The sequence below is a fragment of the Cupressus sempervirens genome, chromosome 3 (assembly GCF_028749045.1).
Source record: "Cupressus sempervirens isolate cs-2001-9-10 chromosome 3, ASM2874904v1, whole genome shotgun sequence".
In the NCBI taxonomy this organism is placed as follows: domain Eukaryota; kingdom Viridiplantae; phylum Streptophyta; class Pinopsida; order Cupressales; family Cupressaceae; genus Cupressus; species Cupressus sempervirens.
This window is the reverse complement of record NC_143120.1, coordinates 186,126,777-186,198,865: the sequence shown is the minus strand read 5'-3', so window position 1 is coordinate 186,198,865 and position 72,089 is coordinate 186,126,777.

Below are 72,089 nucleotides of genomic sequence, written 5' to 3'. Positions count from 1 at the left end.
ATAGAAATGCCACCTTGTTAGAAAATTTAAAAATAGCTATTAATCCAACTCTGTTAAGAGATTTAGATCATTGCTACAATGGTTAGAGAGTAATAATGAGATAACATAATTCTTGATGCAACTAAATTTCTAACTATAGATCTCAATTCTGGCTTGTATACTTGATCATTCTTGATCGAATGTATCTTTTCATCTCAACAAGGATATTCTACTTATCCTTCCAATTTTCTTCCTCTTTACAATATCAAATCTTCAATTATGTTCCACTTTACTTCTCTTTCTAATCCTCAACTTGACCTTATATTTATATATTTCATATTATCAAGTCAGCTTGAATATAGCCTAGGATAATTTAATATTCATCTTCTTAGTCAACTAGAATCAACAGATAAATCAATTGAACTTATATTCTAAAACAATAAAATCCTTCATTAGCTAACCTTGCTCATTATACACTAACTCAGAAATGATTTTCCTATGTTAACCAAGTGAACTCAGTCAATATTGCATATTCACAAAGTTCCTTTGATAGCTGAGTGAGCTTGGTTAATACTGGTTCCATCCAACATTTCCTTCATTAATTGAGTGAGCTTAGTTAACACTTAACTTTTGCAAACTTTCCTTTGATGCCCAAGTGAACTTGGTAGACATTTTCTTCTGAACTAGTCAAAATTTATAATTCTTGATAGACATAGAAAATTGTCTTTAATGCCTAAGTGAGCTCGACATACACTGACTAGTGATGATATGACATTTTGTGTAACATCAAGGACAATACACAATTAATCAATTTTATTTAACACTATTGTCAAAGCTCTTGTGCTTGTCCATCTAGACTACACTAAATAATTCATCATATATTGTTATGCCTAAGAACATACTATGTCAGCTATATTGATGCAAGAAATCAAAGAAATAATACAAGTTCTAATTGCTTTCGTGAGTATACCATTAAAGAATCAAGAATTGAGATACTCAAAAATGGAGAAACATGCATATGCAGTGTTGAGAGCCTTTAATTTTTTTTGGTTTTATGTGTTGCATTCTCATTCAATGATATATGTGCCAGATCCTATAGTAAAAATTATTTTGACACAACAAGAGGTTGGTTGTAATAATAGAGGAGTTTGGATAGAAAAAGTACAAGAATATGATATAGAAATTAAGCCAACCAAATTTGTAAGAGGTAATGCACTCTGTAAAACCTTGGCAAAAGATCAACAATTCAAAGAGGAAGATACTTCAAAAGTTCTTATCACAAGTCTTTAGGATCCTTGGTTCTCAAACATTGCTTATTTTTTGACATATTGTGAATGTCCTAGTGGATTGACTACTAGGAAAATGAGGGATATAAAAACAAAGGCCTTGAAGTATTTGATTCATGATGATTTCTTGTACAAGAAATTAATTGATGGAACATTTCTAAGATGTGTGGATAAGGAACAACAAGTAACGTTGCTAACATCTTTTCATAATGAGGCATGTGGAGGACACTTCTCTTCTACTATCACTGCATTTAAAATTTTGATGCAATTCTATTATTGGCCTAGCATGTTTAAAGATGACTATAGATGGGTTGCTAATTATAAGAAATGCAATATGTTTATTGGTAAACCTCAGCTTTATTCCCTACCTCTTAGGCCAGTGGTAATTGAAGATCCTTTTTATCAATGGGGTTTAGATTTTATAGGCCCAATAAATCCTCCTTCCGGTCAAGGACATTCCTACAAACTAACTACCACATACTATTTCAGCAAGTGGGTAGAATCCAAGCCAATGAAGAAGACTTCATTAGAAGAGGTATGTGAGTTTCTCGAAGAACATATTGTAGCTAGGTTTGGAGTTCTTGTGAAAGTGATAATGGATAGTGCATCTTATTTTTCTTCTATATAAATTGTTTAATTTTGTTATGATAATGATATTCAAGTTGGGCATTCCTCTGATTATTTCCCTCAAGGAAATGGGCAAGCCAAGTCTAGTAATAAGAATCTAATTAATATTTTGAAGAAATTGGTCTTAGATAATAAAACAAGTTGGCATAAGAAGATACATGATACTTTCTAAGTTGATAGAACCACACCTAAAAGAGCAATTGGTATCTCACCTTTTGAATTATTCTATGGAGTGGAAGCAAATTTTATATTTCCCTTAGAGCTTGTTTCTTGTAAACTAAAGACTTTGATTGAAGAGGATGTTTTCAAATATGGATTAGAGAAGAGGACCTTGTATCTTACCAAAATGCAAGAAGAAAGGGAAGATATGGTTGATAAAATCATTGAACATCAAGGAAGGGTAAAGAAGTTGTTTGATTGAAGAGCAAGACCTAGAAAATTCATGGAAGGTGATTTGGTGTTGCTATGGGATAAGAGACATGAGCCAAGAGGTATGCATTCTAAGTTTCAATCTTTATGGAAAGGGCCATTTTAGATCATACAAGTGAATCAAAATAATTCTTTCAAATTGGCATATCCCACTAGAGAAACCCTACCATGTTCTTATAATGGGCAAGATTTGAAGTTGTATCAAATGGAAAATTGAAATCAGGTAACCCCTACATAGTAGCTAGATAGGTAAAATTTTCTTTCATGTAGTTTGTGTTAGCTTAGTTGCTTGCCTTCCTAAGTAGTTTTTTGTTGTTTTCCTAGTCTAGTCTATTCTTTTTGTTTCCAAGTTGTCGCCTTCTTGTGTGGAACCAAAGATTATTAGGATTATTTCAAGCGTTATCATGTTTAAATCAATAGAGAGAACTAGTTGTTGCCCAAGTTTCAGTTCTTATCTTTTTTGCTTTAAGTTAGAGTCATGTTAGAGTGTCAATGTCTTGATTCTAAGTCTAGATGGCCCATAGGATGTCCTTTCTTCTCATCATTCCTTTAAGCTGACCTAATGTAGGAAATCATATGAGCAATGCACTATTTCAAGGCTAGGTAATTAGGTTTTGAAGGGTTTTTTATGCATTTCCCTAATGAGAAGAAGGTCTAGATATTTTATCGCTTCATCTTTATTTATTCTTAATCATGTTGGAGATGAGGATTCATGCTATATTGCAATTTTCATGGAACACATTGTAGATGATCAAGATCGAATGTAGGAGAAGATAAATCATTAGAAATAGTGAAAGAACCTAGTCAAAGGTGGTGTGACTTTCTTGTTACAACAAAATTGACATCTTATATTTAATTTGCACATCTACATTGCAAAGTTGACAAGTCAAATGGCTCAGGGATTAAATCTAGATCATCAAATTAAGACCAAATCAATGGATGGTGTTTTATGATGGAAATATAAGTATTCATCAGATGTATCTTCCTAACCATTAGATCAAAAGTAGATTGATGATTATCATATTCTCTCATATTTAAGTTGTAAGGTTTTTAACCAAAGTGAGAGTACAATGTTACAACATGTGTCCCTATGGGCCATTTCCTTTTGTGGTTGGTATAGTGTTAGATGAGGTGACAAGTGACTTCATTTGATTGGTTCTATACAAAATAGAGTTAGGTTCTTAAGAAATTCTTTCCACCATTCATATCTAGATTAATTGATGGTTATCTTATTCTCACTTTTCAAAGATGCACAAAGGATAACCAAAGTGACATTATGACAACACAAAACATGGAATGGGTGGGCCCATACTATAGAGAAAAATAAAGAATCAAGAGTTTCCTAAATCTCAATTGTCTGATCCTTGAGATCAACAATAGCCATACATGGTTGAAGGTAGTTAAATATAATGTTGTGAAGTTGCAAGGAATAGTAATAGTTAACCTAGAGAGTCATCACATCATCGGTAGTAATCACATGGTTAAGAGTATTTAAGTTGTGAAGTGGCAAAGGAAATGAAGATCACATGGTTGCTAGTGGTTAGAGGTAACCTATGGTTAAGGCAGTGACAGGGCAAAAAGGATAAAGAGGTATAGTCACATAGGGTTAAGAATACCCATGGGTCAAGACAAAAAAATAGTGAAAATCAATCATCACATCATCACATTTAAAGAAGTGGAATTTTGTTCCTTTGATAAAGAGTTAACCATAGTAGTTAAAGATTTGGCTGTTGCATGATCATAGAAGGTTAAGTGAAACCTTTAGTCAATACCACAACAAAGCATCAGTAAACCATGGTCACAAAATTACATCAAATGAAGACATCAAAGGAATGATATTTGTGAAGATGCAATAGGAAAGAGAGTTTAGGGATTTCAATCTCAACCATCAAATTTGAAGAGATCAATGATGGTCATATTCTCACTTTTCAAAGATGCATAAAGTTTAGATAATATGAAAATATGAGTGCATAATGCATGTATATAGAGGAACCCATAGAAGAAATTGCAAAGGGAAAAACAAAGAAGGTTTATCATGATTTGATCTTGATCATTGATTTGAGATCAACGATGGAAATTCAAAGTGGTAGTGACTATTATAATATGAATTATATGGACTTGGCACCAAATAGTAGAATATGAAGAAATGAAGATATTACAGGATTTCATGAAGTTTTCTGAAGATAAAAAGTCATCATATGTTTTCAGAAGTACCATAGATTCAGAGTCATCGATAGAAATATGACATGTGTTTGTATCATTGGATAATTTCATTTTCTTTTCTATTTTGTGATTGTTGCTCTACTGAATTGAGGAATGACAAAAAACTATAAATGTAATTTCTTCTGATAATACAAAGGTCAAAAAAATTGATGGTGAATTGGCTCAGTAATTCCATTTACATAAATTTCTTTTAATGTTTTGTTGCCCATAGATTAGATTATTTTTGCATTAAAAGTCGAAGAACAATAATATGTGATCCTATGATATTCAGGTGAATTCTATTTCACTTTGATATTTGCAATATAGATAATTTTATTTACTTTCTTCATATATGGTTATGCTTCCTCTCTTGCTGGTTTCATAATATGCTAGATATTTTCATTGGGAATTGAAGGATAAATGTAAATGAATCTATTGGTAACTTGTTGAATTCTATTTCATTAAGTCTAGTAGTTAAAAAAATTCCATTTTCCCTCATGTGCATTTCTTCTTCCCTTCCTCTTTTGCATTTAGATGGTTAATCTATATTTAGAATATAAGAGTAGAAAATCTCAAGATAATCTACTACAGTCATTCCATTGGGTGTGATAGGTTGTCCAAATATTTTTTGCCTAAATTTGCTATGCCTACAAACAATTTGGTTGTCTTTTTATGCTCTCAAGTTAAGAGCTTATTTTGTTAAAAAATTTTGATATAATAAAGACATATTCATTGCATATCATTGCAAGTCATAAGGGAGTTGTACCTTGTAAGTCAGAGGGCAGTGATAGAACACATACATTGACCCATTTGTTGGTAAAATCCTTTTGTATCTCCAAAACACTGGGTATTAAAGAGTCAAGTTTTAAAATATAATAGGAGACCAAACTATTAACCAACAAAGCCATATAAACTTTTCTTCAATCGAGACACTAATTTCTCCTTATCTTTGACCTCAAATCCTTGTGGTTGTTCAATATGTATTTGTTCATCCAAATCACCACGAAGAATTTTTTTATAGTATCAAGTTGTTCCAAATAAAAATATTTAAAAGTCATTTTAACAACTAGAGAAAAGATAAAATTTTAGCCACTGAAAAATGCTAAAAATTAAGGGTCTAGTTCCCACCACAAAACTATATGAAAACAAATTATTTCCCTTTAATTTTAGACTATGTTATAGATTACATATATAGCTAGAAAATCAAAAATAAAAATTGTCTTTAGACCTATATTTTCTCTTTTATAATGATTCAAATTTTAACTCACTTGAAATCAATAGTTTTCATCTCCCACCACATTTTTCAAAACAAGTCTTTTCTAACAAGAGAAATTATACAATCTGGAAGAGGGTTCTCTCCTCTAGAATGTTGTATAATTTTTATTTATTTTTATATGATTTAATATTTTTTTCTTTCTCAAAATCGTCATCTTTTTTATTGTTAAAATATGTGCTTGTAGAAATTATTAATTAAAATATACTATATCTAATTAAAACACTATAAACTCTATATGAGAATATTCTTGACTTTGAGCTCTCTAAATGGTGTTTATATGTTATTAAAATAATATCATAAAAAGTAGTAAGATTTATTGAAACGTTATTTTTCTGAAATAATTTGATTTCTTTAGGAATTGGATACAAACTAGTATAAAACATGCATTTAATTGGCATTTCCAATTGGAAAAGAGTGAAACCATATATAACTTAGCTACAATGAATTTATCTAAATCATATGTTTGAACAAAATTGATTTTTAGATAGAAATACTCAAATTTAGTCATTCTAATAAGCCAACCTAAAAGGTGGCACAACTTTGTACTTTTACCCTTTTACAACTACCTAGCTTTAAATCATTTCTTACCTCTATCATCTTCTTTCATCCTATGAACTCATTTATTTTGTAAATCTATTTTAACTATAGGCAACTTACATAAACCTCAAGTTTTATTTTTTAACATGGAGTCTATTTCTTCTAACATACAAAATCCCACTACAGCTTTGCACCCATTTGCACAGCTTCATCATAGCATTCCAGTTCATGTGCATCTATTTATAGAATATAATACAAAGAGGGAGAAAATATTTTTAGAGGTCTACTTATCCTTTTTTACTTTATAGCATTCATTAGGTTTGTGGTATTTGTTATTGTTGTGGTTACAGAGCATGAGGAACTACTAGAACATCATACTTTTGAGCATCATCTAGCACTACATACTCATTTTTTTTCTTTTTGTGTTGCTACAATAGATCTTTGTACAACACTTTCTAATTGAAAATGACATCCCTTCTTCTTAAAATTTTATGATTTTCAAAATCCCATAGTCTATAGCCAAATTAATCAATGTCATATCCAAAAAATAAATATTTCTTGGATTTAGCTTCCAGCTTGGTTCTATTTTTAGAATCTATATGTGATAATGCTTCACAATTGAAGGTTTTGAGATAATAATGACTTACCTTCTTACATTTCCATGCTTCCTCTAGAATACCACAAACAAAAGGAGTCTATGCTGATAAAATATGTTAGTGTAGTTTTTTATTTTTTCCTATTTTGCTAGGTTTTTCCTACACTTTTAATAATCTCGCTTAGGTTAATAAAGCATGTCTTATTAGGTGAATGGTTGTGAGGTGTCACCTTCCTACATGTGAGCATCCATTAGCTATCTTGGGAAGATACTTTGCTATCTTTAGTCTGATAGATGGTTGCTCCTCATTGGTTGGTGTTGCCACCTCCTCTCTCTTCCTAGCCTATATAAACATGCTACCTGGCTTGTATTTGTATCTCTTATTTTTGCATCCTCTTAATGCTATTTTGCTTCCAGCATTTGCATTACTCTCTTGGAGACTAACTCTATGATGCTATTTTGATTTTGTATCATTTGCATTCATAGTTTAGATATTTACTCTTTGCACTAGTTTTCTGGGTTATTAATCTTTTCAGATTCTAACATGGTATCAGAGCTTTTCTATGTGCAAGAGTAGATTTTAGTTTCCTTATTTGAGAGATTCGGGGGGGGGCAAATAAACTTTATTCTAATTTTTTGAAAAATGAAGTATGCTCTTCTCTTGCATCTTTGGATGATCTTGAGAATCAGAAAAGTTTTGAAAAAAACAATTTTTCTCTGGGGTTTCAATCTCAAATCTGACAACCAACTTGCATATTTGGAGTTTTCAATCAGTTTTGCAAGTTCCAGCATGCCATTGATGGACTTGAGAAGCTGATCCAGGATTTGCATGTCAAATTTTGGTTGCTGGGGTCGTTTTTTGATTTTTAAAGTCATTTTTTTCTGTTAAAGGCGTTTGATTTACACTACAACAATATCTTCTGTTCATCAGTAAGAAAAATGCTTTCTGGGTTTTGTTTGCAGCCCCGAAAAACCATCTGGGTATTTTTTAGATTTTGCATGCAAGTTGTATATTTTTCATAATCGAGCATGCAAAGCTACAGCCATACCCCTCTCCGTTGGCAGCTGCAGATTTGAATGCAGTTTTCAAATGTCTCGTTCTTGCTCATACGGACTCCGATTTTGATGATTCTTGTTATGAACTTGGCTATTTTTTTGTACTTTATCCATTATTGGAGTTATTTTTTGATTTTCATGCATGAATTCTTCAGAAATTGCAGATTCTCAGCCGTGACTGTGCACAGTTCTTGTTTTGGAAACTTCGGAGGATCATAACTTTCTCATACGACCTCATATCGAGGCGATTCTTTTTTTGAAAGTGCATGATTTTTTGAGTAGATCGCAGTGGTGCTATTCGTTTCCTTGATTATTGTGCCCAAGTTTCACTTTCAACATATGCTCTTCATGAGGGTTTGTAATGCATTGAAATCAAGACCTACTTGTGGTTTTTTGGCCATAACTTTTGCATATGGAGATATTTTTTCGATCCAAAAGAAGCGTCGAAAAGCTGGTTCTGAGACAGAGATACTGGTATAGGTTTTTTTTGAGTTTTGATATAGTTTGGTTGCCTATTATGGCAATCAAAGTCAGATGTTCTATTTTGCACTCCGGGAGGCGTATCTTGAGCTTCTGATCTCCGTTTTTGGACTTCTTTATATCGCTGGAAAGCTCTTTTTGTGCTCTTTCTAGTGATGTTGGTTGTTGTTCCAGATTCTATTCCAGACACATCCTATTCAGTCTTTTGCATTTTAGCATTCTGGTGGATATTCTGTTTGTTTCAGGTCCGGAGATCGATTTTGTTGCTTCAGTTGCTTCATTTTGGGCTTTACCTTCTATTGTTTCAGCCTTATGTTTTTTCTAATCATTGTTGATATTCACTGTAAGCATCTTTATGCAACGCACTGAGATAAAGTGCCACTCTTGCGTTTTGGGATCCTTTTCATCATTGTGATTCATTGTACTTGCACTATTATATAAAGTTTCATGGGGGGGATAGTTGTTTGCCGCTTATAGGCTCTCTTTCTCTAATTCCTCATGTAGTGTCAATGACACATGCCTTTATTTGTGTTTGTACCTCACTCTCGATGAGTTTGGCTCTTGTGTTGTAGGAGATTTTTGGCCCATCTTTTCAGCTGCCTGTCACCTCACCTACCTTAAGGGGAGGTTATATTGTTGTTCTATGCTTCTTTGGTTGATGGTTCGTGCCTTCTATTTCCATGGAGGTTCCTTTGGTTGATGGTTCGTACCTTCTATTTCCACCGAGGTTCCTTTGGTTGATGGTTCGTGCCTTCTATTTCCATGGAGGTTCCTTTGGTTGATGGTTCATGCCTTCTATTTCCATGGGGGTTCTATAGATCAGCATTTTGACAGAGCTTTGCGGTTTTTCATGCTTCAGTGATGCTGCTTCTTCATGATCACTCCTTGTTCCTATTTTAGGGGACAATTTCCCTAGCGGGAGACTTCTTCAGTTCTTCACTAGGTTCTTACCTTTTTTTGGGGGAGGGTTTTTCCCTTGTGGTTTTCTCTCTTTCCCCGCTTTCAGAGGTTGCATCTTCTTGCATTGTACTTGGGTACCTAACATGGCCTCGTTGCCGGGACCCATTTCTACATCCACCTAAGCTTCGCTTATGGGGGGGTGTTAGTGTAGTTTTTTATTTTTTCCTATTTTGCTAGGTTTTTCCTACACTTTTAATAATCTCGCTTAGGTTAATAAATAATGTCTTATTAGGTGAATGGTTGTGAGGTGTCACCTTCCTACATGTGAGCATCCATTAGCTATCTTGGGAAGATACTTTGCTATCTTTAGTCCGATAGATGGTTGCTCCTCATTGGTTGGTGTTGCCACCTCCTCTCTCTTCCTAGCCTATATAAGCATGCTACCTGGCTTGTATTTGTATCTCTTATTTTTGCATCCTCTTAATGCTATTTTGATTCCAGCATTTGCATTACTTTCTTGGAGACTAACTCTATGATGCTATTTTGATTTTGTATCATTTGCATTCATAGTTTAGATATTTACTCTTTGCACTAGTTTTCTGGGTTATTAATCTTTTCAGATTCTAACAAAATATACAATAGTATTGACAACCTCTTCCCATGTGTTTAAGGGTAGCCTAGCATGCAACCTCATACTCCTTCCATGCTCCATTATTGTCATGTTCATGCATTCAACCATTCCATTTTTGTGAATTCCTCAAAGAATTTTATTCTATATGAATAATACACACAAAAATTATCAAATCTGAAAATAATTATTCTTTTACTAGTCTCATTCTCAAACAAGTATTTCTATTTCTTAAAAGTTAAAAATGTTAGAATAGTTTAGAATAACTAAGAGGGGGGGTGAATCAATTATACAAGGTCCAAAACTCCCAATATAACTTTTTAGTGCTTAAAAAAACTCATACATAGATCTCCTTGTCACATACCTTGGATGCATCCATTAGATCATTCAAAACTTAAACTTGTAGGTTATTGTCCTAGGTCAAATCACTTTGCAGAAATATAAACATGAAACATAATAGAATCATTCACAGATATGACACAACGATTTTACGTGAAAACCTAATTTGGGAAAAACCACTTATAACATGCTACTAATTCTCACTCATATGAAGTGATTGTTAGAATCTGATAAGATTAATAACCCAAAAAACTAGTGCAAAGAATAAATATCTAAACTATGAATACAAATGATGCAAAATCAAAATATCATAGAGTTAGTCTCCAAGAGAGTAATGCAAATGTTGGAAGAAAAATAGCATTAACAGGATGCAAAAAAAAGAGATGCAAATACAAGCTAGGTAGCATGCTTATATAGGCTAGGAAGAGGGAGGAGGTGGCAACACCAACCAATGAGGAGCAACCATCTATTGGACTAAAGATAGCAAAGTATCTTCCCAAGATAGCTAATGGATGCTCACATGTAGGAAGGTGACACCTCACAACCATTCACCTAATAAGATATGCTTTATTAACCTAAGAAATATTATTAAAAGTGTAGGAAAAACTTAGCAAAATAGGAAAAATTAAAAACTACACTAATACCCCCCCATAAGCAAAGCTTGGGTGGATGTAGAAATGGGTCTCGGCAAGTCAAGCCTGATGAGGTACCCATGTACATAAAATTCCCCCAAAAGAGAGAGAAAAGAGACTCCCCAAGGAAAATTAGGACTCCAAGTGAGAGGAAGAGCCCCCCCCAAAAGATGAAGCATCCCGCACCCCCAACAAAGATTGCAAATTTTGTCCGGTAGATCCACTTACATCGAACAAGTTTTCTTCCCTTGTGAAAAGGGACAAGATCCCAAGTGTGGTTCCTCATAAAGGAACTATACTCTTCCTACATAGTTGTATCCCACTCAGAAATACTAGAAGCCTCAAGAAAGGACTGTGGATTTGAGGTAGTAGCAATGAAGATATGTAGAGCATCCTGGAATTGTGAACGAGTCTGTCTGGTGTCTAATGGATTCCCAACCCAATCACCTGCAAACTTCAAGGTCTATCTAGCCCAAAGTGGACCAGAAGATGGAGAATCTAGAGGAGACTCATCAACCTATGAATGATGACTAGGAGAGGAAGGAGGTGAGTCCTCTAAATCACTCTTTGCATCAAAAGTGAAGGTAGAAGACTGCTCAAGTGAATCTGACCCATTAGAAGATCTATCATGTATTCCAAGTGACTCCAATGTCAAAGTAGAAGGAAACCCTATGACCATGCTCTGCTAGTTAAGCTGATGCAAGTAGTGGAAGTTAAGATGGCCAAACTGCTCATGCCATAATCTTCTCACATCATTAGAGTAAGTGAGCAAAACAGTCAAAGGAGGATCAGGAACAAGGTGAGAAAACATATAGAGTTGTGACTGATGATCTGCTCTCCCAACTGCAACTATAGAATCATTGTGCAGCCCACATATCTCCACTGAACTAGGAGTGAAATCAACCTGCTTGCCTAAACTTGTGTGAGTGATCTGGTATACTAATAGGAGATTAGTTGATAATGAGGGTACACAAGGAACATCATGGAATGTACCATCCCCCACATTAACAGACCCTCTCCCACACACCTCAACAAGAGTTTTATCACCCATCAACATAGAAGGCATAGTACACAGCTCCAAGGATACAAGTTTTTCCTTAGATGAAGCCATATGGTGTGAAGCACCCAAATCAAGAATCCAAGTGGATGGTAAGGAAGTAACTACAAAAAGAGCCTTGCCCTTTCCTTTCCCCTTGCTATTTTCTTTTTCCTTGTTAGACCCTTCATTAGAACTTTGTTTGATGGACTCAAGAACATTGATATTATTCTTCTCAAGAATGTATGTCAGGTGATCAAGTTGTTTTTGCAAACATTTATGTTCATCATGACCAGGTCTTCTACAATAGGCACATTTGACCTTTTCTTTCTTAGGCTTATCACCCTTGGAAGATGGTGTATCAATAGTTGCTTTTGAAGAAACCGATATCTAATCCTTCTTCTCCTCGCTATTCTTTTATTTCTTGTCCTTACTATTGTTGTTACTACTTTGTCCTTGTTGTTCTTTTGTGCCTTGGTTGGCAGCCAAGGCATGTGAGTTAGAGGACTTAAGAATGCCCATCTAGATTAGCTTGTCCTATTCTCGAGTGAGATTGATAGCAAAATCATCTAAAGATGGCATGGTGAATTGAGTACCAAGTGCACCCTTAGTAGCATAGAAGGTAGAGACAAACAAAAAATATTTTGAACTTAGCTTAGAGAGAATACTAAGAATTAGTTGTTCATCTTTCTTTTCAATTTCACATTTTTTTAACTGCAGCCTTAGTGATTTCAATTTGGTGAAAAAATCTTGGATTGTGTTGAAATTGCCTAGACTCAAACTAATTAATTCATTTTCCAACATATGACCCCTCATTGAATCTTGTGTGCCAAATAGTGTTTCTAGCTTTGTCCATACTTCATTTGGTGTATCCAAAGACTCAATGTGAAATAGCAAGTAAGGAGAAATAGACAAACATAATGTCCCATATCCCTCATCACATTTGTTAAACCACTTAGGCTTGTCTTCATCTTTAGCAGGTTTAGTTTCAAGTCCCATAGTTATCCTATTTAATCTGGCTTTTCTTAAGTGAATTTTCATGCGTGATTTCCACTCAAAGTAATTATATGGAGTTAGGATGGGCATATTTGTTTGATCCATGATGAAGAAATGTAGAGAAGAAATGCTTAAAAAAAGAGAACCCAACCACGACAATGCCCCCCTCCCTTTTTACTCAATCAAAGAACCCCCCCCAAAGAAATATGATTTGGCACTTTATTTTAGTGCATTTACAACTACCACTAGAAAGAAATACTTGGTGGTCTTTATTGCAATGCATTACAAGCCCTCATGAAGAGCATATGCTAAAAGTGAAACTTGGGCACAATAATCAAGGAAACAAATAGCAACACTACGATCTACTCTAAAAATCATGTACTTTCAAAAAAAGAATTTCCCTGATACGAGGTCGTATGAGAAAGTTATGATCCTCTAAAGTTTCCAAAATGAGAACTATGCACAGTCACGGCTGAGAATCTGCAATTTCTAAAGAATTCATGCATGAAAATCAAAAAAAACTCCACTAGTGGATAGAGCACAAAAAAATAGCCAACTTCATAACAAGAATCATCAAAATCAGAGTCCGTATGAACAAGAACGAGACATTTCAAAACTACGTTCAAATTTGCGACTGCCAATGGAGAGGGGTATGGCTGTAGCTTTGCATGCTCAATTCTACAAAATATACAGCTTGCATGAAAAAACTAAAAGATACCCAAATGGTTTTTTGGTGCTATGAACAAAACTCAAAAAAATATTTTTTTTTGATGATGTACAAAAGATGTTGTTGTAGTGTAAATCAGATGCTTTTAACAGTAAAAAAATGGCTCCAAAAATCAAGAAACGACTCCAGCAACCAAAATATTACATGCAAATGTTGGATCAGCTTCCTAAGTCCATCAATGGCATGCTGGAACTTGCAATACTAATTGAATACTTCAAATATGCAAGTTGGTTGTCAGATTTGAGATTGAAACCCCAGAGAAAAACTATTTTTGTCAAAACTTTTCTAATTCTCAGGATCTTGCACATAGAAAAGCTCTGATACCATGTTAGAATCTGATAAGATTAATAACCCAAAAAACTAGTGCAAAGAATAAATATCTAAACTATGAATGCAAATGATACAAAATCAAAATAGCATCATAGAGTTAGTCTCCAAGAGAGTAATGCAAATGCTAAAAGAAAAATAGCATTAAGAGGATGAAAAAACAAGAGATGCAAATACAAGCCAGGTAACATGCTTATATAGGCCAGGAAGAGGGAGGAGGTGGCAACACTAACCAATGAGGAGCAACCATCTATCGAACTGAAGATAGCAAAGTATCTTCCCAAGATAGCTAATGGATGCTCACATGTAGGAAGGTGGCACCTCACTACGATTCACCTAATAAGATATGCTTTATTAACCTAAGAAAGATTATTAAAAGTGTAGGAAAAACCTAACAAAATAGGAAAAATAAAAAATTACACTAACAGTGATGCCCTATAAAAAGCCAACTTTGTTAAAGGTTACAATACACACTGTTAAATGTGACCTGGTTAAAGGATTTCAATCACCCTATTAAGAGTGGGCCTTTTTAGAGGACTTTAAACCATTCCATTAGAATATCACCCAGTTAAAGGGTTTATAAATGATTGTTAGGTCAACCTTAATCCAAAGAATTTACCCTGGACTAATATAATGATTTCAATGTAACAATAAGGCTTTGATCTGATAACAAATCACAACTCACTTGCAGATTAAAGATCTTTGTTTCAGTCCTCCATTTTTCTTGGCCTCATTCACTTCAATTCTAATAGCTTGTTCACCCTTCAAGAATTCATCCTCTTAAGCCTTCATACTTTTCATGCCAATTGTAGACTCTATAGTTTGGCTAGCACATGAAGAAACACCATATACTTCTTGTCTTCCTTGGGTTTTCACACATACCAACTATTGCTTCAAGCCTTGTATCCCCTTATAAAGAGAATTTAGGTATTTTGTCACTCAACTATAGTCATCCATTCTAAGATTAGGTCAAATTCATTGAATCTTCGCTCTTTTGCATTTTTCTCCCTTTAGAAAATTCCTTCTCAATCCTCCTTGAATTCACCTCAAAATGGTTTACCTTGAATTTTGTGCCTCTAGCTCATCAAGCTTATCTTCCCCACCACAGTTCACATAATCCAAGAAATCAACTATGTCATCTCAGATTCATCAAATTCATAATCTAACTCATAATGTTTTCACTTGTTATTAACTAACCTTTGATGCTTAGAACACATTATTTTTTTTCTCCATCCACTAACAATTCACTTGGCATATACTAAAGTTTACTAATGCTTGACACCAACTAAAATTTACTTGGCATACACTAAGTTCACTCGGTATACACTAGATCTTTTCTTTTCTTGACACTAACTAATTTTTTCCTCAGCTTGTACTAACATTTCTGAGCATCAACTATTCAATCGATCAAGCTTAGTAGACAAATCTTGCTTTGTATGTTATTTTAGAATTAGGTAGTGTATCCATTAACTTCATCTTTAAGTAGATAAACAATACAACATATCATCCATGTATCACTTGGTCTTAGTACTTCTTTTCTATAACAAATAACTCAACCTTTCCTCTAGGTTCTCTTGTTATTATATTTGATCAAATTCTCTCCATCAATTAAATGAATGATAAAATTCAAACCAAACAAGCAATTGTCTCCCAAAATGTAGCAAGTTTGATATCATTGGCAATATAATGATTGTTTCAATCTTGTTTTCAATAAAAAATACATTAGATTTTTGTCTAAAGAAATAAACCTATACTTTTCTAGTTGTGTCATTAATGAATATTGTAACATAATACTAAGAGCCACTAAGAGAAGACACATGACCTAGTCCCCATCTATCTATATGTGGGTGATCCCACAATAATGGGTTCCACTTTTTGACCAATTTTGACACTAAAATCAATATTTTTGCAACAAATGTCAAGTTTAAGTGACTATATCTCCAAAACTATAAATAATTTCAAGATAACATAAACTAGTGATTTTGAGTACTTTGTTCCTACTTTGTAACCATATTTTTAAATCTAAAAAAAAAAAATTATGTTAATTTTTTCATCTCCTTTAAAAGTGGTACATAATAAAATTCAATATTTTTAAAGAGTGACAGTCTGTTTGACACACAACTATTTTTCTAGAAATGATAATGAAGTAATTCTTTTGGTGTTAGATTTGTAACATCAATATCCAGAGGATGCATTTGGTTTGATTCATTTTGGTTGAATATTGTATAGTTTATGAAGTTTTGAACTGACACAAATTGTAATTTAGACATACATTCCGTTTGACACAGATAATTTGAAGCTAATTTATCATAAAACTTTTTTTTTTTTTTGAATAGAAAGGTATCTCAATAAGCTAGTTCCTACATATTTTTCAAAAAAAAATTGACCTAATTTACTAATTTTCCCGAGGTGTCAAAGTCGATTGATGTTCAATCGGTAATGAACCTATAATGAGTTAAACTCATATTTGAAAGTCTTAATGACTCAAATATGTATTACAATTATAGTTGTTGGAAAGCTTGCTCCAAGCAACACATTTTTGACATTTTTTATTTTATAGAAGGAGATCATTCAATGTCAATTTTGGACATCAAAAGAGCCAATTTCATTTTTTTTCAAAAAATAACATTGAAATTTTTTTAATTGACATGTTCGCATGAACACGATGTTCACGTGAACATGTACAATATGTTTGTTTGCACAAACATACGTCAAAATAATTTGGCAGCTAGAAATTTAAGTTAACATGTTTGTGCTAACATGAAAAATAATTTTTGTTCACGCAAACATAAAAAAGAGGCCAAATTTACAATGGTCTCAAATGGAAAAATAGAATTTTAATCAAAAAATAGTTGTTTGAAGATGTTCACGTGAACATTTTAATAAGGTATGTTCGCATGAACATACCTTATTTAAACTCAATATGTTTGTGCAAACAAGTAATTTTTTTATGTTTGCGCGAACATAGTTAGAACATTCATGTGAACATACATAAAATTCAATATTGAAATTTTTCATCATTTCACAATTTCCTTCATCCCCCAAAAGTGGTACCCAGTATTGTGGGTTCACCCATGCACAAGCTCTAGTTTCTCTTTATTTTACTTCCCACTCTTCACAAAACTCTCTTTTATTGTCCATACACACAACTTTCATATAAATCCATATTGATACATTTTAGACCTAGTAAAACTTTCTTTGAATGAATTAATTGCATACTTTTTTCACCCATGTGACCAAGGTTGTGTCATAGTGTTCTTTTAGAATCTACAACAATTGTCTAATGTTCTTCTTGCTCAACTATACCAACTATTCCTGAACATCCATTTTTCTCTGAAATAATTAAAGTATAAGGAACAATATGACAAGTAAAAATAGATAAGGTGTCTACTTTCACACCATTTTCTACTACTATAGAACTTTTTAAATCTTCCAATTTTTATCATTAAAAGTAATTGTGCAACCCTTATAACCTTGTTTCCCTCCTCAAATTAAATTTCTATGCAACCTTAGAAAATGTCTTATCTCTAATAATAGCCAATGATTCTCATTTTTCAACTTTATCTTATTTTTTACCTTTCTAACAATTTAACAGGGTTTATCATCTCCTAAATAAACTAGCCCAAAATCCCATTAGACATAATCAAGAAAATAACCTCTATGTGGAATAGCATGAAATGAAGCCCCTAAATCTAAAACCCATGAATCATCACCATTTTCCAAAGAAAGAAGTGAAGCATCCTCTTCACATTTATTACTTACCATGTTTGTCTCCTTGTGTCTTCTTATTTATTGTCATGTCCCCGAATTTGAATGTAATAATTTAATTTAATTAACTAATTAACTCATCCCATATTTTTAAATGATATAACAAAAGGACCTTTAATTAGTTACTTTTATCAATTAAGATGGAGCCCTAGTTAATAATATGTGTATTTGTGGTTATAATTGATTTAATATATCTCAAACCCATTCTATTTAATTATTTCCATAGGTAAGTTTGGTCCTCAGCTATCTTTGTACACCCTCGAAAAGGTTTACCTGATGGGTATTTAAGCACAGCTTGTAGATAGTAGTTGGCATGTGATTTAGATTTTTTTTTATACTACAAATTCTCGTTGGGATTCTCTATTTTTTTTCATTTTAGAAGTAAAATATTTTCCCTACTTGGCTATTATGGTTTCAGTGGGACTCAACCCTCACCCTATTCCATCACCTATAATACTTCGCTCAAATCTAGCAAATCAAAGCACCATCTTGTGGTAAATATATATTAAAGGTTATACATATTCAATCTTCATTCTTGTTTGGAATTATCTAATGAATTTAGATCTATAAGTCTATGCTTGCATGATTGAGCATCCCCCCCTCCATCCATACACCATCCGTAAACTTCCTCCCTCTTACTATACAGACAACTCTACCTTCATTTTGCACTCCACCTCATGACCACATAGACTCGCTCACCCAACCAAACTATTGGTCTTAGAATGGTTTTGACATTTAAGTGTCAACAAACTTAACCACTTTCTACATTAAAGCTGAGTACACTATGTATGCTAAGCTACAGTATGTGCCGAGCCAAAATTCCAATAGGTGCCAATTAGGTGCCGAGCATTATATAGGTGCCAAGTGATATATAGGTGTTGAGTCATAGTTGATGCCAAACAAGTCAGAACACTTCATATGCCAAGTGAGCTAGATTCATACATGTGTTGAGCAAGACAAAATACAATAGGTGTCAAGTAAAGCAGGATAGTATATGTGTCCAGCACCAGTAGTCCAGTATGTGCTTAGTAACACAAAATCAACATATGATTTTGTGCCTTCACAAACTCAGATTTAAACCATTTTTGGAGCTAAAAAATAAGGATTTCAAAGGATAACAAGGATAAGAATGAATCTTTTATATTTCCTATGCAATTAGTACACAGCCAATCAGAAAAATGGAGAAGGTGCACAACTAATGAGAAAAATGCAAGGGATGAGTGAGAATTAAAGATTCAATATGGATTATAGATCCATACCTAACCTTAAGTCTATGAAGTCTTTATAAGAAGTCTTAAACCCATTGATTTTATGTAGCTGAATAGAAGTTAAGGAAGTTGCTAAGAAGATAGCAAAATTGTAGAATAGGGCAAATAGCAGGGGCCATCACAGACTTAGTGAATTGAGTAGTAATTACACATCTAGTTGATCAGAACAAAGCAAGGGATACGAATAGATATCAGATCAAGAAAGGATCACATCAGAATGAGAAGATCAAGTGCCTAAAATTAGCAATTGAAGATTGCAAGCAATTAAGTCAAAGGTTTATAATACTCTCTAGCCATTATATTAGATAGTGAAAACCCTATGCTGATAGGTTAGCTTAACAACTATTTTGTAGATCCTTTGAAGAGGTGACTATACTTTAATAGGGTGACACTTCATGTAAAGTGTTTGTAAATCCTTTACCTATTTCACTATTAACATAGTGATTTAGCATACATTTCAATTATCTAAGGTATTTATCAAGTGCTGAGCTACATTTTCATGCCACATTTCTACGACACAATACACAACAAATTTTTATTTCTTTTTTGTTTTTGCTTCCATAACTGTTAGGTAGATACTTAGATTGATATTATTATTATTATCTTGTAATTATTTCAATTATTATGTTTGATGGTTGATAATATTACTTGAAATTATTTATGTCTATCACTTTGATATTATACATGTACGTAAATCAATTTCTTACTTACCACTGACTATATCTTACTTTCATGAATTACTATCATATAATCAAATCAATTGAAGGCTTATTTAGGAATCAATATGTTAACAAGATTTGTTAACCTAAATACAATTCAATTCTAGATGCTCCAATTCGGGAGCTAATAGTTTTAATAATTCCACTAACATTCACAATAAATGCAACTTATCTTAACAATTGATTCCAACCCTCTAATGGCTAACATGACCCTAGAAAATGTCATACCTTATCTATATATACTCCTTGCTAAAAATATCTACTACAATATAATAACTATACCAGTATCTATATATATACCTAACCCATTCCACTACCCTATTGAATCCTTCTTTACTTTTCTAAACTATATTCTCATATATCTCATGGTCACTACTGCTTCCCTCTACTAATTTAACCTTTTTCTACCATCCATGAGGAATTCATATTTGATCAACATACCACATTTAATTACTTATATATATATATATATATATATATATATACACACACATTCATTTTATTAATATTGTTACTATTATCCATGTGGCAAATAATTAATATAAACATTTATCTTTACTTACATGAAGACATTTAAATAAAGCATAACTTTGTATATATTAAATACCTCTGTTAATTCCAAAATGTTTTTAATTCAACCACAAACTTTGCTTCTCAATTGCATTTTATCTAATTAAACTAATACTTTTCCCTATTTAATACCCATACTACACTTGTCCAGATTTTAACTTTATGTCTACCCCTACACACCTAATCTACCTTAATATCTACATAGTTCAACCCTGTATGCGTGAATATGCAGCCTCTGCTAACACACACAATTCAACACGGTTCTTAATTGCGGATTCATCTCGAAATGAAAATTGGATTGTTCATCTAAAAATCAACTGGCAAGGCGACCTGTTGCCTTCTATCTAAAGAGATTTTGTTTGTTAGATATCCTTAGATTTGAGGTGTTAAGAAACCATACCCTCTAAGAACGAAGGATTTAAGAAATGAAATTAATCTATATGAGAATGTAGATTAATCTATAATGGAATATGCACGTTTAATCTAAGAACATGTAAAAGAAGATTATGCTAAAATGTATGCATATTATGCTAAAATGAGATTAAACTAGAAAAAGAATATCTTATGAAAGTAATGAGGTCAAATGAATGCACAATCCAGCAACAATTTGATGCAAATTGTCATTCAACCCCCTAAAAATGAAGAGATGAGGGTCTCTTAAATAGACTTTCTTGGAATCCATCCACAGTTGAGATCGATTTCAATCAACGGTCAGGATTAAAGGTGAAATTCAATCATAAAGGAAGATTCCCAAATTAAAGGGAGTCAACTGATTTAATTTGAGTAGAATAAGGAGTTAACTAATTTAATTCCTTTTTGATCAACAATGAACTGGGAATTTCCCTTTCTGAACTAAAGAAGGATTTTGGAGAGATATTTAATTTAATAAAATGAGATATGCTCTCATAAATATATTTTCTATTTAATTAAATAATTTCATTTAATTAATTAGAGACACTTTCTTATTTAATTAAATAATTTTCTTTAATTAATTAGAAATACCTTTCCCATTTAATTAAATAATTACATTTAATTAATCAAGATAGGCGTATTTATTAAATTAAATAAATTTAATCCCATAGTACATTAGCCTTAGGAGATAATTTAATTTAATTAAAGTGTAAATACTTTAAATCAAATTAAATTGTAATCAGTAGGTTTAATGTGACTAATATGAGTCAATACTTTAGGAATTAAATAAAGAGCATGATGAATGCAGATTAGGGTTTTCTGCATCTGACAATTAAGTCAATTAGCGAGTAGCAAAATAAGAATTTTTCTAGTGACATAGGACTTTAGAAATCAATCAGAAATAGACTAGAATTGGTTGAGATGGCAATGAACCAATTTTGGGGTATTACATTTTTTCCCTCTTTGAATGAATGTGCAAAAACCACGTTCAATTCAAAAAGAATCAGAAAGCCTGATGCGAAGATGAGATTGGTTCTAAAGTTGATGATACAAAGACCAATTGATAAGCTTTTAAGGACTATCTCTAGAATAGAGCTTGATCCCAAGGAATCCAAGCAGAATACCTAGATACCTAAGATTGATAGCATTTAGAAGATCATCTCCAAAACAAAGCTTAGCCTTCAAGGATCCAGATAGAAGAACACCTAGATACTTGAAATTGATAGCATTTAGAAGATCATCTCTAGAATGGAGCTTAACCTTCAAGGATCTAGATAGAACACCTAGATACCTGAGATTGATAAAAGATAACAAGGTCTAATCATGAGTCATAGAATCATCCCCAGAACAAGGCTTGATCCTCAGGAGTCAGGGCTTGGACTACCCCAATACCTATCCATCAAACTCTGAGAAGAGCTATTATAAGGTTGATCCATTTGATGAAAAGATAAGATAGATGGCAAAGATGCCAGATAAGAGGGAGCAAGATGCCCCAAGTGATAAGGACATAAGATGGGAACCAGATGCCCCAAGCAATAAGATTGAGATTGAGTTACATTTAGTTCAATGATGGGATTCCTTGGGATTAAGCTCTATTCTAGAGATAGTCCTTAATAGACTTTACATATAGACACTTTACATAGGACTTTAGAAATCAATCAAAAATAGACCAGAATTGGTTGAGATGGCAATGAACTAATTTTGGGGTATTATATTTTTCCCCTCTTTGAATGAATGTGCAAAAAGCATGTTCAATTCAAAGAAAATCAGAAAGCCTGATGCAAAGATGAGATTGGTTCTAAATTTGATGATAGAAAGACCAATTGATAATCTTTTAAGGACTATCTCTAGAATAGAGCTTAATCCTAAGGAATCCAAGCAGAATACCTAGATACCTAAAATTGATAGCATTGAGAAGATTGTCTCCAGAACATAACTTAACCTTCAAGGATCTAAATAGAAAACACCTAGATACCTAAAATTGATAGCATTTAGAAGATCATCTCCAAAATGGAGCTTAACCTTCAAGGATCTAGATAGAACACCTAGATACCTGAGATTGATAAAAGATAACAAGGTCTAATCATGAGTCATAGAATCATCCCCAGAAAAAGGCTTGATCCTCAGGAGTCAGGACTTAGACTTCCCCAATACCTGTCCATCAAACTCTAAGAAGAGCTATTATAAGGTTGATCTATTTGATGAAAAGATAAGATAAATGGCAAAGATGCCAAATAAGCGAGAGCAAGATGCCCCGAGTGATGAGATGCCCCAAGTGATAAGGACATAAGATGGGAACCAGATGCCCCAAGCAATAAGATTGAGATTGAGTTACATTTCGTTCAATGATGTAATCATCTTGCCCCCTCAAGAGAAAAATCAAAAGATGACACACCAAAAATATGATGTGAAGCAGTATATCATGAGATGTAGAAGAAATCTGAGATTCAACGGAATGTAGAAGAGATCAGAACAATTTGAAGAATAAAGAAGAGATCAGAATGATCAAAAGAAATATGAAGAGATTAGAATGATCTAAAGAAATATGAAGAGATCCAAACGATCTGAAAAAAAATTGGAAGTTGATCCGAAGTGATTTCGAGGTCCAAAAGACCAAGTTTTTAGTTGAAAAGATTCCAAGAATTGCAAAGTATCAAAAAGATTTGGATTGCACAAAAAAAAATTAAATTCATTTTTGAGCCACTTAAGTGTGTCATATTTTGAATTTGATCTCAAAAAATGGGTTCAGAGAAACCAAAGTAGCCAAGAGGGTGATTAATCAATCATTTGTGCTGTTCATGAAAGAACATGATTCTTTAAAGAGATCAGTAATCCCTCATCAGAGAAGGTGAAAGTAGATTTGCAATTGAATCGCATGCTTATGCAAGTGAAGTATGTAATGCAAGACTATGTTAAATGCAACCCTAGGTCTTGTTACTGAGCCTTGACAATTAATCATCAGCGGATATAGAACAAAGCTTGTAGGTCATACAATTTCCACTAACATTGCAGTCATGAAAATATGAATATAACATACGTTATTGGTTTGTCAGGATTAAATGTAAGCATTTGAGGCACAAGAAGCCAAAATGACCAGAACATTTATCCCTTTTAATGTAGCAAGTTAACATAAGCATCAAAGCATAGACGCTAGGATGACCTGAATGTTGCTTGCATAACAGACACACCAAACACATGGGAGATCCATCTTATGCTAAGTACTTAGTATTTATTCTATCCACAATGACCCTTGCATTCGTAACCTGAGATAGAAGTGTGCTAGATATATTCGTAGTGACTCGTATGTTCACTTAATATGACGAGTATTAGTATGTACTATAGCATGAAGAGTTCACTCTAACAAACAAGGACAAGAACCAATGTTATTGACGTATTTGTATAAAAAGAGTCGAGGTACACATGGCCATCCAATATGAGATGGAGGCTCTTATAGTGGACACCCCTTTTATAGGAATGTATCAACTTGTTGGAACTAAACCACAAACAGAAAGCCAAGAAAAGATCATGCCCCCAGTCATTACTTCTCTAGTCAAAGATGACATCATCAAGTTGCTCGAGGAGACATGATGAAACAAAAAAAAAGCAAACAAAGAAAATGCTTACTATATCCAAACAAGTATGTCATTTTTGAGTTCAATGTTTTGGGATTGATGTCAAGTATTAGTGTCCAGAATACATTTGAAAGAAATATCTTCAGTAGGGTGACAACATTAGGCAAATGCAGTCAAAATCGCTAGTGACTGAGGTCAAAGAGGAATCTTCATGATGAATAACCTAAGAAGGACTGAACGACAGTAGGCAGACACAGCTAGGACGACTGGTGACTAATGCAAGAGAGATCTTCCATAAAGAAGTCTAGAGACATAACTCGAGCAATAGTAGGCAAACACAGCTGAAACAACTGGTGACCATTGCAAAAGAGATTCTATGATGAGAATCTTGAAAGAGTGACACTGGCAATAGTAGGTAGACGTAGTAAGGACCACTGGTGACTGTCGCGAAGGAGATTCTATGAGGAGAATCTCAAAAAGAGTGACACTAGCGATAGTAGGTTGACTTAATGAGGATCACTAGTGACTATCGCAAAGGAGATTCTATGAGGAGAATCTCAAAAAGAGTGACACTAGTGATAGTAGGCAGACACAGTAAGCACCACCGGTGACTAATGCAAAGGAGATTCTATGAGGAGAATATCAAAAAGAGTGACACTAGCGACAGTAGGTAGACGCAGTGAGGATCACTAGTGACTATCACGAAGGAGATTCTATGAGGAGAATCTCGATAAGAGTGACACTAAGGGGGAATTCCCTCGAGCTATAAAAAGACTCAATCCATGGATACATGAGCAGAAAGAAAGAAAAGCATGAAAGTGACTATACAGAAAGCCAGAAGATGCACTGCAAGATGGAGCATTGGGAACAAGAGGCACCTATTTACCAAGTTTTCACCTTCTTGACATAATTTTTCTTTTTTTTCTACCATGATGCCTGTTTCCAAGTTTTCACCAATGGCACCTTTTTTGTTTTTCAATTTTTATTTTTATATTGTATTTTTCAATTTTTTTGGTGTTACCAAGGTCCCTATTGCTAGGTTTTCACCAGGGTAACAATTTTTTTAGGACTTTTTCTAATTTGTAGATTTTTTCAAGACATTTAGATATGTACAAAGAGATTACTGAGATTAAATAAACTATATAACCACTTCAGGTGGAGAGTGTTGACAAGTTCTTTAAGCACTTCTCCTTCAGTTGTAGAAAGTTGATAAGCACTAGATCCATATACTGCAGTGATGATGTACGAACTGAGCCAGTTTGGTCCAAACTTTCCCTTTTGTACTTGTTGTTGATTCTTGGGGTTCTCTCTCAAGACAAGATCACCCAGCTAGAAGTTACGTGGCTTAACCTTTTGATTGTAGCTTTGGGCCATTCTTTGTTGACATGCGCACAGATGATCACACACCACTTGTCATCATTCATCCAGTAACACAAACTCTTGAAGCTGGGCTATCCTATAGTCATCATTAGTGATAAGGCCCTTCATAGAGATTCTCAAGGTAGGAATCTCGACCTCTATTAGAAGCACAACATCCGCTCCATACACCAAAGCAAAGGGAGTTGTGCCTGTTGGAGTTTTGATACTTATTCTATATGCCCACAAGCTTAGATTGATCTGGAGATGCCAATCTCTCCTTGACTTACAAACTGTATGATAAAGAATTTTGAGGATTGCCTTATTGGATGCCTCAGCCTGACCATTACCTTGGGGGTAATAAATGGAAGACCAATGTTGTATAACCTTGAATTTTTTGCACAGTTCCTTGAGGTCTTTAATCTTGAATTGTCCTCCATTGTCTGTAATGATTAAGGATGGTACACCATATCTAAAGATGATGTAGTTTGTGATGAAAAGTGCTAGAGTTTTTCCATCAGCAACTGTGAGAGTAACTGCCTCTACCCACTTCATGAAATAATCTGTAGCCATGATAATGAACTTATGTCCATTAGAGGAGGTTGGGTGAATCTGCCCCACCAAGTTGAAGGCCCATTGTTGAAATGGCCATGTTGTAGTAGAGGGAATCAGGTCTCTGGCTGGAGCATGGATGAGATTCCCATTTAACTGACACTGTTTGTAGGACCTAGCATACTTGATAGCTTCTTGCTCCATTTTGGGCTAGTAGTAACCAACACGAAGGATTTTGCAAGCTAGTGTCAGGCCATTAGAATGAGATCTGCAAATGCCCTCATGAATGTCAATTAGTGTGCATTTGGACTCTTTGGGTTCTAAACACCTAAGGAGTGTTTTTTCGAGACCTCTCCTATATAGATCGTCAGCAATAATGACATAATGTGAAGCATTACGGATTAGGTAATGTTTCTCATTCTGGGTCAAACCTTTTAGAATGGTTTGATTGCAAAGGTAGGAATAAATGTGATGGTAGTGAGATGATTCTTATCCTATAATAGAATAGATCATCTTAGAATCAGAGGTGTCATAGGCTGGGTAGTGTAACGCTTCCACCAAGAACTCATGTTGAAGATCATTTTTAGGCATTTGTAGTAGAGAGGTCAGAGTGGCCATGGCATCAACCACCTTATTACCTGCTCGTGGAACTTGCTAAAAAGTGATGTGTGCAAAGTACTTCTTTAAGTCATCAACCATGCACTTGTAAGGAATTAGTTTCTCATCCTTTGTTTGGTACACATCATTAACCTAGTTGACAACAAGCTGAGAGTCACCAAAGATATCTAATTGATCCACTCTCCATTTAGCTACAATTTTCATGCCATTGATCAAAGCTTCATATTTAACAATGTTGTTTGTACAAGGAAACAAAATCTTGTATGCTTTGGGTAATGAGTATCTCTATGGTGTAATGAAGATTAATCTAGCACCTAATCCTTGTTGTGTGAAGGACCCATCAAAGAACATAATCCATATGTGGTGTGTGAGTGTCAGAATTGACTCATTTGGGAAATCAATGTTCATTGGCAGAAGACTCTATAGGGGTGCCTTGGCTAGCTGGTCTGTAATTGCATGTCCCTTAATTGCCTTGCATTCAACATATTGGATGTCAAACTCATTGAATATCATAACCCATTTAGCCAATCTTCCTGTGAGAGCTGCCTTACTAAGCAAGTACTTTAGTACGTTTATTTTAGCCACAAGCCATGTAGTGTAGGCAAGCATGTAGTGTCTCAACTTTTGGGAAGCAAAGACAACTATCAAACAAAATTTCTCAATAATGCTATAGTTCTTCTCATAAGAGACCAATGTTCAGCTCAAGTAGTAAATAGCCCTTTCTTTGTTGTCATCATCTTCTTGAGCCAATAGGATGCCCAAAGATGTTTTAGTGGCTGAAATATATAAGAGAAAAGGCTTCCCATGAATAGGAGGCATCAAGATGGGTGGATTAACAAGGTATTGTTTGATCTATGTTAAGCTTTGCTCACAATCCTAGCTCCAATTGAATTTCACACCCTTATGTAAGGTCTTTGTGAAGGGTTTTGATCTATCTGCCAATTGTGAAATAAACCTACGAATAGATTGAAGCCTTCCCTATAACCCTCTCATCTAGCTGATGTTTTGAGGTGGTGGCATGTCCATTATTGCTTGTACATTCTCTAGATCTACTTCTATTCCTTTTGCAAAAATAATGTATCCCAACAACTTCCCTGATGTGACACCAAATGCACATTTCTTAGGATTGAGCCGAAGACTGAATTTTTTCATATGATGTAGGATGGGTCCCAAATCTTGCAAATGAGTATTTCGTTTAACACTTTTGACCAAGGTATCATCGACGTAGTCCTCCATGGTTCTATGCATCATGTCATGGAAAATTGTAGTAACAACCTGCTGATATGTAGCACCGGCATACTTCAAACCAAATGGCATCACATTCCAACAAAGGGTTCCCCATGCACATGTGAAAGTCATTTTCTCTTGGTCTTCTAGTGCAATTTTTATCTGATTGTATCCAGAAAAACCATCCATAAGTGAATACATCTCACAGCTAGCTGTCATGTCCACGATCATATCAATATTAGGGAGCAAAAAGTTGTCTTTAGGACATGCCAAGTTAAGATCATGGAAGTCTATACAAACCCTTATAGATTTATCGTGCTTGGAAACTGGAACAATGTTGGATATCCATTTAGCATAATCAATTGCACAGATGAAACCAAATTTTAGGAGTTTCTCCAATTCTGTTTTGACAAGCAATGCAATGTGAGGGTGCATTTTTTGAAGCTTATGTTTAACTGGTTTGATGCCTAGTGCTATGGAAAAATCATGCATGATAAGATCAGGATCCAATCCTAGCATGTCAGAGTATGTCCACGCAAAATTTATTTATTTTTCCTTGAAAAAGGCAATGAATTGTTCCTTCTCTTCAGGTGACAGTGACTGTACTAGATGTATCATATGAGGATGTTCTTTTTGTGCCTAGGTTAATTGGTTGTGTTGGCTCTACCAATACTGATGATCTCTCCTAAAATTTCCTAGGAAGTACATCAAATATCTCATCCATAGGTCCCTCAAAGAGGTTTTCACCCTTGGATACGTCTTTTATTTTTACTTTTTTGGGTTCCGACACTACCACAAATGTGGTTTTCACCATCCGACCTTTTACATTTTTTCCTTTTAATTGTGTGACTGAGATATTTGATGTCATCCTTAGTCATGTTGATGCTCTACTAATTGGTGGAATATGTTATAGGTTCAATAGCATTTAGGTAGCCAGCGAGAGCATAGTCATTTTGGAACATGGGGAGTTCATTAGATGTATTAGGGTCCCAGTCTATAAGCTCGGGATGTGTGAGTGAGATAGTAGTGGCTAGTTCAATTGCATTCACTATATAGTCATTAAGTGCATGGACCAGCAATTCAAGACCTACGGTAACTTTGTTCACAGGTGTGTTCAAATGCCTTAGAATATGAACGTTAGTAAGTGACAACTCTAGGACACTAGTTGAATCTGACCCATGTGACCTAACCCTTGATGTTTCACCCACATCGATTTGGTTTTCATAGACATGCACTTGGTCAATATCTTTATCAGTAGTGACTTTTGAAAGAGAGTCAAACTCATATTCCTTAGAATCAGTGCTACATGGCGAGCGATTATAGAACTCCCCAATAGTGATGGGGACATAGTCTCCTTGATCCTCTGGATTCTTACACAAATACTCAACACGACATGACTGACTAGATTCTCCCTTTTCTGAATGATATTTGAGTTTATCAGCATTGTCCTCAGAAGAATAACTAGTATCATCCACAGTTCTAACACGTGGCACAAAGTCATCTGGCTCAGCAAAGAATTTAGTGAGATCATAGGGAATAGGATGAGGGTAGGAATCCTCATCATCAGATTCTTCCTCTTGAGTATCTGACTTAGCTTGTGACTTAGTTTCAGATGAACTCTCAGGTTTGGGGATGAATTTATTTGATCCCAAATGGAAAAGGACCTTCTTAAACCCTAGGCCCATTGTATCACTATTGCTTCGAGCTCTTGCTTTGATAGGATCAATTAGGCCATTGTTATTACACCCAATAGGGCTAGTTCCCTTGTAACCAAAAGTCTCCATAAGCTTAAGACCAGGTCCATATTTCTTAGGAGTGATTTCTCAAGCTTTTTCTGTTAGGTCCACTGGAGCCTCTTGTTTGTAAAGCCATGTAGCAATGGCTTTGTTTTCACTTTCATCTTCTAAGGGAATTGTAGCCTTGACAAAAGTGCCATTATACTTGGTCTGAGGTGTCATCACGAATGGCTTCTTTGCTTTTGCGGGTCTCCCATAATGTCAAGAAGACTCTGGGAGAGATGTTAATGATAGCACTAGTTCAATGCGGTACTCTCCCATACTAGTTTCTTTTAGTTTGAATGACTACTCAATCTATTTTAGCTTATTTTCATGATAATCAGTGGACTCACAGTTAGCAGGGACAAAATTTACAGCAGCTTTGAGCATATTGCAAGTGTAGCTAGTAGTGGTAGGAATAGTAACTTCAGAGCCATGAAATGGGAACTTGATGCATTGGTGGTATGTGGATGGTACAACATGCATCTCATGTATCCATGGCCATCCTAATAGAATTTTGTAGGCCAATGGAATGTAAAGCACCTGACAGGTGACATCCCTTTCAACAGGACTGACACGAATTGGTGAAACCACAAGACCTAGAGACTTTCATTCCACTTTGTCATATTCTTTGATAGTGATCTTTTGTCAAGGATCAAAAGAGTACTCAGAATAATTCAATTGTCTAAGTAGAGTAGAAAAGACAATATTTAGGCTAGCACCATTATCAATGATTACTTGACGAACACGTGTCCGATGGATCATAACCTCAATGTGTAGAGGTTGATTGTGTGGGTGACTCTGTGACTTGTCATCCTCTTCAGAAAAAGTCATAAGATATGGCGAGGTCAAGTGACCTACCATGGATTGAAATCGCTCAAGATCAAGATCTTAGGGAACATTTGTCTCAGTGAGGGCTTTATCCAAAATTTACCTATGAGTAGGCGAGATTTTAAGTAGCTCAAAGATGGAAATCTAAGCATTAGTTCATTTCAATTGATTGAGAACACTATAATTGGTTACGGTCAAGTTTGTTGTAGGTTTTTCACCTTTTCTAGATGGACTAGCAAGGGTTTTATCTTTGTGTTGTTCAAGGTCTGAAATAGGAGGCGCAGGGCCTTTGAGCACCAACTTGGTGTGTGAGCGAGTAACAGCGTTAGCACAGTGTTGTGAAGACATATTATCCATTTTATCATAAATAGGGCCCCTCAAGACAAATGGTGTCTTGGGTTTGTTGTTCTCTTTCTTTCCCTTTATCGTAATAACATCATAGTATTCAGAATCTACAGGTTCAACCATGTGAGTGACATTGTCATCATTGGAATATGTTTAGTTGACCTTATTGTAGGGTTATGGTTTCGAAGTCTCTCCTTTTCCATAAGCTAGGAAAGGTTCTTTGAACGCCTTGTGATCCGAATTTTTGTTATGTCCATCTACCACAAGATCACCAGCATCAATCATGTCTTGGAATTTATGGCACAAGTTTATACAATTGCTAGTAGTGTGTCCCCTGTTTTGGTGATACAGAATGAGGTCTCATTCCACCATGGTGGACGTGGTTGTGGATCATAGGGATGAGGGTTATCCATAGGTGAAATAATTTTATGTTGTAGCAATGTTTTGTAAACCACATCGAAAGGTTCTCCCAAAGGTGTATACTCTAGCTTAGGGCATGTTGTCCATGAGTTTCTTGGTTTGTTCCCAGATTTCTTATTGTCAGGGGGAGATTTCTCAACATTTTTGGCCGCTTTGAGGCCATCTGTGAGATTAAATACAACTTTAGCAGGTTTGGGTGTGACATTGTCAACAACTCCATCATGTACAATTTCTTGGTTCTTGTTGACATGTTTGGTTTTATCCCTATTGGAAGTGGAACCTTTTTTTGCATCTATCTAAAGAGTGAGTTCACCTTTTTTTGCCATAAATTCTTCGATAAAAATAGCCTGTGTAATCATGCCTTCCAAGTTACATAGACCTTGTAATTGGACTTTATACCCAAAATTAGGTAAGAGGTTATCAGTGAAAATGTCAAGCTTCTCCATTTCTGGGATTATACAGGAATACTTAGTGTATACTTGTCTCCACCTTTAGAGGAAAGTGAGGAAAGGTTCACAAAATTTCTATTTAAGGTTGCATAGATCTTGAATATTGATAGGATGTTGAATGTTGTGAGAATATTGTTGAACAAAGAGATTGGCAATTTCATCAAATGTCTTGATACTAGGAGGTAAATGTGAGAACCACTCCAAATCCTGACCACCTAGGCTTATAGGGAATAAATGCATGAGGTAGGTTTTATCGTGTATAAATTCCATAGACAAAGCTCCAAATTCCCACAATTGATCTTGGAGATCAGTAGTACCAAAATACTTGTCATATTTGGGTAGTTTTACGCCTCGTGGGAAAAGCAACATGTTTATGCTTTTGTCAAATGGAAATGGACAAAGAGCATCCAATGTGTATGTCTTTGTGGATTTCTCTTTCTCATGCATCATCTGATCCAATTGATCTTGCATAATTTTCAATTATTTTTGGAGTTTAGAAGTCTTAGTTTCTTCTTCAGGCGTGATAATGGTTTCCACGTTGAAATGAGAAGGCAGTTTAGCTCCCTCTTGGGCAAGTTTGAGAAAGTACTTTTCTTTCTCTTCATTGATTAGGATTCCCATGACCTTTTGGAAGTTTTTGTCTCTTTCAAATTTTGCTATGTGTTCAGGGAGTATTTCCACCTCTTCCTATTCCTCGTCAGTGTCATAGTCTTTCTCTTTCTCTTTGTCATTCTTTGGTGGTTCTTGATGTCGACTATGACTACCATTTTTAGGTTCACAGTTAGTCATTATAGGAACGTGTTCAATTTCCATATGTTGTGTTTCAAAATATTCTCCAGAGAATGGATCATACATCATGTTTGGGAATGCAGGACCTTTACCTGTCTTAGTATCCTCTTGGTAAAAAGGATTCCTAATTTGTTGCAAATTTATGAAAAATATTTGCTGAACTTGAGATGACTTGGCAGGTGAGGGAGATCGTGAAGATGCCTCACTAGCCAAACTGGATATAGATTGCATAACAAAAGGTAAGTGACCTTTGCCATGATTACAACCCCTAGCACGACCACATCTAAGGTTATAGGGATAAAACACGTTGCTACTTCTAGTTGTGACAGTCATAGACAAGGACAAGAAGCTAGAACTTGGACAAAGACTACACTAAGATTGAGTCTCAAAAAGGACAAGATAATAGTAAGAATGTTGTTTACTAAAGCACAAATGGTCTGATTTAAAGGCTAGAACAGCTAGAGATTATGACCAATACGACACAAAGTATGACAAGTATTAAGACAAGGACCAAAAAAATACTAATGAGACGAGACTAGTCAAAGTACAAGACACAAGTCTTTGGCTAAGTGAAGTGTTGCTATTTTAAGATTGTTTGTAGATAGAGAGCAATGAACAGACGTAGAAAAAGACAATGTGCAGGTTGCAGTTAGCTAAAACAAACCCAAATTGGTAATGCTGACACAAAGTCTCACGTGAGAAACCTTTACAGGCCGCACAAAGAAGTTTTACAGGCCGCACAAAACATGTGAAGAAGTTCATAGGGTCATGTGAAGACTGATGATAGAGGTTTAATTCTGCATGAGAACAAATTGATTTTGCATGAGGACTAGATAATTTTGCGCGAGGCCCAAATGATTTCGTGCGAGAAGGCAGACCAATTTTACAACAGCAACTAATTTTGACAAGGTTTTTGGACTTTTTAGATAGATTGGGCAGATTTTTCTGACAAATTCAATTTAACAGACAACGAGGTTGACCTCGCAAGACATTTGGATAGTGCTTTTAGTTCACAATTTTTTAGTTTGATGTAAATGACAACTACGTAGTCAAAATCAACTTGTTGTTTTGGCAAATTTGATCATTTTAGTAAGCAAGCAGATAAACAAGCACGTAGAATAGCAAGTAGGTGATATCAAGCATGTCTAAAAATAATGAGCAAGGGCAAAAGCAACCTTGCACATGAACAATCAAGTGACTTAGTACACGTCAATTCCTAAGAGAGCTAATTGTGTATGTTTTCGAAAAGTTTTGCAATCACGCATACATCTCTAAAAAATAAAAGTTTTCCTCTCTAAGGTTTCTAGTAATGTTTTGACTCTGTAACTTTTATGACTCATAGGGGTGACCTCCAATCTCGACGCACCGAGGTTTCGACACAATCTGAGAACTTAATCTTCAAGAGCTACTGGGCAAATCTAACAACCCATAATGAACCACACCCATGGATATTTCTTCCACAAGGACATATATATATAGCGGTTGTCACTACCATGTCAAAAATGACTATTACCGCTCAAATTTCTATCAACGTAGTTTGCCTTGTAGAGGGATTGTCTACTATGGTTAACCCTCTCTAAAGGTGACTGACTCACAATAGTGTACCAAAAGTGGACTTAGCTTCTAGATTCAAGGTTTTGACACCTTTTCACTTTTAGCCCAATCAAAGCAGACAGATTAATCCAACATGCTAAATTAAGAGTATCTCTTAAAGATCTATGATATCAACTCCTAGTGATCTATCAACCTCTCCGGAGAAAGGATGCCTCAATCAACAAGTTGAAGATTCATCTATCTGCAAGATGCTCAAAGTATCCTCTCCACCTACAAGGAATCCATCGTAGAGAGGATTTTCACTAGGAACCCACGCTCTCAAGATCCACAAATAGTGTTCATGGGGCCTAATTACTATGTGTGTACAGATGTTAATTCTCAAAAGTAAATCTATCCAAAAGCAATCAAAGAGCACAAGGTGGTATACTTAACGCTTTAACTAATGTGAGGTGAGTCCAAAGATGTGGAACATTTAACCCCTCACACAAGCCAACATGAGTCCATAACTCAGAAACTAGTGAGTTCTAGAAAGCACAAAAGGGTTGCCTAATGGAGCATTTAACGCTTCTTTCCTATAGACCCCTCCCCTTTAATGTGGTGTTGATCTTGCAACCACAGGGTGAAACAAGGGGCCAATGGATTAGCAAGTCTAATAACCCAAGATAGCTAATTAGATCTATCACTAGTAACTAAGCCTACTAGATGAAAACTAATGGAGCTCACAACTTAGTATCAAATTATGCATGTGTTGTAAAATGAGAACATGAAAGAAATACACACAAGTTTGACATGAGAGATGTTTGTTTTAGGTCCAAATGAAGTGTTATCAATCAAAGAGAATTACCTGGTAATCCTCGTAATGCGCTTAGTAGATGTTTTACCTATTTTAAGCAACTTTATAACACTTTTCCAATTGTCTCGCAAACTGTTGTTATGCTGTTCTAAAAAATCAGGAAACACAAAAAAACCAAAAATAGTGACCAGTTAGCAAAAAAACTAGAAAACACAAAAATAATGCAAAAATAGCCTCTGTCAGCAAAGTCTTGCGTGAAATTCCTGACAGTCTGCGTGAAGAAGTTTTTCGACCTGTGCAAATTTTTAATATGGCCCATGCGAAGAAATTAGCGCCACATGAAGATTCACACGCTCAAGAACTTTCTCGTGCGATACGAAAAGAATCTTCGCGCAAAGATTCTGGATCCTTGCACAAAAATGAATAGTCTCATGCAAAGATTCCAAAATTTGTACGGAACTATACAGACAGAAAGCTCAAAAATTAATTTTAAAAATGCAAAGGAGGCTTGAGAAATTGATTTTCTCAACCCCACGGTGGGCGCTAGAAATGTATGCGTGAATATGTAGCCTCTGCTAACACACACACTTCAACACGGTCCTTATTTGCAGATTCATCCTAGAATGAACATTGGATTGTTCATCCAAAAATCAGCCGGCAAGGTGACCTGTTGCCTTCTATCTAAATGATTTTTCTTATTAGATATCCTCAGATTTGAGGTGTTAAGAAACCAAACCCTCTAAGAACGAAGGATTTAAGAAATGAAATTAATCTATATGAAAATGTAGATTAATCTATAATGGAATATGCATGTTTAATCTAAGAACATGTAAAAGAAGATTATGCTAAAATGTATGCATATTATGCTAAAACGATATTAAACTAGAAAATGAATATCTTATGAAAGTAATGAGGTCAAATGAATGCATAATCCAGCAGCAATTTGATGCAAATTGTCATTCAACCCCCTAAAAATGAAGAGATGAGGGTCTCTTAAATAGACTTTCCTGGAATCCATCAACGGTTGAGATCGATTTCAATCAACGATCAGGATTAAAGGTGAAGTTCAGTCATAAAGGAAGATTCCCAAATTAAAGGGAGTTAACTAATTTAATTTGAGTAGAATAAGGAGTTAACTGATTTAATTTGAGTAGAATAAGGAGTTAACTGATTTAATTCCTTTTTGATCAACAGTGAACTGGGAATTCCCCTTTTTGAACTGAAGAAGGATTTTGGAGAGATATTTAATTTAATAAAATGAGATATGCTCTCGTAAATATATTTTCCATTTAATTAAATAATTTCATTTAATTAATTAGAGACACTTTCTTATTTAATTAAATAATTTTCTTTAATTAATTAGAAATACCTTTCCCATTTAATTAAATAATTACATTTAATTAATCAAGATAAGCGTATTTATTAAATTAAATAAATTTAATCCCATAGTACATTAGCCTTAGGAGATAATTTAATTTAATTAAAGTGTAAATACTTTAAATCAAATTAAATCATAATCAATAGGTTTAATGTGACTAATATGAGTCAATACTTTAGGAATTAAATAAAGAGCATGATGAATGCAGATGAGGGTTTTCTACATCTGACAATTAAGTCAAGTAGCAAGTAGCAAAATAAGAATTTGCCTAGTGACATAGGACTTTAGAAATCAATTAGAAATAGACCAAAATTGGTTGAGATGGCAATGAACCAATTTTGGGGTATTACAGACCCCACATGCTACCTCTCCCAAGAAAGTTTTGCAACCCACAAGGAATGCATTAAGAGGCATTTCTCATTGTCAACACTTAGGGGCACCAAGTAAAAGCAATGGAAGATTAGTTTTGTACACATAAGAATCTGACAAGATGCTATTAATGAGCCTTGACTTTTGCAAGATGTGGATTAGAATTTCTACTTTAAAATCTGCATTTTTCCATACTAGCACCTTGGGTTCTAGAGAATGTTCCTTGCGTGGCCCAAGGTGGAAAGATATGGGGATATGGTGATCCTACTTCCTGTTAGATTTCTTTATTTTTTTGTTTAGAGCGCTAGGTTTGCTAGAAAATATTTTGATAGATGAATATCTATATATCCTTGTTCTCCATGTCATGTGCCACTTATTTCATGGTAGGTGGTGGGACCTAGGATACTAGCCTTGCTTTAAGGTCATAGTTTAGATTATTAATTGTATGTTATTATATTATTTTCTAAGGGTCATGTCTCATGAATAAGGTAAGAGACTTGGACCTTGTTATTTACTAAATTTTATTCTATGTATTATTCTATTAATATTTCAAACGCCAAAATTCTAAGTACATTTCTTGAATTAAATATTGATATGTAATCTAAGAATGATTTATTTCTTCTTCCATACATTTTCCAGAGGACTAATTTTTCACCTACAGGATGTGCTCTTATCTTTGAGACTCTTACGTTTTTTCCTTTTTGGTTTGCTTCTTCCCAATTTCATTTTCTATAGGTATGCTTATTTGAAGACTAATATAATTGACTATTACTTCATAAATCTCATGGATTATTCCATATTGGAATTTATCATTGGAGATAACAACTATTCTATTTACTTTCTAACTTGTAATACAATGCTTTTATTTGTAAGACAATACAACTTTTGCAGGGAAATTTAGAAACCTCAAATGGTCTGATTTATCGTTAATATTTCAATTATGATCACTAAATCATTATCTTTTCAACATAGACTACACTTGATATAATTTCAAGATTAACTCAATTTTTTTTGAATCATTCATAAGAAATTGTGGAAATAAAAATAACGAAGATAACCTCCTATTCTTCATGCAATGTATATTCTGACACACATTTGCTATTCCTTCAATAAATTTAACCACGTGGATTGGCAACACTTAAGCAATAATCCTTTTTTTTATGTTCCTCTCAATCACACACTCAACACAAACACTAACATCAGCTAGGGTGGTGATATCATGTTAACAAGATACACAATGTAAGACCTTTATAGACTTGATGTTTAACAAAATTTCTCATATTGGAATATGCATGAGAGTGAAAATATCACTTCCACAACTCAATGGACTTCACATAACAAGATAAAGTTAACCAACATTTCAATACAAATACAATAGTATTCTCTCTACTATGCAAAGGCATGTCTCCACAACTTCCAACTGTCCAAAAGTCCAAATAAGTACCTACAATAAGAATCAACATGAAGAACCATGGAGGCTCACCACCCATCCTAGGCCTCTAGGAGACCACCCCCACGCTAGGGGAAACAAGGCTCAACCGGGATGCATTCAAACAACGTCAGAGCAACAAGAATTACAAGATCACAACATTACATAACACATATACAACCCCAACCAATGTTTGCAAAATGATCCACAATGGAATCATAACATTGGGTGAAGGTGGGCTTTCAATTAGGAGACTTGCCATTACATACCAAAGCTAAAATTACAATTTCCATGCCTTTTCGGGGCTGCCATTAACAACAAGTTTCCATGCCCTTTCGAGGCTTTCACAAACAACAAGTTTTCATACCCTTTCGGGCCTTTCATAACTATCCTCCAATTAAACTACCATAAACCAAACAATCCTTGAATTTCCATTCTTCTTCAATCTTCTTACCACACCATCACTCTCCTTATTGTCTGTAAAAATAATCAAAGAATATGGCATACAATGGAGGCCTGACTCCAAGTTTCTCAACTATATCTCAAGCCCAACTAACCCCTTCACCCAAAGGCTTGCTCTTCCCTCCCAAGGGTGAGTGAAGCCTTCACACCCATGCACACCCATGCACAAAATACAACATCCAAACAATAGGAAAACCTAATAGATACCCCATGAAGTTTCATGAACAATACATACAGTCACAATACACCACATCATACAGTCACAATACACCACAACATAAGAACCACAAGAACAATACATAATGCCTTATTAGTCACACAACCCTACAAAGACACTCTTACCATTTCCAATATAAAGAAACCATGGCATGAAGCACTAACCTGCTTACAAGCTATGGCAATGGTATGAAGACCTCTTTCTGCTTGGTTTTCAACCTTCCCCTTCCAAGTCCCTGGCTGTCTCTAAAATTAGAGAGTGGGTGAATAATCACCAAGGTTGGCACAAGCTCCCTATAAAGACCTTCACTTTCATCCTCACCTAACCCTCTTAGTTTTCTTATCTTTCCACCAATGAGAGCTTAACCAAGTAGTGTAATGAGGGAAGAAATCATGTGACAATATGATTTTCGAATTGGCTTCAAAATGACTATTTTTGAGGGTCCCCTAGACTCACTTATGATTATATTTAAACCCCTAACCCATACTATTACCATGTGGGTAACTTATTTCCACAAAATTAACACTTGGCAAACACTTTAAGCTCTCAAAAGTTCTCGTCAACTTATAACTTGAATTTTGTCAAGAGGGTGACTCCTCCTAACACTTTCCAAGGTGGTTTAATTAGTTTCACAATGAGGATTAGGCTTAGGTTAAGTGACTTCATGCCAAAGAATCCTATCTGACATGTCATTCACACATAAACAATACGAGTGTCAAATGACACACACACCCACACACATTAAAACACTTTACACATCACGATGACATGTCTCTAATTAATCATGCTCTCTGACTATAACACTCATGCACAATCACATTATGAAAGAAACACAATACAACAAGGTTTAGAATCTTCCAAAGATTCACCTTGGCTTTACTGTGTTCACATAAGATTCAACCTTGTTTCCCCCAATAATCTCCATGGTTCAACTATCCAGCACACTCAACTTAAACATCAGTAACTCCATGAAATAATATAAACATATGTACAGATATATGCAGAATGATCCTCTATCACATAATTTGCATTAACATATACAATTAGTTTTCATCTACTTATTTCTTTGAAATATTCAAAACATTGAAACATCTAGGTATGCATAACATTAATCTTTCTAATCTTAACAAATTACCATCCTAAATTTCATCACAATCCTTGTCCATCTTATCAATGAAACATCAAATCATATCCATTAAATCATTATAACATGTAAAATGAATTCTTGCTATATATTTCTTAAGTGAACATCATTATTTGCAAATTGTTTACTAGCATCCTTACAAATCAACTAACTAAAGTAGTAGTTGTAACAAGGTTCTTTTATCCCATTATGAGTTGTGTGCCCCTAGGGTTAATTTCTCAAACTATTAACATGTTTCACTAATTATGTCATAACAGTTTAAAAATAATTTTCTAAACATATCCATATGTCTTAATGTCATCTTAATCTATGCTCATAGTTGTTCTTAGTAGAATGAATGCTATTCACTTGGTGGGTTGCACCTTGTATCTTGTGACCAGGTTCTTAGCTTGAACATTTTGAGTCTCATTTTCATGTGGTGTTATCTTATTGTCCTCATGTTATTGGATAAGGTATCAATCTTATACTAAACAAAATCTACATTAGCCTCTAATAGGGTCCCATACCTCATTATCCATAACAAAATTTTCCATCATGACCTAATTAACTCCTAATCATATTTCTTTCATCAGGATCTAGAATAGGATGCTAGTGTGGGTCTTACATCCTCCCCCCTAGTTCTCGACTTCCTCCTAGAAGTCTTCTGCAATTAGAGACGGAACTCCCACATGATGGTTTAGCTTGATTTGATATGATTGTTCCACTTGGGCCTTACCTTAAAATTAGTTCATATTTCTAACAATCTAACATGTATATAAAATATAGACTTATGAAATACTGTCCCATAGCTTATAGAGAAATAATTGATTAACTCACCATTTGTTGGTTCAAGTTTCTTTTCAAGTTAGGGTTGCTACCAATTCCCACTATACATATACTTGTGGAGTAGGTAGAGTAGTTATTGTTATATGAAGAATATACAAACCCATTGTAGCATTTATGGCCTCTTGGCAATTAAGAATGGTTTATCACAATAATATATTCAATAGCTAATTCTGTAATTATACTTCTTTGGTTATTAGTTTAGTCATTTCATGGCATAATCTCATTATCTTTATCAACTTGTTTATTCAGTTTCATTACCATTTACAGGTCAGAGTTATTTGTCCTCCTATGTTGTACCTTAGTCAACATACCCTCTTACCCTCTCCTCTCCCACTTAGTTATTCTTCTTTTAGGGTTTGACTATGTTTTGTTTAAGTGATTGTCCATTTACCTTGGTTATTATAGTTTTCATTAGTTCTTACTAATTCAAGTCACTCCTTCAACTCAACATTGACAAGGCTTATGATGATGATTCCAACATCAATTTATCGAGAAGGTTTGATATGTCTCATAAATATCCACAATTAAATGGCTTTAACATCCAAGATCTAGTTACAAGTTCTCACTTGTTGACACTTGATAGTTACAGTATTCTTTTGGTTCCATCTGAATTGATCATTATCCTATCAGTTGGATATACTTATTAAGTATTAGTTTAGAGTAGCATTGTTTATCCCTTCTTTTCCAGTCTTTATGTGTTTATCACATTCCGTAGCTTTACATAAAGTCCTTAGCATAGTGTGAAATTGAGGTGTATTCATTCTAGAGTCAAGGTATTTCCAAGTTTACAGGGTTAAATGTAATCATAACTCATAATGACTTGAAGGGTGATATTCTAATTTTCCCATGATGTTCATCCAAGATATTCCTTGATATGACCGACTTAAAGGTATCACACAACACTCTCATAGAAAAATGCATCAAAAATAAATATAAAAACAAATTAAAATAAAATCACCAATTAAACATAAGCGTGGCCACAATGATCAAAAAACCATAAATAATTTCTGCTAAACAACTCACGCCCCAAGGAAAAAAGAGGAACCATACCAAGAACCATCATAAGTGAGTGTTCCACAGAACTACCATAAATATACAAAAATTCAAAAACCACAACAAAAATTCATAACAATCCAAATCTTCAAGGTATTGCAGTCATACAAGGGTTTTCCTGATGGAAAGCAAAGGAAAGGAAGATTCGTCTTAGGGTTATATGGGGAATCAATGGTATGCCCAAAACTGATTCCCTTGTGTTTCCACTCCTTTCTAAGAATATTTGAAGTGAGTGTTCCACACCCTATTTCTTATGTTTTATTAAGTTTGAGAAATTCATTCTTAAATTGCCAATGTTTCCTTACTTACTTGCCCATTACTATCAAAACTTTTTAGATATAGTCTAGGGCTAGGGTTTCCACCCAAATCATACTAGTGGCCCTTTACATAAATATGGAATTATGATTTTAGTCACTTACCTGGCATATAATAACTTTCTATTAGAAGGATCACTAGGGTATGTTTGTACCCTTGTCAATCTTCCTTCAAGCATCATTCCGGTGCATTTTCGTGGCTATATAGACGTTGCTATGGTGATCTGACTTCATGTTAGATTTGTTTTTTTTTGTTTAGAGCACTAGGTTTGCTAGCAAATATTTTGATAGATGAATATCTATATATCCTTGTTCTCCATGTCATGCACCACTTATTTCATGGTAGATGGTGGGACCTAGGATACTAGCCTTGCTTTAAGGGCATAGTTTAGATTATTAATTGTATGTTATTATATTATTTTCTAAGGGTCATGTCTCATGAATAAGGTAAGAGACTTGGACCTTGTTATTTACTAAATTTTATTCTATGTATTATTCTATTAATATTTCAAACACCAAAATTCTAAGTACATTTCTTGAATTAAATATTGATCTGTAATCTAGGAATGATTTATTTCTTCTTCCATACATTTTCCAAAGGACTAATTTTGCACCTATAGGATGTGTTCTTATGTTTGAGACTCTTAAGTTTTTTTTTTTTTTTTTTGTTTACTTCTTCCCAATTTCATTTTCTATAGGTATGCTTATTTGAGGACTAATATAATTGACTATTACTTCATAAATCTCATGGATTATTCCATATTGGAATTTGTCATTGGAGATAACAAATCTTCTATTTACTTTCTAACTTGCAATACAATGCTTTTATTTGTAAGACAATACAATTTTTGCAGGGAAATTTAGAAACCTCAAATGCTCTGATTTATCGTCAATATTTCAATTATGATCACTAAATCATTATCTTTTCAACATAGACTACACTTGATATAATTTTAAGATTAACTCAAATGTTTTTGAATCATTCATAAGAACTTGTGGAAATAAAAATGACAAAGATAACCTCCTATTCTTCATGCAATGTTTATTCTGAAACACATTTGCTATTCCTTCAATAAATTGAACCACGTGGATTGGTAACACTTAAGAAATAATCCTTTTTTTTATGTTCCTCTCAATCACACACTCAACACAAACACTAACATCAACTAGGGTGGTGATATCATGTTAACAAGATACACAATGTAAGACCTTTATAGACTTGATGTTTAACAAACTTTCTCATATTGGAATATACATGAGAGTGAGAATATCACTTCCACAACTCAATGGACTTCACATAACAAGATAAAGTTAACCAACATTTCAATACAAATACAATAGTATTCTCGCTACTATGCAAAGGCATGTCTCCACAACTTCAAACTGACCAAAACTCCAAATAAGTACCTACAATAAGAGACAACATAGAACTATGGAGGCCCACCACCCAACCTAGGCCTCTAGGAGACCACCCCCACACTAGGGGAAACAAGGCTCAACTAGGATGCATTCAAACAACATTACAACAACAAGAATTACAAGATAACAACATTACATAAAACATTTACAACCCCAACCAACGTTTGCACAATGATCCTCAATGGAATCATAACATTGGGTGAAGCTGGGCTTTCAATTAGGAGACTTTCCATTACATACCAAAGCTATAATTACAATTTCATGCCCTTTCGAGGCTGCCATTAACAACAAGTTTTCATGGCCTTTTGAGGCTTTCACAAACAACAAGTTTTAATGCCCTTTTGAGGCTTTCATAACTATCCTCCAATCATACTACCATCAACCAAAGCATCCCTGAATTTCCATTCTTCTTCAATCTTCTTACCACACCATCACTCTCCTTACTGTCCATAACAATAATCAAAGAATATGGCATACAATGGAGGCTTGACTCCAAGGTTATCAACTATATCTCAAGCCCAACTAACCCCTTCACCAAAAGGCTTTCTCGTCCCTCCCATGGGTGAGTGAAGCCTTCACACCCATGCACACCTATGCACAAAATACAACATCCAAACAAAAAGAAAACCTAATAGATACCCCAAGAAGTTTCATGAATAATACATACACTCACAATAGATCACATCATACACTCACAACACACCACAACATAAGAACCCCAAGAACAATACATAATGCCTTATCACTCACACAACCCTACGAAGACACTCTTACCATTTCCAATATAAAGAAACCACGGCATGAAGCACTAACTTGCTTACAAGCTATGGCAATGGTATGAAGACCTCTTTCTACTTGGTTTTCAACCTTCCCCTTCCAAGTCCCTGGTTGTCTCTAAAATTAGAGAGTGGGTGAATAATCACCAAGGTTGGCACAAGATCCCTATAAATACCTTCACTTTCATCCTCACCTACCCCTCTTAGTTTTTGTATCTTTCCACCAATGATAGTTTGACCAAGTGGTGTAATGAGGGAAGAAATCATGTGACAATATGATTTTCGAATTGGCTTGGAAATGACTATTTTTGAGGGTCCCCTAGACTCACTTATGATTATATTTAACCCATACTATTACCATGTGGATAACTTATTTCCACAAAATTAACATTTGGGAAACACTTTAAGCTCTCGAAAGTTCCCATTAACTTATAACTTGAATTTCGTCAAGAGGGTGACTCCTCCAAACACTTTCCAAGGTGGTTTAATTTATTTTCCAAACAATACAAGTGTCAAATGACAAGCACACCCGCACACGTTAAAACACTTTACACATCATGATGACATGTCTCTAATTAATCATGCTCTCTGACTATAACACTCATGCACAATCACATTATGAAAGAAACACAATACAAGGAGGTTTAGAATCTTCCAAAGATTCACCTTGGCTTTACTGTGTTCACATAAGATTCAACCTTGTTTCCCCCAATAATCTCCATGGTTCAACTATCCTGCACACTCAACTTAAACATCAGTAACTCAATGAAATAATATAAACATATGTACAGATATATGTTGAATGATCATGTATCACATAATTTGAATTAATAGATACAATTAGTTTTCATCTACTTATTTCTTTGAAATATTCAAAACATTGAAACATCCTGGTATACATAACATTAATCTTTCTAATCATAACAAATTACCATCCTAAATTTCATCACAATCCTTGTCCATGTTATCAATGAAACATCAAATCATATCCATTAAATCATTATAACATGTAAAATTAATTCTTGCTATATATGTCTTAAGTGAACATCGTTACTTGAAAATTGTTTACTAGCATCCTTACAAATCAACCGACTAAAGTAGTAGTTCTAACAAGGTTCTTTTATCCCATTATGAGCTATGTGCCCCTAGGGTTAATTTCTCAAACTATTAACATGTTTCACTAATTATGTCATAACAGTTTAAAACTAATTTTTTAAACATATCCATATGTCTTAATGTCATTTTAATCTATGCTCATAGTTTTTCTTAGTAGAATGAATGCTATTCACTTGGTGGGTTGCACCTTGTATCTTGTGACCAGGTTCTTAGCTTGAATTTTTTGAGTCTCATTTTCATGTGGTGTTATCTTATTGTCCTCATGTTATTGGATAAGGTATCAATCTTATATTAGACAAAATCTACATTAGCCTCTAATAGGGTCCCATACCTCATTATGCGTAAAAAAAATTTCCATCATGACCTAATTAACTCCTAGTCATATTTCTTTCATTAGGATCTAAAATAGGATGCTAGTGTGTGCCTTACATACATAGTGTTAAATTTTTTAATACATTAAATCCCTAGTTTGGAATAATGGCTTGTAGTTCAAGAAACCCCAAAGGAAAGGAAGATCATGAGGTCAAGCTAGTTAGTAATGAGGTAAAACAACTTGAGTTTAGGCCAATCCCTAAAGTCGCCTACAGAAATGATCTAGTTGGTGCATTGTCCATTATTCCACCAAAAGTTGTCATGATACAAGATGTGAGGAAGTGTTATAACTACAAGATAGGAGTAGTAGGTGATCTTGAGATATTCCAAACCTATGACAAACTGTATGAGAATAAAATTCTAAAGGATGAATTCCAAGTAGTCGAGAAAAAGGGTTTGACCAATGCCCTAGTTTACCCTACAAATATTAAAAAAAAAAGGCTATGAATTGTCCTCAGCAGAATTCATAATCGATGTTTTTGGTTGGAAATAAGACCAATTAAGATTACCAAAAGAATAGTACATAGGGTTATAGATTTCCCAAACCTAGATCAACTGAAAACCCTGAGAAGTGATTCAAAAGAGATCATTGAAAGGAATATAGGACCCAAATGGAATAAGAGGGGTTTGACTATTGATATTGTAACTAATCCTCTTCTAGATTTTCTAGTGAGAGTGATTTCTCACAAATTCTAGCAATCTAGCAGATTGAACAGTGTGCCATGTATAGCTGTTGATGTAGCCTACAAACTTGTGAAGAAAGATCATACATATGATCTGGCAGAACTAATGTTGCACCAAATAAATGAAAACCTAGGAGCAATAAGGAGATCAAAAGGTGCTCAATGCAAGTTTGGTTCAGTACTTATGTGCATATTCTTTTATGTTATGGAAGAGTTTCCTTATATTGGAAAGGTGAATTGGAACCCAAGCAAAACTACAATCACACAAATCAAAAAGTTCATTGATCAGATGGGTGATAATTTTGAGGCCCAAATGACAAGCTATTTTAAGGATTTTAAGAAATCCATGAAGCAAAGGGTATGAGTACCAGTTACCCTAGTTGAAAAACACATCAATTAAATATGCTTTTTGGTTGACAGTGACAACACCTATATCTCAACAATAATTCCAAGAGTAAGATGGCTAAGGCCATTGAGATATGAACTTGATGTAGATGAAGCCTCAATAGCAATCATAGCATTGCTTATAGAAGAAATAGATAAGGAGGCTCCTCATTTTGGCACATATGATATTGTCAAATCCAAAGTTGAAATAGAATTGAAGATAGCCTCTATTATTAAGAGGAAAGATAAGTTAGTAAAGAAGATAAAGAAAAAAATTTGGTGCAAATATTGAAGGAGAAGTAGATGCTGAAGAAGAAGAAGAAGAAGGAGAGAGTGAAGAAGAAGAAGACTAAGGGCAAGGCCTAATGGAGTTGATACAAGGCTTAGGAGAAGACAAGGAGGAAGGTGTTGAGGAAGAAGAATCCAAGGAAGCACCTACACAAGCCAAGCAAAAGAAAAGAAAGGCTAAAACTCAACCTCCAACTCAGCCAGAGCCCAAGAAGGTAACTAAGCCTACACAAGCTAAGCCAGCACTAGCAACAAGTGTTAGCACAAGGGCATCCACACAAAAGGCCAAAGAGGCAACAAAAGAGAAGAAGAAGGCTACTAAATAGCTTGATGAAGTGCGAAAGAAAAGGATAAATAATGTGGCACAACCAAATACTGATGATGAGGAAAGAATAGAATTAGAGGATATCAGCCAATTTAGAGTGGTAAGTCATCCTCCCAAATTTGCTATAGAAAAAATTTGTGAAAATATCAGGGATACAGATTTGAATGATTTGAAAAACATTGATTCAATAAGCTAATTAGAGAAGAGAAAATAAGCTAAATTCAAAAACACACCTCTAGAACTAGACAATACCATGACTAGAGAGCTATATGAGATAATTGAAAACAAATGGCATTATTGTCTAAAAATGGAAAAGGAGATCAAAGAATCTACCTTAGCACAAGTGAATTCTAACCTGAGAAGAAGTCAAATAACAAAGGCTAATAAGAAACATGGTGGTAAATTTGCACCTAAATATAGAGCCTTCAACATCCTACAAAATAAGAGTGAGGATGTAGTGAACAAATCCACACAATTATGGGAAAAAATTTACAAGATAACTAATGACAAGGATGAGGAAGCAAATAAGGTAGAGGCTAGTGCCAAGGAAAAGATAGATGAAAAGAAAATAGAAGAGAAGAAGGAGAAGAAGAGAAGCAAGAGGAAGAGAAGAAGGAGGAAGAAACAACAAAAGAAGATAAGGAAAAAGGTGAGGAGGAAGAAACAAAAAAAGGAGAAGTTATGGCAGCAATTGAACAACAAAAAGAAAAGGAAAAGAGTGTGCAAGGCACACAAATGCCACCTCCTAGCCCTCCTCACATAACCATCACACTTGCCAAAATAATAACTATTAAGGATGTTCTTGACAATTTAGCTTAGAACATCAATCCCCTAAGTAGAGAGGATCTCTCAAAGATCCTTCACTAATCCACTCTACAGGCACAGTTATGCACAAACCCTATATTGGTGAGTGTAGATGAGCTACAGAAGGTAGTAGCAGAACCACAAAAAGAAAAGGTGAAACCAAAGGAACCACCTTTCACCTACATAGCTACTAGAACTAAAGTTTTAATGCTTCCACCACCTATAGTAGCAGGTGACACCACATAGAAGGAGGATACATCAAAAGAAAAGAAGCAGGCTACTATATAGACATTGGTAGAACTACCAAAAATAGGCACTCCTACAAAAACCCTTTAGAAGCTGAGCACTGAAGCCATTCCTTTGTAAATATCTACACTAGGCTCATGCTCAACCAAGGTGGCCAAGGTACTTCACTATGGAGACGCTGAGCTAGATGAAGACATTGTAATACCTACTTATGAATCCAAGACTATCACAATGGAGCAAATCACTGAAATGCAAGATGCCTTAAACAGGAAAAAATGGCAAGAAATACTCAAAAAAAATTATAAGAATAAGGAAGCACTACATGAGATTAAGGACATTTATGGATGCCTTCAACTTGTAGTCACCAAATGAGTCAAAGCCCATAATAGAACAACTATCTAATATAGTTGACTACGTGACTAGTGAAGACTAGGATACAAATGTTAAACTTATGGAGTGGTCTGAGAGAAAATTTTAGGGGAAGGTGAATGAGAAAATATCAAGTGGTATAGCACTTGAATAGGTTGAATTGGCCAAGAAAATTGACAAGGTCAAAACTGTACTTGAGAACATTTTCTCATTGTACAAAAATTTGTATGATTTTTCAAATTTCACACAAGAGACAAGTTAAAGGATAATGAGCTTGGAGAGAAATCTGAATATTTCTAGCATGCAATTTCCAAGGGATCCAACTCAAAGTGAGAAGCATTTTTCCCAATTGCTTCACACTCAAAGAGAGTTAGATGCACTAACTAATGAAGAGGCCAATATAAAGGCCAAACTAATGCAGATTCAATCCTCCATAACTCCACATTTGGAGGTCCTCCACAAAGAACAAGCCTATGCTGAAATTTTCTTAAAGAAAGATCCAAATCTTTCAACATTAGATGGACTTATACATCTTGCTACAGAGACTACCATCCAGCATAAGTCACTAGACATTACTTTGGAGAATTGGGATGCAACTCTAAAAATGATAATGGAGCTAAACAACACATTTTTTGTGAAATATGGTATTACTCCTAAGAACCCTTCGACATAAGTGTCAAAAAGGAGGAGAAATAATAAACAGAGATAGAGGGAGAAGTAATAGTAAGGAGGATATGGTTAAAGCAAAGAAAAGAATAGTAAGTTTTGATTACATTCTTTTATTCATTCTTTCATAATCTCTAAATAGTATGTGGGAGAAATAATGTTTTTGGGAGATATAAATAAAACCAGCAAGTATAGACAAAGTAGACAAAAGAGCTCAGTGTATATACTAATATGTTAGCAAGAAACACTAATCTATTAAGAGAACAAAGCATTAACTAACAAAGATTAATATAACATATAAGACAGACTAAAGAGGAACCCCTAATTAGGAATGTGAGCCAAATGAATGGACTATCCCAATAGGAATTAACTCTTTGCTTTGTAGATGAGTCTAAATAAAAGATTGGTATGTATGCTCAAACTTGCTCTATGCTTCAAAGGTGGGAATGAGAATGGAAAATTAGTAGCTTTGTGAGCTCTCAATTTGGCATCATAAGGGTATGGTTGATGTCTTTGGCTTCTCAAACTAGCATTATAACTTTAACTCAAAGATTGTGATGAAATGGCTTGGGAGGGGATTCAATTTATAGGCAAGATGCTTGAGCAATGGAGGGCTAAGATGGAAGGAAAGGAAAAAGATTATGGAAGGCTTAGATTGCATGAGAGGAGAGCACATGGATTGTGCTTCCTTACAGCCAATTAGGCAATGACACATGTCACAAGGTGAGTGGATGGAGGAAAGGGCAAGGATGAGTCAACAAAGTAGGCTCAAGGGATAATATCTTCATAAGGACCCTCATAAATGGCTTGTAAGAGCAATGAATGGGCTTGTAAGAGTCTTTATGGCCTTTGTAAGAGCATTCATGGCTTAGTGGTTGGGATATTTTGGAGGGAGTTGAGATTGTTGACTTTGCTTGGCTTAGGAAAGTCTTAAGCTTGCTTAGGGAATGTGACAAGGTTAGGGGGGGGATTAGAGGTGATTTAGGATTTAGATTAGGGATGTTAGAGATATGCAAGTGGATGGAATTCAATGAGGGTGGGTGAGTTAGTGGCTAAGCTTGGTTAGTATGGGTGGATGGGGTGGATTAGGCTAAAAAGGGGTTTTAGAGATAGGCTTAGGAAGAGGATAAAGTCCTTCTAGAAGAGTCTAGAATTTCATAAGGTTTTGAGGATAAATAAAGTTTATTTATCTCAAGGGTTTGGGTTGAGGAAATATTTATTAAAATATTTTTAATAAACATGAGGATTGATATTTAACCTTAGTTAAATATTTTGAGTTGGGATTAAGGGTAGAAAATGATGGGATTAGCCTTTAATCAAAATTAAAGAAGGATTAGAAGATTTTGGAAGAGGTTAGTGATCTTAAGGAAATTGGCCAAGTTTTGGGCAAAAGATAAATTAAATATTTATTTTGGGATTTTTGGTCAATTTATTAATTAAATAATTAATAAATAAGCAAGTAATGTTTTAAAAATATTTAAACATTTTTGGGAGGGATTCCTTAATTAAATATTTTTAATTAAGACAAGGGGATTTAATGGCATGAAAATAAATAAATTAATTAAATAATTAATTAATTAATAAATGGTGATGTCATCAGGGATTTTTTTAGAAAATAAAAATACTTTATTTTCTAAGGGATTTTAGGTGTCTACACTCAGCACACAGGTATAGGAAATAGAGACAGGGAAAAGGAAAAGAGCATCCGGCACATTTAGCATAGAATTTTGGTTGCAAGAATAGACAAGGCACAATCAGCTCAAGGGAAGTTATAAAGTATTTTGAGTTTTGTGCATATGCAGAGTAGATTGGATAGGGTACTCATAATGAATAATGATAAGTTAAGTGTTTTTGACACTCATGTTAAAGGGGGAGATTGTTGGTCTTAGAATGGTTTCAACATTTGACTGTCAACACACTTAACCACTTTCTAGATTGAAGCGGAGTACACTATGTATGTTGAGCTATAGTATGTGTTGAGCCATAATTCCAATAGATGTCAAGTGACTTCAGGTGCTGAGCATTATACAGGTGTCGAGTGATATATAGGTGTCTATTCATAGTTGACATCAAGTAAGTCAGAATGCTTCATATGTTGAGTGAGCTAGAGTCATACATGTGCCAAGCAAGACAGAATGCAATAGGTGTTGAGTAAAGTAGGATAGTATATGTGCCAAGCACCAATAGTCCAGTATGTGTCGAGTAACACAGAATCAACATATGAGTTTGTGCCTTCACAAAATTAGATGTAAACCATTTTTGGCATTGAAAAAGAAGGATTTTGAAGGATAACAAAGATAAGAATGAATCTTTTATATTTCCTATGCAATCAACATGCAGCCAATTAGAAAAATGGAAAAGGCACGCAACAAATGAGAAAAATGTAATGAATCAGCAAGAATTCAAGATTCAACATGGATCATAGATCCATAACTAAACCTAATTCTACAAAGTCTTTATAAGAAGGCTTAGAACCCATGATTTTATGTAGCTAAATAAAAGTTAAGGAAGTTGCTAAGCAGATAGAAAAATTGTAGAACAGGGCAAACAATAAGGGGCATCACAGACTTAGTGAATTGAGCAGCAATTACACATCTAGTTGATCAGAACAAAGCAAGGGATAAGAAAAAATATCAGATCAAGCAAGGATCACATCAAAATGATAAGATCAAGTGCCTAAAATAAGCAATTGAAGATTGTAAGCAATTAGGTCAAAGGTTTCTAATACTCTCTAGCCATTATATTAGATAGTGAAAACCTTATGTTGATAGGTTAGCTTAATAGCTATTTTGTAGATCCTTTGAAGAGGTGACTAAATCCTTTAACAAGGTGACACTTCATGTAAAGTGTTTGTAAATCCTTTAACCAGGTCACTATTGACATAGTGTAAAGCCTTCAATAGGGTAGGCCTTTCATAAGGTAGACCATCAGAAGTGGTCAAACAATTAATGATGTAGTGATTGTTGTGGGTATCATCCCCACCCCAGTTTTACCTTCTTATTTCTGGAGGGTTTTTGGGTTACCAAATCTGGTGTTATGTGTATTGATGCATGTGTTTACTTTATGTTTGTCTAATATGTTTACATGCATACAATTTAATTTTAGTTATTTGTTTTAAAGAATTTGAAAAGGTTAAAAGTGTGGTACTTTTGATTCACCCCCCCTCTCAGAAGTACTCTTCCCATTTGAATATTCCAACACAAACATCTCCCTAGCACAACCATATGGCCTTCATATTTGACTGTATAGCCTTTCCCTACCTCCACTATATGACCTTCATACCATATAGCCCAACACCATTGTATAACCTTACCTACCATATGGCTACACACTCACCTCTTCTATACAGCCTTGTTAATCTGCTATGATCTACTACCTTGTATGACCTCCATTGTTCCCTCACCATATGAATTCTAGAAGTCATCCTTAGGCAATCGATTTTGAAATGCAAATTTGGTATAAGAAAAGGACACCTTGGGTCACTCTGGGAAATGAACATTATAGTGGTATCAAAGATGGTGATTCTACTAACCTATGGGGAGATTGAAGATATTTGAATTGGATTACACTATGGCTCAATTTCAAGCTGATTAGAGGGAACATCTACTAGTTGAATGCTCCAAGAATACTTTTGCAAGACAACTATTGATTGGTCAAGTACAGGATGACAAATACAAGGTGGTGGTGAAATCATTTACCACAAAGACAAAATCTACTTGGTTCTTGAGACCAAGATGAAGGAAATGATTTTAGAAGAAGGTACTTGGAAAAATATTATTGAACCAAAGCTCAATGATCAATTTGGTTGAAATTTGGGTTCTACTAGCGATCCTCTAAATAAGTAGTCTCTATCAGTAGTTGTTCAGCCTCATAGTGATGTGGATTTGATTGAGGATTATTTGCAAGAGGCATATTTATAGTGGTTTATTATGAAGTATACTCCCTAGTGGAAATCATGATGAATTATGTAGATGAATTTCAAGTTTGGGATCCTGGTGACTTAGGACATGAAAATATTTATATTAGAGTGGCATAATAGATGCTTAATGAAAATGTGGTGCAAGGGAGGTTTGATGAAAATTTACTCATTTTTCCTATGTGTTTAGTTTGGGATCCTAGTGATTATGGGCATGACAATATTTATATTAGAGTGGCACAATGAAAGTTTGACAAAATGTGGTATTGTGGAGGATTGATGTCATTTCACTTGTCTCACATACACATTTGATTTGAGACCCTAGAGTTATTGGTCTTTTGTCTGATGATGGATTTCTTAAGGATCTTTAGGCAATGAGGATTTGTCATGTCCCAAATTTGAATGTAATAATTTAATTTAATTAATTAATTAACTAGTCCCAGAATTAAAAATAATATAACAAAAGGACCTTTAATTAGTTACTTTAATTAATTAAGATGGGGCCCAAGTTAATAATATTTGTATTTGTGATTCCAATTGATTTAGTATATCTAAAACCCATTCTATTTAATTATTTTTGTAGGTAAGTGTGGTTGTTGGCTATCTTTTTCCACCCTCAAAAAGGCTTACCCAATGTGTATCTAAGCATGACTTGTAGGCAATAGTTGGTATGTGATTTAGATTTTTTTTAACAATGAATTCTTGTTGGGATTCTCTATAATTCATCATTATCGAAGTGAAAGATCTTCCCTACTTGGCTATTTCGGTTTCAATGAGATTCAACACCCACCCTATTCTGTCACTTGTAATACTTCACTCAAATCTAGCAAATCAAAGCACCATCTTGTGGAAAATATTAATTGAAGGTTATATGTATTCAATCTCCATTCTTGTTTGGTGTTATCTAATGAATTCAAATCTATAAATTTATGCTTACATGACTGAGCATTCCCCCCCTCCATCCATCAAATTCCTCCCTCCTACTATATGGATGACTCTACCTTCATTTCATACCACATCTCATCACCTCATAGACTCCCTCATCCCACCAAAAATCTCTCTAGCACAACCATATGGCCTGCATATTTCACCAAACAACCTTTCCCTACCTCCACCATATGGCCTTCATACCATACAGCCCAACACCACTGTACAACCTTACCAACCATATGGCTACACACCCATCTCTTTTGTATGGCCCTATTAATCTCCTATGATTTACTACCATGTATGACCTCCATTTTTCCCTCACCATATGGACTGTGGAAGTCATCCTTAGGTAATTAATTTTGAAGTGCAAATTTGGTATATGAAAATGACACCTTGGATCACTCCGGGAAAGAAACATTACATTTATTTTTTTCATCATTTTTTTGAGACCAACAATCCTTCTTCTTATGCCATGGTTTCCCTTTATACCAAAAATCTCTTGGTCCTCTATTTTGAGACCTCTTTTCCTTTTATTTTCCATTTTATTTCTCATAATTTTTAGAATTTTTTCCTCTCTCTTTCATTCTGCCTCTTTTTTGTGTGTTCAAGAAACTTATTTATGCAAACTCCATTTTTCCCTCACCATACGAACTCTAGAAGTCAGCCTTAGTCAATCAAATTTGAAGTGCAAATTTGGTATATAGAAAGGACACCCTGGGTAACTCTAGGAAAGGAACATTACATTTATCTCCTTCATCAATCTTTTAAGACCAAAAATCCTTTTTCTTATGCCATGGTTTCCCATAGTACCAACAATCTCTTGGTCCTCTAGTTTGAGACCTCTTTTCCTTTGATTTTCCATTTTATTTCACATAATTTGTAGAATTGTTTCCTCTCTCATTTGTTCTGCCTCTTTTTTGTGTGTTCAAGACACTTATTTATGTAGACTCCATTGTTCCCTCAACATATGGACTCCGGAAGTCATCCTTAGGAAATCAATTTTGAAGTGCAAATTTGGTATATGGAAAGGACACCCTCGATCACTCTGAGAAAGGAACATTACATTTATCTCCTTCATAATTCTTTTAAGATCAATAATCCCTCTTCTTATGCCATGGTTTCCCATAGTACCAAAAATGTCTTGGTCGTCTAGTTTGAGAACTCTTTTCCTTTGATTTTCTATTTGATTTCTCATAATTTATAGAATCGTTTCCTCTCTCATTCATTCTACCTCTTTTTTGTGAGTTCAAGACACTTATTTATGTAGATTCACTTCAGATTTTCCTACAAATTTCCTCACTCACAATGACACCAACCACATCATCAAATTTATGGTAATAGTGTTGGTCTCTCTAACTATTGTTGTCCATTAGTGTCAAAAACTTATTCATTTACTACAAAGAGTCAGATGGTCATTATTGTAATAAAGCTACTCTATATAGGTCGAGTCATGAGATAGACTTATATATAAACTTGTATATACTGAGCTCTATAGGAGATGAGTGAGTATATGGTCACCAAGAATTTTCAATGTAAGCTAAGTATAATGTAAACTAAGTAGTTTGAGTATATTAAATCCAAGTTATACATAAGGTGTCAAGCATAGTAAAAACTAAGTGTAGGAACATATACAGTGAGTGCCAAGTATCAAAAATAGAAAGTGTTGTGCAACATAGAATTTACATTCAAGTCAAGATTGATACAAACTTTGTGGTAGATCATTTTAGGCTAACATGGATGTGATATTTAATGTTTTTAGAGTTTTTTATAGAGATTTTTACACATTTTATGGCATGGATCACATATCCCTATGTTCTATAATGAACAAATTAGATGGAGAGGCAAAACAAGGAAGCATCTAGAAAACACTTTATGAAATCTTTAAATAGAGCATATCTTAACCTATTTTGATATAGATGGTGGAGAAGAGTATGATGATATGAAGGAGAAAACAAATTATTCATATTCAAGTGTGAATGTGAAAACATTTTAGAAGAGGCAAAGAGTTATGTTATTCAAGAATAGAGCAAGTGACCTAGTCAAGAAGTGAAGGAAAAAACATCTTTATCATATCAGCGATCAAAATAGATTGGAAAGAGGAGATCCAATATCATCATATCGAAGTAGAAAAAGGATCAAGTACCAAATCAGTTTTAGCAAATTAACTTAGGGTAAATCTCATAATAGATTGATCTTAACATATCTTTGTAAATCTTCTAACTAAGTCCTTACTTTGTTGTAAGTGTGAAATTCTCTAACAGGGTGAGATCTAATTGTCTGAAAATATTTTAATAGGATAGACCCCTCATGGGGTTAGATAATTGGATATGGTCAAATATTGTACCCCTAATAGGTTAACTTTATATTTGCAGTAGTGAAGATTTCAGGGTGTACCTCCCACACCAATTTTACCTTTATATTTAAGAGTTTATGGGTAACCAAAAAATTTGTGTCATGTGATTACTTTTTTGTGCATGTTATTGATAGATTATATATATATGTTATTACAAATTGATTATATAAGTTATGCATGCATAAGTAATTGGACATGAGATGGTCAATGTGGTGATTTCTTTATAGAATTATTGAAATGGTTAAAGTGTTACAGATCATGATTCACCCCTCCCCCTTAGTATCTTGGTTTCCAATTAAGACTTTCAAATTTTGGTATTAGAGCTAAGTTCTCTTGGAGAAGTTGAACAAGTTGGAATTAAGATCTTTAGAGATGGAGGATTATAAATTGGACAAATTTATTGACAAGCAATTATCAACTATCCAACTATTATCACAACTATCAACCTTAAACAAATTTAACCATATGAGCAATATAAACTGAAACCACAAAAATATGCTCATACATAATAACACCAGATATTTTAACTAGGGAAACCCTTGATTAGAGGGAAAATCCTAGTGGGGATGGTACCCACAAGATGATGTACTAATATAAATATTACTTGTTAGAGGATGGACCCTGTTAGGATCCTATTACAACATTCAGTATATATCAGTCCCTATTAGGAGACTTTGAATCCATGTTAGGAGATTCCAACACTATTAGGAGTTGTGTCAACCCTATTAGGATTTGTGGAAGATAGCTGGACCCACTACCCAAATAGCTTCAAGGATAAGACTAATGAACCCATTATTCAAATGTTCTTTGTATTATTCCTTGTAGAATAAAACAAATAAAATTTACTTCCTTCCTCTATCTCTATCTTGTCAACCAAAATCTTGTTCCTTCAGATCTTGTAACTAGATCACAAAACTCACATCCAATAATCCCTTGGATCACTTTCTCACTTTTAGTAAGCATTATACTTCTTTTCACACCTTGTACTTCTTCATAAAGATTGATACTTAACACTCTTTAGAAATAAGGAAAACATCTTTCCTTTATACCATATCTTCATAATAATTCCTTGAGTCAACCTTGAGGCTTTCCCAATTAATTATAATAAGATAATTAATTACAATAAAAATAGCATTATCAGCTCACATTCTATACAAAATTTCATATGTGTGATAGTAGGGCTTGTGCACTCATTGACATCACCATAAAACTATCCTCTATCACTGTGTGACTACACACTTCTTCATTGCATCTTAGATGTAAGATAGAAAACAAACATCAAAATGTTGTTCTCCATAACCCTATTTCTGTACTGCTCTTAGTAGTATAATTTTCATACACCTCTGACTTAGACTCTATGCACTTAACCACATCATCAAGTCATTTCCTAGAATTTTTCCTTAATCATGCATCACTAGACAATCAAACCATTGTTCATACTAGTAAGATCTATGGCTTCTATTCTCCTAGTCTTTACAAAAATAATACAATGTTGACATCAATGAAAAACACAATCATGAATGCAACATGTCAATACTCTCCAATTTTGAGGATACTCCCCCAATGTAGTATCATTAGTATTCATGCTAACAATCTCCCCCTTCGTTATTGATGGAAACATAGATGAAAAACATCTAAGTTTGAAGAATACCAAAATGTACTCTACTATTGTTGTTGTCCTTCTCAAATCCTCTTCATTAATCTAAAATGCTTTGGAACACTGCTCTATTCATCATCTTCTAGATTAGCATAATGATTTTTTCACTAACAATGTTTTCTTCTTTAGGATTAGTAGCAATTATTCACTTCACACTAAACAATTCACAATACATCAGGTGCATATTCATGCTTCGTTACATGAATCTTTTTAAATCTCCCTAAAGAGATATATGTCCCTCATTCATACTTAGGAGTTCTTCTCCTCCATTTCTTAGGAGATTTTTTTCATGCATATTCTCTCCCCCATTGACATTAATGTCAAGGTCCTTGATATTACATACCAATTGTTACATTTACTTCTCCAAATCTTCTACCCACTCAAGTGTCCAAAGACACTATCAAAAACAAAAATATCAAATACCAAGAGTCCTCAATGACTCAATTCTCAATAGATACCCCCCATACAAGAAGTATTAGCATTTAGTTTAGTCTAACAATAGTGCTTTGTACCACTAGATTGATGCATTCTTTGCATCATCTACTCAGAACTAGGAAGGGGCATAACCCCAAGCATATCCCTTAGGTATTGAAATGTATCTTTGGGTAAAGACTTCATAAAGATATCTGCAATCTGATCTTTAGTACTCACATATTCGAACTTGATCACATTTTTCTATTTCCTTTTCTCTCAAGACATGATACTTAATAGATATATGCTTTGTCTTAGAATGCAATACAATATTCTTAGACATAATTAGTGTACTTGTGTTATCACAGTGAATGATAATAGGTTTTGTAAACTCGATCCTAATATCCTTCAAAATCTTCTTCATCCACATAACTTGATTATAGTTATTTGTTGCTGCAACATACTCTGCCTCAATTATACTCTGCAAAATACAATCATGTTTCTTGCTCAGCCAAGAAACCAATCTTCCTCCAAAAAGGAATGATCCACCACTGTTACTCTTTTAGTCATCCATATTGCCTACCCAATCTACATTAGTATATGCACACAAAGTGAAATCACTTGATCTATCATACCAAATCCCATAATTAGATATTCCTTTCAAATATCTAAATATCCTCTTTACTAGTGCATAATGATACTCTTTAGTATCATCTTGAAATCTAGCTACAATCCCAACTGCATTTTCTATATCTAGGCTGGTGTGAATTAGACATTTCAATCCTCCAATCATAGATTTATACTTCTCAACTATAGGTGTCTCATCCTTGCTAGATAACTTGTGACCAATTACCATAAGTGTGCCAACTTGCCTACAATTCTCCAATCCAAATCTCTTCAAAAAGTCTTTCAGGTACTTATCTTGTGAAATGAAAATACCATCATTGTTGTGTACAATTTACAATCTTAGGAAAATTTTCATTTCTCCTATCATTCTCATTTCAAACTCATTCTTCATCTCTTCAACAAACTTATCACTCTCTTTGTCATTTCCTCCAAATATTATGTCATCAACAAAAAATTATAATGATAAACAAACCATTATCAACTTCTCTCAAATAAAAATTACCATCTGTCATACCTTTAACAAATTAAAGCTTTGTCAAATACTTATCTAACCTTGCGTACCAGGTTCTAGGTGCTTGCTTCACACCATATAAATATTTCTTCAATCTGCATATCATCTCTTTATATTTTGTCAGAGGAAATCCATCAAGTTGATCAATGTAGAATTATCCTTCAAGTTCTCTATTAAGAAAAGATGACTTGACATCCATCTGATATACTTTGAACTTCTTACTCACTAGATAAGCCAAAGACATCCTTATTGCTTCCATTTTGTCTACAAAGGCATAAGTCTCCCCATAATCTATGTTTTTTTGTTGTGATTAACCTTTGCAAACAAGCCTAGCCTTGTTTCTTACAACTTCTTCTTATTCATTCTATTGAAAATAGATTGATACAAGTATGATAAATGTGTTTCAATCATTGTTGTCACTAATTCTAACCTATTATTTGCTGGTAAGATAACTTCTTATATGATTTAAGTATTATCACTTGTTTGATTGATGAAGAGGATTTGATCAAAATGATGTAACAATAGCACCTAGAGGAAAGGTTCAGTTATGATATGGAAAAGAAGTACAAGAATCAGCTAAGATAGTGATAGCATAGTGCATTGATAATCTTCTTATGGTTGTAAAAGTTGGTTACACTAAGTAAGATGAGAAGAACAAGTTAAATGAAGTTTTTCTACCAAGCTTAACTGAGTTGACTATAGGTGTCAATCAAAGTTAGTGTAAGCCAAGAAAAAAAATAGTTGGAGCCAAGAAAAGTCAATTTTAGTGTAAGCTACATGAAATAGTTGATGCCGAGTAAAGTTTAGTTCACGTCAAGCATGAGTAAACTTTAGTTCATGTCAAGTGATTTTATAGTGGATGTTGAGCACCATAGTATGTGTCAAGAATTAGAAGCTAGTTAATGTTGAGTGTTAGCATTATTAGAAAGATCATGAATTCAATGGATCTAAGTTCTCAAAGTTGATTTCTTGGATTATGTGAACTGTGTGGAAGATAAGATTGATGAGCTAGTGGCACAGAATTTGTGGTAAATTGTTTTTAGGTGAATTAAAGAGGATTGAAGGAGAAGTTTCTATAAGGGAATGAAATGAAATAAGGGGTAGATTCATTAAGTCCTACCTAATATGTCCTAACCCTAAATTAGACAATGGAGAATGAATGGAAAATATCTTAATTCTCTATTTATAGAGATGGTCAGTTAGAAGCAAAGGTTGTCATGTGTGAGAACCTAAGGAAGACAAGGAGTCTAGGGTATTGCTTCATTCAGTGACCTAAGAGAAGAGTCTATATTGGCAAGTTAAGAAAGAAGGCTTAAGAGTATGGATGTTTGAAGGGTGAACAAGCTATCAGAGCTAAAGTGTGTGAAAGCCAAGCATAATAGAGGACTGAAATGAAGATCTTTAATCTGTAAATGGTGTTGTAAGTTGTTGTCAGATCAAGCCTTACTGTTACTCTCTAATAATTGTATCAGTCTAGGGTAAATCCTTTGGATTAAGGTTGACCTAATAATAATTTGTAAATCCTTTAACTGGGTGACATTCCAAGTGAATGGTCTAAAGTACTCTAACAAGGCTCACTCCTAACAGGGTGATTGAAATCCTTTATTAGGGTCATATTTAACAGTGTGTATTGTAACCTTTAACAAGGTTGGCCTTTCACAAGCCATCACTTCGAAAGAGTGAGAAAGAATATCATGTTACTGGTGGTTTTTCCAAAATTGGATTTCCACATAAATCATTGTGTCAAGTGTGTTATTGAATCTATTATGTTTCATGTTTACATTTCTGCAAATTGATTTGATAGTAACTTACAAGTTTTAAGTGATTGCATAATCTTATGGATGCATGCATAATGAAAATGTTTTGTGGGTTCAATATGCTATGAAAAGTTATAATAGTACATATGGACCTTGGATAACTAATTTTTCCCCCCTCTCAGTTATTCTAAAGAAATCCAACAATTGGTATCAGAGCCATCTTCTTAAGAGGACTAGTTTGAAGGTACTAAAAGCACAAGGATCAAGATGTCAAGAAAAATACCCAAGCTTAATAGAGATAACTTTACTGCATGAAAAAGTATAATGAAGCTACACCTTGGAGGATTTGGAGTTCATGCACAATCTACCATTTCTGTTGAGCATGTTGATCCTGTTGGAGTCTTAATTGTTGAAGATCTAAACAAGAAGAAAGAACACAACCATACAATGTTGGAGATTACCTCTTCCCTAAGCTATGTTGAGTGTTAGGATTAAACCACTAACAGAAATAAAAATTACATGTAAATATAAACAATAATAGAAAATAATAGATCACATAGAAAATAACCCAAGGCACCAAGATTTAACGTGGTTCACCCAATCCTTGGGCTACATCCATGAAATAGCAAGTCCAATATTTTTATGATCTAGTGATTACAACCTGATTACAATCCATAATCCCTTAAAGCTCAATATCATCACAAGAACTAATTTTGCATCACACCTTATTAAACAATCCCTAACCCTAAGCTCTTTTATACAAGTTTTTTAACTGCTTTAGGGTTATAATTAATAATTACATGTCGGCCCAAAATTTCGATAAAATAGGGCCCAAAAAAAATTTTTGCCGAAAGAACTTATGAAGTATGTACAATACTTTCCTAATTAGTCACCACAATCTAACAATCTCCCACTTGGAGACTAATCCTATAGCAATACCACTACCACATGGGGCTCCCACTGGATCAAACCACCCTAAAATCTACTATTATTTTATTCATATTTAGTCTAGAAGACCAACCAAAGCTAAAGAGGAGATTAGCTTCTCCCTTGTTACTACCTTTGTCAACATATCTATTGGATTATCATTGGTATGTATCTTCTCCAACTTTAACTATCCATCCTCCAAAACTAACCAAATGAAATGGTACTGCAATTGTATGTATTTAGCCTTTGAATGCAGAGTTGAATTCTTGTCAAGATGAATGACACTCTAGCTATCTATGAACAAATAATTATCCTTCTGAGGATGTCCCAATTTTTGCAAGAAGAACTGAAGCCATATCATCTCCTTGGCTACCTCTGTAGCAGCTACATACTTTGCCTCTATAGTGGATAAAGAATTAACCTTTTGTAACCTAGAAACCCAGCTCACGTCTGCCCCACCAATAGTAAAGATGCAACCTGTAGTATTCTACCTGGTATCAATATCCCTTGCCAAATCTGAGTCAAGATAGCCCTATAAATCAGTAGTAGAGCCCCCAAAGTGTAAACACTTATTCGATGTTCCTCTTAAATATCTGAGAATCCATTTGACTATATTCCAATGCTCAATTCCTAGATGAATCATATACCTGCTAACAACTCCCATTGCATGTGCAATATTTGGCTAAGTACATACCATAGCATACATCATGCTTCGTACAGCTAAAGCATAGGGTACCTTGGACATCTTATCCTCCTCTTCCTATGTTCTAGGACACATCTCCTTAGTCAACTTCAAATGACTAGGTCAAGGTGTGCTGATAGCTTTAGCATTCTCCATAGAGAAATGTTGCAACACCTTCTCAACATAATCAGCCTGAGATAGCATCAATGTTCTATTTTTCCTATCTCTACAAATCTTCATACCAAAGATTTTTTTTGCTTCTCCCAAATCCTTCATAGCAAATGCATGTGCTAATTGGCTTTTCAGCCCCTTAACGTGATCCATGTTGGACCCAGCTACAAGCATATCATCAACATATAAACATAAAATAATGTAGCTATCATCATCCAACCTCTCAAAGTAGACAAAATGATCTTAATGACACCTATTTTAACCATGCGCATGCATAAAACTATCAAATTTTAGATACCATTGCCGAGGTGCTTGTTTCAAGCCATATAAACTTTTCTTCAATTTGCACACTAAGTTCTCCTTACCTTTGATTGCAAATCTCTATGGCTAAGCCATATATATCTCTTCATCCAAATCATCATGAAGAAACACTATTTTAATATCTAGCTACTCTAAATGAAAATCTTCAATAGCCACTAGACTTAAAATAGTACGGATAGAAGTCATTTTAACAAGAGGACAAAATATCTCATCAAAATTAATTCTCTTTTCTGTGCAAATCTTTTTACAACTAACCTAGATTTAAATCTTTTCTTACCTCCATCCTCTTCTTTTAACCTATAAACCCACTTATTTTATAAAGCCTTTTTACCTTCAAGCAACTTGCACAAATCCCATCTCTTATTTTTCAGTAAAGAGTACATTTCATCTTTCATTGCAAACTCCAACTGAATTTTAGTATCCACTTGCATAGCTTCATCATAACTTTCAGGTTCACTAGCATCAATAAGTAAAATAGAATACAAAGAGGCAGAAAATATTTGTGGAGGTCTAATTTGCCTTGTTGACTATCTAACATTCACTAGTGTGTGTGGTATTTTTTGTTGTGGTTGTTGCACATCATGAGGAATGGATAGAACATCAACCTTTGGAGTATCATCCAGCACTGCATAATCATCTTCTTTCTTCTCATGTTGCTGCAATAGATCTTTGTACAACACTTTCTCATTGAATATGACATCCCTACTTCTTACAATTTTATGATTTTTAAAATCCCAAAGCCTATAACCAAACTCATTAATGCCATATCCAACAAATACACATTTCTTTGACTTACCTTCTACCTTGGTTCTATTTTCAGAATCTATGTGAGAAAATGCTTCACAACCGAAGGTTTTGAGAAAAGAATAACTCGTCTTCTTACCAATCCATGCCTCCTCTAGAATACCACAGCCCAAAGGAGTAGAGGGACCTCTGTTAATCAAATATATAGTAGTATTAATAGCCTCTTCCCACATGTGTAAGGGAAACCCAATATGCAACCTCATGCTCTTTGCACATTCCATTAAAGTCATATTCATGCATTCAACCACTCCATTTTCCTATGGAGTCCTTGGAATAGTTTTCTATCTATGAATACCATTAGTAGAGAAATAATCTTCAAATTCATGACTGCAATACTCATCACCATTATTAGATTTGAGACATTTTAATTTTTTACCAGTCTCATTTTCAACCAAGCATTTCCATTTCTTAAAAGTTTGAAATATATCAAATTTTTGTCTAAGAAAATAAACCCATAATTTTCTAGTTGTTTCATCAATAAATGTAACATAGTAATGAGAGCCACCAAGGGAAGATACCTGAGCCGGTCCCCATACATCAATATGCACAAGCTTTAATTTCTCCCTTTTATTTTCCTTCCCAATCTTTGCAAAACTCACTCTCTTTTGTTTTCCATACACACAACTTTCATAGAAATCCATATTAACACATTTTAGACTTGGTAAAACTTTCTTTGAATGAAGTACTTTTATACCTTTCTCACTCATGTGCCCAAGTTTTTTGTGCCACAATGCTGTAATAAAATCTACAGTAGTTATTTGTTCTCCCTACTCAATTGCAACAATTGTTCCTGAACATTCATTTTTCTCTAAAATAATTAAAGTAGAAAGAGCAATATGACCTGTAAAAGATATAAGGTGCCTACTTTCACACATTTTGCTACTACAAGGGAACCTTTTGAAACCTTTCAATTTTTATCATTAAAAGTAACTACACAACCCTCATCACCGAGTTGTCCTGCTAAAATCAAATTCGTACTTAGCCTTGGAACATGTCTTACCTCATGTAGTAGCCAAAGATTCCCATTCTACAACTTAATCCTAATTTTTCCCTTTTCAACATTTTGACAAGGTTCATTATCCCCCAAAATAAACAAGCCCAAAATCCTCTTGGACATAATCAATGAAATAACCTCTATGAGGTGTAGCATGAAATGAAGCACCAGAATCTAAAACCCATGAATCATCAACACTTTCTAAAGACAAAAAAGCACCATCTTCGGATTTTTTACTTACCACATTTGCCTCCTTGTCTCCATCTGATTTATCTCCTTCATTTATTTTTCAATTCCAGCAATCTTTCTTTTTGCACCCTAGTTTTCCATAGTACCAATAATCATTTGGTCCTCTCGATTGAGACCTCCTTCCCTTTGACTTTCTTCTAATTTTTTCACGATTTTTAGAATTACTTCCTCTCTTAGTCATTCTGCCCCTACTTTGTGCATTCAAAGAACTTCCTAATGTAGATCCACCTAAGGTTTTCCTATGAGTTTCCTCACTCAAAATAACACCGATTACATAGTCATATTTTAGGGTACTAGATCGAAGAATAGAATTACTCATTGCCATTACCAAGCCATTCCAACTTTCAGGAAAAGAACACAAAATCAAGAGAGCCCTAATTTATTCTTCAAATTTGATACCCATAGAAGATAACTAACTAGTAATAGTATTAAACTCATTTAAATGATCTGTAACAAATCCACCTTCTGCCATTTTTTATATTAAAAAAATGTTTCATAAGAAATACCTTGTTTGAAGTAGAGGGCTTTCCATATAGTGTCGCTAGGGTTTTTATCAATTCTTTTGTCATCATTGATTTTGCAATATTAAATGCCGCCGATGGTGCCAGGCATAATCAAATGCTTCCAAGTGTCTTTCTATCCAAAAGATCCCATTCATCATTTGACATAGATCCCTAATTCTTGGCTTTGCCTTCTAACAGCTTCCATAAATCCTTCTGATGCAGATAGTCTTCCATTTGCATCTTCCATAACTAGAAGTTCTACCTATTAAACCTATCAACCCTTAGCTTACCCTAATCTTCCGTTGCTCTCACTCAACCATGAGACTCCCACTCAACTATGAAACTTTCTTGTAGAGGATGACTGAAAAACAACTAGGCTCTTATACCACTTGTTAGGATTAAACCATGAATAGAAATAGCAATTACATGCAAATATAACCAATAATAGAAAATAATAGATCACAGAGAAAAGAATACAAGGCACCAAGATTTAATGTGGTTCACCCAATCCCTAGGCTATGTCCACCAAATATTAAGTCCAATATTTTTATGATCCAATGATTACAACCTGATTACAATCCATAATCTCTTACAACTCAAAACCGCCATAAGAACCAATTTCATATCACACCTTATAAACTAATCCCTAACTCTAAGCCCTTTTATACAAGTATTTTAACTTCTTTAGGGTTATAATTAATAATTACATGTTGGCCCAAAATCTTGATAAAATAGAGCCCAAAAAGAAATTTTTCCCAAAGAATTTATGAAGTATGTACAGTTGTTTCCCCATCAGTCATCATAATCTAACATTCAATTTGATGATATCAAAGGATGTGACAGTGCAAAGAAAATACAGGATGCTCTACACACCATCTATGGAGGTGACAATAATATTCTAAGAGCCAAAACTAAAAGTCTCAGAGGTAAGTTCAATGATATGAGAATGCAAGAAGGTAAAAATATTGCTCAATATTGCTCTAGGATAAAGGATGTTGTTAATGTAATAAGAGGAGCTATTGGTAAAATAGATGATGATATTGTACTAAGAAAATTTTGGAGAACATATTTTTCCATCTATGCTATTAGAGTGTTTGTAATACAAGAACTAAGATGTGTACCAAGGAATGATCTAACTCTTTAAGGTCTAGTAGGTAGGCTCACTGCTTTTGAGCTTTCTAATTTTGATAATTACAAATCTGAAAATATTAATCTTCTTTCAAAGCTAAGCTATCATTAAAGGAACCTAATGAGAAGAAGAAGAAAAAGACAAAATATGTGTCTAGTGATAGTAAGACAATTGAGGAGGATGTAGATTGACTTGAAGCACTACTGGCAAGAATATTTCATAGAGATAAATGTAACTTTAAAGGTAAACTACCTATCATTTGTTTCCATTGCAATGAGGTTGGTCATATTGCTACTAGATGTCTAGAGAAGAAGAACTAAAAAGGTTGTGATAAGTACAAAAGTAGAAGAGATGAAGACAACAAAGATTACAAAAACAAAGACAAGAAGTCTTGCTACATTGCTAAAGAGGAAACAAGAGATGAATTTGATGATCATGATGATAAAGTGGTGTTGTTACAATTAAGGATGAATCTGATGAAGATGAGGCAACTACACTTGTGTTTTGTGTGAAAAAGAATGACAGATGGATCATTGACAAAGGGTGTTCACATCACATGAATGGAGATAAAATTAAGTTCATTACCTTGAATTGTTATGATGGAAATAGTGTAAGATTTGGAGATGATGCACCATATTTGATAAAAGGAAAAGGTTCTATCAAACTCATAGAAAATATTTTATGTGACAATGCTTACTATGTTGAAGGACTTAACTATAATTTGTTGAGTGTTTCACAACTGAATAATTCAAGATGTAAGGTTGAGTTTGAAAATAAAATTGCTAAGATATATGTTGTGATATTGCTATCAAGATTTAACTATGTCATTTCGAGTCAAACTCATTGACCCATGTTTCATGAGTAGTTATTCAATATGAATCCATCTCTCATGAGAATAAATGGAACACTTAGCACTCATTGGATCTAGGTGATGCTCACATGGGTGAAGCATTGAGACTTCCTAGGAGGTCACCCATCCTAGTACTACTCCAGCCTTAGTGCACTTAACTACAGAGTTTCCTCCATGATTAAACCCAAAGCTTGCAACCCCATTTGCAAAACCTTCACCAAGTGTTGTGCCTTATGAACCATTCATTAGAAACATCACCTAAAGCTTAAATCTTGATGTTGCTCATTGGATCTAGGTGATTCTCATAGGGGTGAAGCACTGAGACTTCCAGGGAGGTCACCCATCCCAGTACTACTCCAACCTGAGTGCGCTTAACTATGGAGTTTCCTCCATGGTCAAACCCAAAGCTTGCAACCCCATTTGCAAAACCTTCACCAAGTGTTTTTCCTTATGAACCTAATGTTTCTAATGAATGGTTCATAAGGCACAACACTTGGTGAATGTTTTTCAAATGGGGTTGCAAGCTTTGGGTTTGACCATGGAGGAAACTCCATAGTTAAGCGCACTCAAGCTGGAGTAGTACTGGGATGGGTGACCTCCTAGGAAGTCCCAGTGCTTCACCCCTATGAGCATCACCTATATCCAATGAGTGCTAAGTGTTCTATTTATTCTCATGATAGATGGATGTGAGACCTCACCCAATCCGCCGTAGTATAGATGACATAATTGCATTGCGGTACTTTTAGTTTGGTATTTTAATATCTACATTTTGATGATCCACATTTATGTTTGCACATTAAGGCCTAAATTATATAATTAATCATTATGCTCATGAACTAGACCTTTTCTATTGCTTTGATAGAGGCCAAATTGTAGAAATGCTTGTAATTCATTATTTATATTCGGTATTTGGATATTTGACATTATTCAAGATCTAGTAGGACAATGGCTTACTTTATCACTTGATTTTGACACTTATAGTAGTGTTCTGCTTCTACAATATGCACAACAAAACTTATATTGTGAATGGAATGATCGAACACATATGGATGCAACTTAATGACATGATAAAATTAGATTATAATATGATGATTATGATGATCTATGATATGTAGATAAATGATAATTTGACTACAATGGCTTATGATGTAAGTGTAGGTAAATGTTAATTTGATAATGATGATTTAAGATTTAATGTGGTATGCAGATAAATGTTAATTCGATTATGATGAGTTATAATACATAGACATATGTTGACTTGACTTTGATATGTAGATCCTGATATTTTAACATTTTGAATGATTTACTTGAAATGATTGGGAAAGGAAATTTATTTGAATTATGTTAATAAGATTATGTAACAATTGAAATTATAGGCATTTATGATATTTATTCATATAACCTCCTTGGACTACTAATGCTCGAGTTGAATGTGCAGGAAGTGGAACCATGGATACTTTTTGGGGGAAACAAGTTCCAAACCTATGTGAACACAGTTTAACCAAGGTGAATCTTTGGAAGATTCAAAAAAAAGCCTCATTGTGAAAATGTGTTGTTTGTAATGTAACTTTTTTTGCATGAGGAAATGTTTAATCATAATTTAGGTGCATTGGGAGTGTGTCATGGTAAGCTGAATGTGCTTTATGTGTCACTTGACACTTGTGAATTTTATATGTGATTGATGTGTCATTTTGGGTTGGACCATTGTGGCAATTTACCCTAAAACTTATTACCCTATTAATAAGTAATTTAAACCCACTTGGCAAGGGAAGGATGGGTCTTAATCATAATAAATTCGAATTTGGACTTGACTAGGGTTTTGAGGGGTCATTAGGTGATCCCAAAGTGTCTTTTAGGTGAAAATAAGTTACCCATATGATATTACATCATGTTAAGGACCTAATTTTGATCATGTGAGTGCCTAGATAGCCTAGGGAGCCCCTTTATCCATACATTCTTCCATCAATTCGAATTTGGATTTGTCATATGTGTTTTTCCCATGTTTCCACTTAGTCAAAAATAGAAAAGTTAGAGGAGACAAGTTTGTAAGAAGTAGTGGCTTAGTGTTTTTGCTAAAATAAGTTAGTGAGAAGGCTTTATTAGAGGGTCTTGGCCAAACTATTGGGGTGTCTACCCACTCTCTAATTTTAGAGACTATTAGGTTTTGGAGGAAGATTAAGGGAGCTCTACTACAACTATCCTTACCATAGCTTGGACCAAGGTTGGTGTCTCAAAACTTGTTTCTTTCTCATTTCTTGCTTTTAGCATGGTTAAACAAATCTACAAGTGTGAGAGTTCATGCATTTGCATTTTAAATCTTGTGATATGGGTTTTTGGGTATTGTGTGAAAGTGTGGTGTTCTTGTTGCATTATGAGCATTGATTATATTGTGACAATGTGAGAGTGTGTGATGTTCTTGTAAATTTCTTGGTTCACCTTCTTGGTTTTGTTTTTGTTGGAATGGAAAGTGAATGTGTTTTGTGCTTTTGGAGATCCTTTCTTGGTTTTGTTTTATTGTTCTTCATTTGTTTTTCTATTTTTCTTGTTTGAATGTGGGTGTTGATTGTGATTATGGGTGTGAAGGCTTCACTCACCCTTGGGAGGGCAGAGAAGCCTTGGGTGAAGGGCACAAATTGGGCTTCACATTGCAGGAGAGAAAAGAAATCTTTCTTTTTACCTCATGATGAGGTTTTTTATTATCATGGAGCATGGGCTCCATCATGGCCATGAATATTGTTGTTCGGGAGGTAAAAGGAGGTTTGGTGAATGAGGAGAAGATCATTTTTTTTTTTGAAGGCCTTGAGAGGCAATGCAATGGCAATATGTTGTTTATGTTGTGGTGGCCTTGAGAGGCAAAATGCATTGGCAATATGATATTTATGTTGTTACAAATTCTCCTCCTTGAAGAGCCCACCTTCACCCAACATTTTATGATTCCAATGGTGAATCATTGTGCAAGCCATGGAAGGGTGTTGATTTGTGTTTGTGTTGGGTATTCATGCAAAATTTTGTGATGTATGTGTGTAATCTATTTGGTTCTTGTTTCCCCTACTCGGTGGGTGGCTTTAAAGAAGCCTAGGTTGGGAGGTGAGCCTCCATGGTTCCTATTTTTTGTGTTATGTGTAGGTTATGTGAAGGTGCATGCATTGAAGTGTTAGAGTTTCACTCATGTTTGAGTGGAGAAGATCCAAGTGTGTAAAGTAAACTCAATGTTTGTGTTTTCTCAAAGTGGTTATGATTTTGAAAGCCACTGGTATTGTCTCAATGTGATGTATGGAGATTGTCCCATTGTTACCATCTAAAAATGCAAAAGGAAGAATTTGAGAAGATGTACACATACGTTTATTTGTGAAGAAATGGTCATTTGAAAGGTTACAGGTGTTATGAAAGGATTGGTATAAGTTGTATAACAGATTGGTATCATTATGTTACCATTTGAAGATTGTGGAAGGAAGATTGAAGAATTTTATGCTTATGTTTTACTTGTAATGGAATTCTCTATGTTAAATTTCATGTGATATGAAAAGATTTTGTAGATAATTCTTAACTTGGATGTATTGTAGATATATATATTTTATAAGTGACATGT